Source organism: Phyllostomus hastatus, unplaced genomic scaffold, assembly GCF_019186645.2.
Source record: "Phyllostomus hastatus isolate PE091 unplaced genomic scaffold, TTU_PhHast_1.1 phas_scaffold_1674, whole genome shotgun sequence".
In the NCBI taxonomy this organism is placed as follows: domain Eukaryota; kingdom Metazoa; phylum Chordata; class Mammalia; order Chiroptera; family Phyllostomidae; genus Phyllostomus; species Phyllostomus hastatus.
In genome coordinates, this window is record NW_025334011.1 from 12393687 (window position 1) to 12459212 (window position 65526).

The 65526-nt window shown below is 43.9% G+C and overlaps 1 long non-coding RNA gene across 1 annotated transcript; it reads left to right on the top strand.

The window, feature by feature from the left end:
• Nucleotides 1–10437: 10437 nt before the first annotated feature.
• LOC123831360 lies at nt 10438–29222 on the top strand. The gene is made up of 3 exons (XR_006787890.1): nt 10438–10552; nt 12500–12567; nt 28671–29222. It is a non-coding gene; the product is annotated as an uncharacterized LOC123831360 (long non-coding RNA).
• Nucleotides 29223–65526: the final 36304 nt, after the last annotated feature.

A 65526-nucleotide genomic window follows, 5' to 3' on the forward strand; every position in this document is an offset into this window, starting at 1 on the left:
ACACTAAATCTGCCCTGACTGGTATGGTTCAGTGGGTTGGGCTTTGCCTGGCAACCTGAAAGGTTGCTGGTTTGATTCCTAGTCAGGGCACATGTCTGGGTTGTGGACCAGGTCCCCTGTGGGGCATGTAAGAGGCAATTGATCCATATTTCTCTACCTCTCTTCTTCCCTTCCCCTCTCTCTAAAAAATAAATATATAAAATCTTTAAAATAATAATAATAATAGTAGTGATACACTAAAACTAATAAAGGAACATACGTGTAGAGCCCTCAAGTTAAGAACTAAACATTGCCACGTATCTTTCACTTCCCAGAGCCAATTATGATCCTGATTTTGTTCATCTCTTCTTTATCTCGTTTTGTATTTTTACCAACTTTTTATGTATCCATAAATAATAAGTGCAGTGCTTAGTTTTAGTTTTGTAAACTTTATATAAATTAACTTCTATGGTGTGATCTTGTTTTGGCCAAAAAATATGTTTTTGAGATTTCATGATATGAATTAGGATACTTTTTTCCCCTTAGGGCATGCATGTTTCCCCTTTATTGGTAAGCTATCTTTTCTTTTATTGGTTTCCCTTAATGATTTAACATAAATACTTTATAATATCCAAAGTTAATTAATAAACTTTATTTTCCTTTCATTCAAAAATCCTTAGAATGCTGTAGGCATTCTTTCAACTCCCCGTTTACATGCATCAGTCACTGTTAACTTCACAAGCTGAACACTACACTGGTTCACAGAGTCCTTCTGGATTTCCCCAAGCAATTTCCCTGTATTTACTCACTGAGCTTCCTTGTATCTCAGACCTTCTCTCTGTGATCTTATCCTTTTTCTTAAAGTCTTTTTGTTAAGAGCTCCTTTTTGGGAATTTGTTAATAGTAATCATTCTCAGGTTCCCTTTTTTTCTTTCTGAAAAATCTCCATTTTACTCTTGTTTTTTTTGAGTAGTTTCACTAGGCAGGCAATTCTAGTTGGTATCACTTTCTCACAATGTTAATGTTGGGGATATACATCTATCGTTCTGACATTTGCTTTTGCTGTTTCAGAAATAGCTATTCATTTTATTTTCATTCCTCCAACAATAATCTGTCTCTTCTCTCTGGCTTTTTAAAAGATCTTTTAACTTTTGTTATTTTAAACTTTACAACTTACAATAGTTTATTTTAAGCTTACAATAGTGTTTCTATAAGTGTGCATGTAAAATTATTGTCATGGGATTTGTTGGATGTGTTGAACATGTTACACCAATTCTGGAGATTCTCTGGCTCACCGGGTCTGATGTTGCATCTCTCCCACTTTACTTTTGCTTCCTAAGCCCTGATTCATTGCATGTGGGGCCCGCTAACTCTATGTCTTTTAGCCTTTCACTAATATTTCCCTTCTTTTGTCCCTTTAGGGTAAGTTTTGGATAATTTATTTAAAATGATCTTCCAGTTCCCTAATTCACTCTTTAATTGTGTCTCATCAGGACTTACTCATCAATGTTTTTATTACAGCCATTTTTGTCTAACTGCCATGTTGAAGTGGCTTTGGGAATGTCCTTACTGTTTGTTCATGGTGTCTTGTTTCTTTATGCATTTTATAATTTTCTAATGTGAGCTCATGCTATTTGTCGTTGTACTATGGGAATTATTTAAGGCTCAGTTGGTTTGAGTGTACTTATTTTCAGAAAGAATTTACATTTGCTTCTTGCTGGCATTGAAGACATTGTCAGACCATGTCCACGTTAAATCCGAAGTCTCCACTCATGACTCCCTAGGCTGTGTAAACCCCTGACATGAGGACAGTAGTGACCATAAATATTCAAGAGAGAATTTTAAAATCTTGTCCCACAACCATAGCAGAAAGGGACCTATTCTTTGTTCTACGCTCCTGTGAGTTGATTTTATTTCTCACTTCACCTTTTTTGAGGATCTAGCTTTTTCCTGGTACTATGTGTGCGCTTTAGGTGTGATGAGTGTTGTTTGCTATGGCTCCCCTTCAAGTGGTGTACGAGGTCCCTATGTCCCCAAATAAGGCTGTTCAAATGGAAAGTAGGTCGCCTGGGTTAGTAAACATTTCTGGATCAATCTCAGAGTTTTTTTTGACTGACCTCCCCCAATTTGTGCTTCTACTTTGGTCTTGTGGGAACTTCCTTAGTTTATTGCCATCTTATCCATTTATTTAAAACATTGAATTTTATATTTTATCTAAAATTTTCAGCTTTTGCAGCAGGAGGGCTTCAGGTTATCTAACCCACCTCATTCTTAAAAGTGGAACTTTTATTCAATTGTGTGCACTGCTCTAAAGCTTCATATGGTGGCTTTCACATGGCAAGCACTTGTGTATTTTGAATGAGTATGTAAATGATTGCTACTTTTCACTATCACATATAAACTCCATTTTTGCCATTAGCTCTTACTTTGCATTTCTTTTATATCTGCCCTAATACCTAGCTCAGTGCTATGCACTTGTTAGGGCCTTATTACAATGCATGTTGAATGAATAAGCAAGTACCTTCTCTCTAGAGAAGGAAATTTTATAATTGTTCTTGGAATCCTGCTCCATAAATTAGTCATCCTTATATTAAAAAGTTTCTGCTCAGTCTACTCAAAGTCTTTTTTCAAAAATATTAATCTATTTCTTTCTGTTTTGCACTTTGTGATTATGGAGAACAGCTGATTGGCAATTTTCTCATTATAAAAGCAGCTAAGTTTTTAGATGCCGACATGACATTAACATAGCCCTTTCACATCTCCTTTCCAGGGTAAATGACCTCATTTCCCCAGTGGTGGAGAAATCTATTTCTGCACGAAGTTGGGTGTGGTATAAGTAGGCTTTATTCTGACAGTTCTCTGTAACTAAATGCATTCTCACCTAAATAAAATAATGTGTACTTGAACAGGTGACTTGTCTGCTAGGCGTTCTTGCTGAAGTTCTGTTTGTGCGTCATTGGCCCCTGGGCAAAGCTGTTTCAGGTAACCTGGGCAAGGCTATGTGGCTCTGTGGCTCTGTGGTCAACCCTTACGGCAGCTGCATCCATGTTCCGTGAAATCTGTGAAAAGCTGCAGCCTGGAGCTCCTGAGTTGCGGCTCACCACTGCAACTTCCTGCCTTTCTGCCCAGGGCGCTCTTCTCTGAGGCCTCACGCACGGCTGGAGCCCTAGCCCTAGTCCTCCCCCAAGGAAAATAGGAACCTGGCCAGACCGAGGCTGAGGAGAGAGCCAGCTCATCATGTTCCTTCCTGAGAGGTTTCTCTCTGGCTGCTTCTTCATGGTCATTCATCAGTGAGCATTTGTGCCATGCTCATGGCATCATCATCTGGGCCCTTGGCAGCTACTAGGTGTGCAGAAACTTATGTGAAGATCCAGTGAGTAAGACTCACTGGGCAAAGAGTTGGTCTGTTGATTTTGCCTGTTCAGTCAGATGTCCAGTTGATCCAAGAATAAACCTGATTCCTCTGCAGTGTTTAGCTTTGTGCCTAGTTCTGAGAGGAATAGGAAAAAAAAAGATAAAGGACTTTCCTTCTGGAGAATGCCTCTCAATAGATGTGTTTCTGAACAGTAAATTCATTAATTTATCCAGAAAGTATTTTTTGAGCCCCAACTCTGCGGCAAGCACTGCTGTAGCCATTTGGAATACAGCAGTGGCCAAAACAGACAAGGGTGTCTGCCCTGGAAAGCATTCATTCTAGGTGTGCACAAACACATTTTTATTCTCGGGGTCTGGTTTTTCAATGCCCACAGGGAGACTGTTACTTAAGGAAAGCTGTCGGAACTCTTTTGCAAGACAGTGGCTCTTACTAGCCCATGGCTATGGAAAGGGCAGCAGGCCAGCGGGCCACAGGCCCACGGCACTCTGCATTGCTTTTGGAACATTGAGCAACTCACAGAACCAGGGCAGGGCAGCCAATGTGCAGGCCCCAGTACAAAATGGAAACATGGGCCTCTTGTTCTAAAAGCAGGGGGGCGGGGCTGTTTTCTTCTTCTGCAGTCTCTTTCTCAGCCTGTCATAGTGCTTTTTAAATCCTCTTTAATGTTTTACTCCTTTGGGCACGGAGATCCAGGCCAGGTGAGTACAGACCCCCACAGACGCTGTGGGCCCCCACTGCGCAACGTGGCGCAGGAAGTATGTGCCGGTGCCTGTGCCCAGGCGAGCCCTGGCTGTGGAGGGCAGAAGTGGCTGTGGGCAGGTGGCAGGAACTTGAAGGCAAGGAGGCCTCAGGGGCCGGGCTGTGGGCGAGGCCAGATTCCAACCCCTGGTACTCGTTCCATTGTCCTATCAGACTTCACTAAGAAAAAAAATTTGAAGATCAAATTAGAGAAAATTTTAATTAACTGAAATTAATTCATTAAATGAATTAAATCTCAAGTTCTGAGACCTTGGAGGGTGCAGCCCTGTGTGACTACACTGGTTACACACCTGTGAAGCCAGCCCTGCGAGAGCTCTTATCTTGTGTATACAACATAGAGATAACAACACCTGTCTTTCTTCCTCATTGCCCTGTTGTGAGAATCAAATAAGGAGCGAGGGGAAATATTTTAAAAAGTGTAAAATGTGCTATGTATAATATGACATATAACACTATGTAGCACATAATACATTATGTGTGAACATAAGGCACTCTGTTACTTAAGTCCAACTTCTTTCATCAATCACATGTTCACTTAGTGTGAATCACCTCATGTGTAAGGGGCTCCATGACTGACAGTAAATATTCCATTTCTCAACTCTATGGAGACAGCTTATCTAAGGTGGCATGCAGTCTTTTGTTAAGGAGCCACGTGATTGGGCCCCATAGCAGATGGACTGTAGAAAAGCGCCAAAGTCAGCCTTCTCCAGGAGCCCTCGTCAACCTGCTTGTTGTGTTAAAGGAAAATCCCACGGAGAGTTTTAAAATTTTTTCTTAGAAGCTTATTGGTCTTGGGGAATGGCATGAGGTAATGGTTAATTAGACCTGGATTTGAACCTAGATCTGCTACTTCGTAGCTCTGTGACCTTAGGAAAGTCCTGTAAATAAGCCTCTCTTCATTTACCATAAAATGGGTGTGATATTAATAGTACCTTCTTTAAAGTTTTCTTCTAGGATGAAACATGCATGCAGGGTCTCGACAATTGCCAGGCATGTAGTAGGTGCTCAGTAAATGTTAGCTGTTACTGTTTTTAGTTTGGAGGGTGTTTAGGTTCATGCAAGAGGCTTAAAGACTAATAGATAGCTTTGGCTGGATATTTATTTAATGACGCTTATTCTTAGCCCCCAAAGTAAATGAAAGAGGCTATATCTGGTTGGCTGCTAGAAACCCATGTCTTTAGATTTGCCTTATGCACTTAAAATTCTCCATTTGAGAAAGGTCTGTGGGGAGGGGGAGAAAACACAACAGAAACAATAACCCAAACATCATATTGTGACCCAACTGAAACCACGACTGTTATTATCAGGGAAAGACCCAGACTCAGCATTGGAAATACCACAAATGACTGTATGGGGTTACTTGGACCAACTTCTGTGGACTCTTGTTTTTACGCACCTTTCTGCTTTAGGCCTTTGAAGTCTGCATATGAAAGTGGGCTGTGTAGAAATTTGATAACCATGGTTTATGGAGAGCTGCTTCTTGGCCAGGTTGTACATGGAGGTAATTTTCACACTGGACTTTCATGGGACTCTCATGCACCCACTTCAGGATTCAGTGTTGCCGATTATAGAACTACTCTAAAAAATGACCATAACAGGTTATCAACCACTAAGAAAATCTAACGGCATTTTATTAATTAGAGATGAGCTAAGAACTTGTAAGAGCCAGTTCTCTGAGACTTGACAAATATGAGATGCCATCTAGTGATGAGTTTTCAGAATTCAGGCTCTCTGTCCCAATGTCTCACCAAGGCCAATACAACCCAGGAGAAGCTAAGAACAGGAGTCACAAGAGGCAAAGCCAGGCAGAACCTGGGCTGGAGGAGATTGTAGAACCAGAGCCCCTGGAGAAGTCGTGGGCACACTCCTCTGTTTATGGCCCAACCACATGTCAGCCAACCAGGTAGATGCGTATCCATGGTAGCTTTACTTGGAAGTCTGACTTTGTTTTGTGTTTCATATGGTGGCCCCTAAAAGTGGTCAATTGACTGATATGCTTCTGTTCTGAGATAGGTTAAGATTGTAATCATTAACCTTGATATCCTAATTCTTTTCCTAAAATTCTTTGGGAAGCAGGTGAATGAGAGGATTTGGAAAAGTGGGAAACCAAAATTGACTTTTATTCCTTCGTTTTTAATGTAACAGATAAGGAAAAAGAATCAGTCCCTAGACTCCAACTCTGCTCCACACAGTGGTGAAATTTACTTTCTCATTGGCTTTTGAAGTTTAAGAGAAACTTGTGTGGTTTTCATTCATTTGATTATTCATTTATTCTACACATGCATGCCTCCCAACACTGGGTGTGTTACAGACAATGAGACTGACATAGTTCTCTCTCTCATGGAACTTTACCCTAAATGCATTTTTTCCCAAAGAGTTATGCAATCATGTAGTGAGTTGTGCTGGGCATTAGAATAAATGACTTAGAACAAAATACAAAAGTATGGACTTGCACAGGGATATGGGGAAATAGCAAAAACATAGTAGATCCAACAGAAAGTAACAATAAAAGAGATTTACTTTTGGCACAGAGGATGAGGCTGAGGACAAACCCCAATGCTCTGAGTTGCACGGGAAGGTTAGAACTCATGGGTGAGCAGAGGCAGGTCTGCATCCTCAGTGGGGGTGAGATGATTCTCACAGAGAGACCCATAGGTCGGAGCAGAGAGAATTCTGCATTCTTGGTCCTGTCGGTAAGAATAACTGATTGGGAGCACTTATAGCAAGTAGAGATGATGTGAAGGTACATTGAATTTTCTATTAGTTAGCAAGCTCTTGGAAGTTCTACCCTCTAAAACCTTTCACTTTCATATTTTCTGTGTGAAATCTGCTTGTGTTTACTCTATTTATTTGTACCTATTTCTTGAAGCAAAGTCTCATGCCATGCCTCCTCTTGCTGACCCCTGGCCTATTTAAATTTTTCGCTTTTCCCACTGAAGCCCAGTCCTTATTCCAAACCAGGTGTTGTGAATTCACCTTGGCAGGTGCTGACTACCTTGCATGACAATAGCTAGCTAATGAAGCAAACAAATCTTAGTGAATATGAATCAGAAGTATGAGAAACTACCACCTGCATCATGGGTGAATTGTGAGAAAGGAAAAGTAAATGAGGACTTAGGGGCCTGGGCGTCAGGGCCCTTGTCTGTGCATCTTCTGGAACTGGTGCCTCACTGGAGCCTGCTGGCAAGCAGGCATGCAGTGCAGGCTGTTGAATTAAGGTTATGAAATGACTGTGTGGCCTGACTGAAGGGCATGGGGCTGCAGAGTGGAGCAGCTTCCTCAGCTGTTTGTGGCGGGGTGACCTTTGGCAGGTAATTAATCTTCCTGCGCCCGAATTGCCTTTTCTATGAAATGAAGATAACAATCTTAAGCCATGCTGGAGAGATTAGAAATAACAATGTAAGCACATGGAACACATGAGATAGTCCAAATGTATAACAAATGTATTAATTATACTGTAAAACTGGCAGAGTCACAATATCTTTCATTATTAATAGTCGGGAGTCTTTACGGCATATATAAACCAAACTTTCGCTAAGGCACGGGTTTGAAGCAGGAGAGCTGTGAGATGGGGCTCTCATCATGTGGTGGCCACCTGCCTGTATGCTTCGACCCTCACAACAGGCCCGGGAAGCAGGGGCTGTTATTTCATGGTGAGATGTGGGACCAGAGGTGCAGAGACAGTTCCTCGGAAAGTGTGAGCCAGGGTTGAGCCCAGGCAGCCTGGCTGCAGGCCCACAGTGCACTAAGCAGCTCTAAGAACTGGGAACAAATGATTTGTTTTCTTGAGGAAAATGGCCATCAAATATGAGAAAAATACTCAAAGAAATGTGACGCATAAAAGGCTTTGTCTGCTCAGGTGTTGTTTCTTTGGGGGATCTCTGGGACTCAAAATTACATTCCTTGTGAATGGCAAAGGTCTATCATACTATTATCATGAAGAATTCTACTTAAATTTAGTAATTCTCCCAAGGGGCTTTCTCCTATTTCCAAGACTTTAAGCTCTTTTGCTGCTGTTTGGAAAAGCAAATCAACAAATGTCATTTGTCAGTGGGAGGTTCACAGGCAGGGCTCTGAAGAGGGACAGCCGTTGCTGTAACGACAGCCACTTTGCTGCTCTGCACAGCAAAAGAACACAGGAAACTCCAGAGTTCAGCCCTTCCTGTCTGTCCGCGGCCCCTTCTCAGAAAGCTCACTCAAATACCGCTATTATTGAGGCCTTCTGCTTCTAAAACGGACATCTACCTTTCTTGATTAGTTTAGAATTTCCGGTTTGGGGAATGATTCTGCTTGACTCCCGGACTTGCCCTCCTAATAATATAAGTTAGTAGCACCATTTGCAATATGACTTTGGGCTTGGCAGCCAATCTAACATTTTATTGTGCAGCTGGTTTTCCGCTCCATTCCACAGGCAAGGGTACTGAACGAAAGCAGGAAGCAGTTGTAAGAATGACCAGGATTATCCACCAAGAAATGACCGAGTCAAATTCTGAACTCAGTCAGCATGACGCCAGAATCGACACTTTTAACAGCCAGTTCTGTATCCCCTTGTAAGTGAGCGCAAATTGTCATAGCAAATGGGGGCCAATGACCCACAGTGTGACCGGCACTGTGGAGAGCAAACACGTGGTGATCCCGCCTGTCAACACAGCAACACCTTACCGAACACTCACTATGTGCAGACTCTTTACTTACTTACAGCTGCCAAATGTAGATCTATTTATCCCCAGTTTTTCAGATGGGTAATTGAAGCTCAGAGAGGAACTTGCCCATGGTCATGCAGCTGGTTAATGGTGCATTTGGGTTGTAAATCTAGCTGTCACTGACTCCTCATCTTAGGTTTTTTCCCACTGTGGTGTACTACCAATTTAGAGGAGATAATAAAGGTGGACAAAACTAAACTTTCATGGGAAATTTTTCCCCTCAGTTTTCAAAGATTGCCCCCTAGGTGTCTTCTTGTAACAGGATACAGTACAAGGGGTGCCTGAGAATATAGGAGAAAGCCCCCACAAACCTTGGTTGAGGAATGGGGGAGAGCAGATGACAGGATTAAGAAACTTTGCATGTCTATAATAACTTGGTAGCTAGTTTAATAGGCATGTTAATAGCTGTGCTGCCACTTTGGGACAAGGTAGGCATGGCTTTAAGGGCATATCCTGACTTGGGACATAGCCAGGAGAAGTGGGTTCCCCCTGGTGTATGGAGTCACTCTTGCTCTGCCTGGGGATGGTAACTGAATGAATGTAAACTATACAGGAGAACAGGAAAATGTCACTCATTGTGGAAGGAATCAGAAATGAGGTCAAGCAGGAGGCTTCAGGTCATGATTTAAACACATGGTGGAGAGCCATGAGGGATTCGGGTTTGAAAGGGTACATAGAAGGAGCCATGCTGCGGGTAATGAAGTAGCAGCTCCGCATTTTGTAGGGTTTTGGCCATGTGGCTTGGAAGGAGTAGAAGAGCCATGAGAGACTCATGATGCAGCTGGTAGTGAAGAAAGATTCTGGCAGTAGTGAGATGGGAGCCATGCGGGCTGCAGAGCTGGTCTGCCATGGGCTAGTAGGAAAGCAGGCAAGCTGCTTTGGTTGTGCCCATTCTAGCAGACTCCAAAACCATCAAAGACGTTGACCTGCTGCCTTGCAGACCCGGACTCTATCTGGACTCTTGAGAAGTGTGTCTTTCCTGAATTTCATCATGATCCGGTGTACCACAACACATGCTTTCCTGGACTATTACATGGAAGCTGATAACAACATACCCCAGATCCTAAAGGAGAGAGCTGCTGTGTGGACATGGTGACTTTGGTCCTTCCAGAGAGACTGGAGAACTGTTTGTGCAGCTGGCTTAAGATAAGAATATGGGGAACTATCGGGTTTGCTTTTGGCTTATAGCCTTTTGGAGAATAAGGGAAGTGCTGGGTATTGTGGGGAAGAAGGGCTCCAAGCTGAAGTGCTCTGAGCCCTCCGCCTCAAGGCTGGAATAGTGTAAATAAAGACCTGTTCTTTCCAAAACTGTTGGGTAATGCACCAAGGTGCTGCGTGACAGGCCCCTGCCTGCTTGGTTGCATTCTCTCTAAGAAGTAATGGAAATTCATAGTATTACTGTCTCAACTGCAAAGGCTTTTGTCCAGAATTTTCACATTTCACACCTCTGCTATTGGCAAGGTCTGTCTGCATTTTCAAGACTATTTAAGAAGAGTATCCAGCACAGCATGGTTAGAAATGTGTCTCAGCCTACTCTGAGTGGCAGGCTTCCCCAAAGGATTTGTTGTGTTAGGGTTCTTCACATTAGAGATTGTTGCTGTTTCCTGCTAGTCTGCTTTGCTTATTGCTAGGCCAAGATGGTGTGGAGCAAGATGCCTGGTCACAATGCAGAGAAGGGATGGCTTCAATTTGGGGAATCCTTGGCCAAGTAGCCTACACAAGGGGAGGCAAGAAAGTAAGTACCAACTAAAAAAGTTACATTATCTTTATTATGATGTCAAGCAGAATAGAAAGCCACAAAGTGGAAGTACTCTTTCCTCCTTGGACCAGCGTTGATCTTTCCAGAAAAAATTGTTATCGGTAGTTGGGATATATTCCAGAAACTTAAGTAGGTTGTACGAAGTGCATATTGGATTGAACATCCTAGTCATTTGGTTTAGGAGAAAGTTTCTTTACACAATAGTAAGAACATTCCTCTGACAAAGGCAAGGAATCATTTAATCCATATCCTTCAAAGAAACCTCTAGAATGAGGTTTTTTCCACCTGGTGTTTAGTTTGCAATTTTCCCCCACTCACCTTTAGTTCTTATTTTGATATCTCTATAAATTTGTTTCTGAATTTTTCTGTCAACATGGAGAACATGCCCAAATATAAATCTTGAATTGGGTGGAAGGAGAAATCTCAGAAAATTCTTCCAAAGCATAATTTTACCCGAATAGATGGGAGAGAAAGCTTATGGCCTCATCACAAGGCTGGAAAAAGTTGGCTAGAAATGAATGCCAAGTATTCTTTAAACTATCAAATATCAAAAAATGAAAATGATACAAATTTGAATCCAAACTTGAATACTGTGTATAAATTATCCATGGTCTCTTATATCTCTATCTCATCTTCAGAGGTACTAATTCCTTTTGTTTTGTACTATCTATTCAAGGATATTTATAGAGTAAAAAGCCTTGAAAGAGTAAGGTATGTCTTTTGGAGCAAAGGATAGATTTATTTACTGTCCAGGATAATAAAGACAATGTCTTCTTCTGGGGCAAAGTTCAGGTAGGTTCACAGCCCAATATACAATATTTCAGATCCCTAGGCTCAAGTCTCCTCCTCTGTAACTCATCTCAGGGTGCCTGCAGGTCCTGTTTTTATTGCCCTGTGGGAGCTGGGGCTCGGAGAAGTGGCCCAAATGCTGACACTCTGGCTGCAGGTATTCCTGTGAGAAATAAATTCCCTTGTTTCTGACCCATCTCATGTCTTCTGTCAGAATCCAAGAAATTGTGTCATGCTAAATTGGTAGCTTGTGAACAGTGTAAATTCTCACACCCTTCATAGTTTCTTGACTATGGTATATAGAATAACACGAAACATGAGTGATTCAGTGACTTGGTGATTAAAATGACACACTCTTCAGAGGGCCAAGAAATCCAAGCCAGGAGGAGGTACCAATGAGATAAAGAGGTAAGGGCTCGAACAAGAAACTTACAGCCTTCACAAGTGAGTGCCGTCTGTAAAACTGAGACAGACAAGTACAGTTACTAGAAGGCCAGGTCTTTGAGTTGTCATTCTGTCTGGTGGCCCCGGCTGAGCCCTGTGTGGCAGGTGGGGGTCTTCGGATCCCTGGAAGCCACTAGAGGGGCGCCTGTAGAGAGCATATCAGCAGCTCCAAGTAGAGATCAGGTCAACCTCTTTGTGGTGTGTAAAATTCAAAGTAATTTACCAAAAGTAAGGGAAATTGTTATTAATTAAACTGATATTATTTAATAAACACTTGTCACACATACATTTCTGCTCCTAAACATTTATTGAGAACCCCAGAAAGCTCTTGTTTTGGCAGTTGTATTTATTGATATTTATGATATTTGAACTTAAAACTGAGAAATTTAAAAAGTATTTATTTAAAATAAGAATAAAACAATAAAATGTTATGATAAATGACTCTTCTGCAAAACAAAAAAAAATAATTACTGCAAAAAGTGGCATTATTTTATAATTTGAAAATCTCTTTGATGTCTTGCTTCAGAGAAGACATTAGGATTCTCATATCTGCTTCTTCATTCAATCTGTTGTAGTAGCATAAGCAGGGTTACTGCTGGAAACAATTCAAGAATGAGAGTGAGAAAGGCAAAGAATGTTTGTACTCACATTTGTATGACAAAAGCTTTGACTTTGCAAACCTCCTAACAGGATCTTGAGGATCCCAAGGAACACACTGGGAGAGTCGCTGATAGAGAGACAGCCAGGCACAAACTAAGGTAAGCACGGCAGGAAAAGCAAACCAACGTATGAACTGCTAGTTTGGGAAATACTGTTGTATTGATTGGATGGTATAAATGATTTTATTGTAGTTTTATAGTTTAATTTCTGCAGTTTCTTGTAGAAGTTTTTTTTAAAAAGCTTATTAATTGTAGGTCTTTTTGTTGTTATAAAACCAATGGATTTTCAGCAAAGAGGCCCATTGGCACGCCATTAGATGCTTGGGGAATTATCAGGTTTCATACTTGAGAACACTCATGGATCTAGGAATGATAACATTTTAAAAGCAACAGCCGTTCTTTTTAAGGGCTTAGGGATGACTGTCTAGGCATGATGGAGAGTATGTGATGTTTGAATTCAGACACATAATAATTGTTGGGCAACTGTAGACAGATTATTCAATCTCTTTGAGTCTCAGTTTCTTTCTCTGCAACGTGGGAGTAACAGTGAAACCAGGCTGTGAGGATTCCATTTATATACCCAAAGCCTTCCTTAGTCTGATGCCTGGCTTCAGAAGGCAAAAGGCGAAATTCCCGATTCTGACTTCAGCTGGGGTTGAATGGGCTGTAGCAGCCATCACACTCGCAATCGGGCTTCTGCTAGAACACACCCACCAACGGAAACACTCTCTTCTCCCTGCAGCTCCTTCCATTTCACAGAGGTCTAATTGTTGGAACATTGGGGCGGGGGCTAAAACCTCCCTTCCTCTTTCCACGTGGGTCCCTCTCCTTCCTCTGAGTACAATCTAATTCTCTTTTCCATGCCAGCTCTGTAAACATTTGAACAACTCTCCTGTGCCGCCTAAGTCTTCTTTTCTCTGGATGAAACAGTGTCTCAGCCTTCAACAGTCACCTGCATGACGTTTCAGACTGCTGCTCATTTTCCTTTGGAAACAAAGAGGATCCAGTTCCAGACGTCATAGAACCAGTTCAGGCCCGAATCACAAAACGTACACACTTTCCCTTTCCATTCCCATTAATTTACCATGCCTGACTGTACATGTCATCCTTGTGCTGTGCCACAGTCATTTAAATGCTCTTGTTTGCTTGTTACTTGGTCTACCTGTGATAACAATCATTGTACCTACTTCCAGCTGAGCAAACAGCCCTGGATAGGATGCAAGGCTCTGTCAGCTCACTGCAGTTCTGTATTTCTCCATTTCTTCAGTCTCACCTTGGATACCACAACTTTAACATCAGGTTTCACCTGATGAGTGAAATAGACTCATCAGGTGAATGATGACTCCATTGGTTGGCTTAAGAAGTTACTGTGCTAGTCTGGGAAGCTGGTGAGTCACTGCCTTCTCTCTGTTCGCTGTCATTCATGTTCACTCAGTGTAGCTCTGAGGCAAGCCATGGCCTTTGCCCTAGATTGCAGTCCAATGATGACATTTTCCCTAGCTGTGACGACTCATAATTTTTAGACTTTTTAGTGTCATGGAGGTCAGAACATTGAGAGTTCTTAGTCAACACTCACACATTCCCATTTGTCACCCAAAGAGCTACGGGAACTTCCCCTTCTAAGTTCTCCAAAGCATTTTGAAATTGCAACTAGAGAACACACTCAGGCAGTTTCAGGTGCAACAGCTTTTTCTTCAACTCCAAAACCCCCAGCAGTTTCACCGGTGACTCCACTGCCTTTTCACTCCTCCAGCTGGAACTCAGAATGAAACGCTGCAGTCCCCGCTGGGAATGCATTTTCTGTACACCTGTGGGTGTCTTTCATGGATGGTCTGGAAAGTACGCTACACATAAAGCTCCTGCTTGAGGGTTTGACAAAGCTTCATGGGCGTGTGCTCATCTCTGAGTTTGTTGCCAGCTCTGCACAGGCAGGAAGCAGGGTGTCCCAGCTCCTAAACTAAGCCCCAGGGTTTAATGGCCCTTGCTGGAGCAAGCCTGCTTTACCAGTATGGATATTTGGAAAACTCACCAATCTCTTCTCTATTCCTTCTATGGAAAGGATCCTGACTTCCCCTTTCTGCTTGTGGAAGTGAGGCCACCTCCCTGGAATAGTTTTTTACCCAAATCAGTGGCCAGAGAAGCAGTAAGGTTCAGAGTGGTCAGGTTTCTGGGACAGGCAGCAGTGCTGGATATTTCGAGAGAGACCAGGAACCTGCATGAGAGGTCTGCAGGCTTTTAATGGTTGGGGGCTGGGAGGGACTACTGGAATGTGCCTCAGATTCCCCGAGACCCTGAACAGGATGGAGCCTCCACTATGAGCAATGAGGCACCGCGCTGTACGTGTCGGCCTGGGGGCCCGACCTGGTGATGGAAGAGTTCACGCCGTCCCAGGTGTCCAGGCTGTTGACTGGAGGGAGGAGCTAACCCTCAGAAAGTATTGAAGCATTGCAACTGCTTTTGTGGTTTTAAAATAGGTACATTTGTTTCTTTTAACACAAACATAATGTATATTTATACTAAAATTTTTTTGGAAGTACTGGAAAATCAAAAGAAAACAAATGTCACCCAAGTTCATACAGAACTAACTAGATAGCTCTTTCTTTACATATACAGATACAGATGTGTAGATGTGTGTGTGCACATGTAGCACAGGAAATAAGGTCACTCAAATGCATGGAGAGACCCAGGCCATGTCAATTTTTTGAGACCCCTGACATACTAAAAATTGAAACACAACCTTTAGCACGAAGATTGTGATCTCAGACTATAATTTCCTGCTAAAAAGCAAAACAGCCTCTTGGAGAAATGACTAAACCCAGGCCTGGAATAGGAAATCCACAAGATAGTCTGGGACATCTTGTTCTAATGGAAGGAAGGAAGCTGTCAAAACCTCAAAGACTAGACTGACTGTGATCATTTCATAATATATACGTATATTGGATTATTATGTTGTGCACTGGTAATCTTATATGTGAATCATATCTCAATTTAAAAAGTACACACTAAAATCATGCCAAAAGGATTCAGGAGACAATTGGAAGAGGTTCCCTCTGGCCAAATACCAGACAATTTGAGTATTAATAAGAATAACAATGGCAATGCATTGAAACACTTCAATTACATCCAAATTTATGAGCTCAAAGTGATACTGAAAACAATTCCATTAATTATCTTTAGAGAATGATAGAAGACATTATTTTGAAAAGTTGTACATAATTGAACATTTGTCTTGTGCCTCTGCTTAACCAAATAGTTGGTGAGGGAAAGTTTCTCTGTGCAGAAGTATTCCAGAACAGATGACTGAACTAGAATATCCTAAGTGAATTACTGTATCTAGGCAGTGATCTGACTGTTAACAACACAATATAGAGACCAACAGACATTATGTTCCTCCTAAAGGAAGGACCTATGAAGTAGTCTTATCAAAAAAGTAGACTTGATTCTCCTCAAAATCTCATCAACAGATCTAAGTCCAGTTCCCAAGAAGCACAGGGGACAGAGGAGCATGTTAAACAGCATCATGGGCATGCATAAGTGAAGTCATGTTGCTGCCTGCATCGGTAATTGGTTTTCATGCTGCAGAGTGGTTTGCCACAGTGTGGATGCACTTCCGTGTGTCTAGGCATTCTCTCATTGAAAGATGTCTGGGTTGTTTCCAGTCATTCACTACGATGCACAATGCTGTTGTAAGTATCCTTTTGCAGATTTTGGTACGAATGTAAGTTTTCAGTTCTCTTGGGCAAATAACTAGGAGTGGGATTGCTGGGCCAAATAGTACCTGTTTAATTTTCTAAGAAACTGACAAGCATCATCATGGGTGTGCAATAATGTAGGACTTTCCTTAGGATGGCTGTGAGAATTAAATGAGTTAATACATGTGCAGTACTTAAAATAGTGCCCGGTGTTCAACAATATTAGCTACAATAGTAGCTATCATTACCATTATTATCTGTATTTTTAAGCCTGAGCACACTACTGTGTGAGGGGAGTCCCCTTGTCCCCTGAACTCTGAGCAGCAGAAGCAGCCAAGAGTTGGCCCTCTCTAAGGACCCTGGTGCTGCTGCTGGTGGTGCCTGGGGCAACACTGTGCTTCTGTGAATGGTCAAGAACAGTGTGGGGTTGTGGCATCAGCTGCCAGCAGTGACGCCAGGTCGCTGCAAGAGAACCCCTCAGCCCATATGGCTGTCGGTCAGGTTAAGAAGATAGGTTAAGAAGTTAAGAAGATAGATAGTACAAAGAGTTTCCATATACCCTGCACCTTTTTTCTCCTGAACAACTTACATTAGTCACAATTAATGATCCAACATTATTTTCACTAAAGTCTGTACTTTAATCAGAGTTCCTTAGGCTCTACCTGATATCTTTTTTGTGTTCCAAGATCCCATCCTAGATACCGCATTTCATTTAGGCTCCTCTTGGCTAGGACAGTCTTAGACTTTCTTTGTTTTTGACGACCTTGACAATTTTGAGGAATACCTGTCAGGTGTCTTGTAGGATGTCCTTCTGTTGGAATTTGTCTGGCTTTTTTTCTCATGGTTAAACCAAGGCTGTGGCTTTGGGGGAGGAAGACCACATAGTACCATTTTCATCACATTACACCAAGAGCACATGCTACCAACTTAGTTGGTCACTTTTGATGGTCATTTTGATCATTTGGCTGAAGTAGTTTCATCAGATTTGTCCACCGTCAACTTCCTTTTACCCACCTTTCCGTACTATGCTCTTTGCAAAGAAGCCGCTTTGCACAGCCCACACTTCAGGACTGGGGGTTGCGTCCCGCCTCCTTGAGAATGGGGTGTCTGTGTAAACTATTTGGAATTCTTCTGCATGGGAGATTTGCCTCTTTTCCCCCAATAGTTTGTTTATTCAGTCATTTGTTTATATCAATATATATTCATGTTATTTACACATCCTGTATATTTTCAGAAGTTTATGTGTTTTTAAAACTGTCCATTTAGATTGTCTTTTGTTGTATTTAAAGAGTATTGCAATCAACATGTATGTTTAAATTTTGCTGATAAGTTTGCTTATTTATTTAGTATCCATTTCTAGAAACAGAATCTTGGAACTGAAGATATAAACATTTTGATGTTTTTGCTATGTACTGCCAAGTTGTTCTCTAGGTATTCAGTTAAGGTTCAACTTCTATCTGAAGACCATGACATTGCCTCTCTCAAAACATCTTTGCAAGCATTAAGCATTAAATTTTCTTTAAAGCTCTAAGTTGATAAAGAAAATGTCCCATTCTTTCCAATAAGGAGTAACATAAAATTTAAAAAACATTTGCTGAGATGATAAAAGTGTCAATATTTTTGTTTTATCTCCAGTGAGGGCACACATTTCTTTCTTTTCTTTTTTTTTTCTGTTGTTAGATGGAAGAATAAGCACAATTAAAGTTGTACTCCGGCCTCAGGCTCACTACCGAGCTATGGCTTGGCTAGGACAGCGCTTATCTTTTCTGCTAGACCTGTAGAGTCTCCCAGATATGAAATAACATGAAGAAAAAGTGTGAAGTATGTTTTTTCCATGATGCTCAGAAATGGTAGTTTCACCCCTTCCACGATCACTGCATAGTGTGACTGGGCTAGTCTGAAGTGTTGCTGAGTGGGACACTGTGGAAGGAGTGGCTTTGCTGATTTCCCTGATGACCCCAGTCAAATACTACAGCTGCATTCACTCACTGGACAATTCTGTACTGGATCTAGACATTAAGCTGTGCCTTTTCTGTACTAAGGTGAATATTGCATCTTCCCACCCTGGAGGACCTGATAGTCTAGTTAAGTCTAGCTAATCAGAACTTTTCACAATAAGTCCAACCAGTACTTTTGCTGCTTTTGATGTGTAAGTACAATGAATGAGAGAATACTTTCTGGAGATGAGGATGATTTCACAGGGAAAGTGATATTAGAGCTAGATCTTACATACTAAGTAGCAATTTGTCAGCTGGAGAATAGAGAAAGAGCATTTGATAAAAAGATGTGGGCAAACAAAGAATGATTTGGAATGAAGTTGGTAAGGATTTATTTTGGTAGCCATGTGACTGAGTTCTAACCAACAGAATTGAGCACCAGTGATGTACACCAGTTCAAGCCTGTGCATTAACCTCCCATGTTGATGCCAGCTGATAAAAAAATAGGCAATAGAATCAAAATAACCCCACCCCCACCCACTTAGAATCTTAGACTCAGTAGACCACGTGTTGATATTCTGTTCAAATATTATCATAGATTTGTTTTTCTGTAAAACTGAATTTTCTTCCTATTATTTCTTACCCTTCTATTTTGTCCCTTCCCTTCTTTTAGTTTCTCTTACAGTGACTTCTACTTTTTAGATATTTTAGCTCTGCACAAATTCTTCTCTCTGTTTGGGGTAATACCAGAATGTTGAAATTTCCTTTGCTTTTTGAACACCCTTGAAATTCTTCCACATGTAGCTCTACTACTTCCTTTTTTCAATTTCTTGAAGATATCCCTTAATTAAGAAAGAACATTCTTTGGATTTCTTAATATTTTTCTTGATTTTCTCCTAATAATTAAGTATATAATATTTATATTATAATAATAGTCTAAAAATATAAATGTGTTTATGTAAATCTCTGTATAGAATCCTGTCTTTTGTATAACAAAAATTGACCATGTAGAAAAAGATATCAGAATTGCATGATAGGGAATGTTTTTAGCTATAAACCACTTGTTCATCAATTATCCTTTAAATTTCAACATTAGAAACAGTCTCTTGTATGTCTATTTCCTTCATCAAGTTAGGGAAGTTTTCTAACATTATTTTTTTTAAAATAGGTTTAAAAAAAACTGTTTTTTTAAAAGAAAGCCACTTGCTCTCTTCTCTTTCTGGCACTCCTATGATGTGAATATTGGTATACTTGAAGTTGTCTCAGAGGCTCCTTACATTATCCTCATTTTTCTTGGATTCTTTTTCGTTCTTGTTGTTATGATTGGTTGTTTTTTGCTTCCTTATATTCCAAATTGCTGGTTTGATTCTCAGCTTCATCCACTCAACTGTTGATTCCCTATAAATTGTTCTTTATTTCAATTCGAGTATCTTTTGTTTTTGACTGAATTTTTTAAGGTTGTTGAGGTTCTCACTAAGTTCCTTGAGCATCCTTATAACCAAGTGTTTTGAACACTGAATCTTATAGATTGCTTTTCTCCATTTTGTTTAGTTCTTTTTTCCTGGAGTTTTGTTCTGTTCTTCCATTTGGGCCATGTTTCTTTTTCTCCTCCTTTGGCAACATCTCTGTGTTTGTTTTTATGTATTAGGTAGAGCTAGTATATCTCTCATGTTGATAGAGTGGCTTAATATAGGTGTCCTGTGGGGTTCAGTGGCACAGCCTCCCCTACTACGTAAGATGAGTATTAAAAGTGTACCTACTGTGTGAGCTGTGTACACCCTCCTCCTGTAGTTGAGCATTGATTGCTGTTGGCACATCCAAGGTCAGCCACAGTTGTGTCTGTCTCGTACAGGAAGTATAGGATATCCCAAACAAGATGAACCCAAAGACACTATACCAAGACACATCATAATTAAAATGCCAAAGGTTAAAGACAAAGAAAGAATCTTAAAAGCAACAAGAGAAAAGCAGTTTGTTACCTTTAAGGGAGTTCCCATAAGACTGTCATTTGATTTGTCAAAAGAAACTTTGCAGGTGGAAGGGATTGGCAAAAAGTATTCAAAGTGATGAAAAGCAAGGACCTGCAACCAAGATTAGTGGAAGCTGGGCCCACGCCATGCAGAATGGTCTCCTATACAGGGCATCATGGGAATTAAGAGGCCGGTGAGTGTGTTGAGGGTGGGCGTGAATACGGGAAGGTATGGAGCACATGGTCTAAGCACAGTGGCCAGAAGCAGATGTACACAAGGAGCATGTGGCATAAGACAGGGCATGGTGGAAGGAGGAGGTGGACAGAGAGTGCCTGGTGGGTGGTCAGAGGCCCTCCGGTACCATGTTGAGGGAGCAGGCTTCATCTCTCGTGCATAGTGAGCCACTGGAAGACTTCAAGTAAGGGAGTAACACAGAAGGTGTGATGGTAGATCTGAAAGGGCAAGGAGACCACAGGAAGGCTGTTGCCCTTGTATACCTGACAGAGAATGAGGAAACAGGGTGGTGCTAGCTTGTTTTTGGTGGTGTTACAAGGCAAGAAACCTCATTAGCCTTTGTTTCAAACTTCATTCCCAGGGTTCTTCAGCTTAATTAACTGAAAAGAATGAATTATGTATTAGTTAAAACTAAAGAAATCAGCAGTGCCTGAGGGGCAAGAATGAAAGGAAGAGATACATTAAGACATGTTTAGAATGACAGAACTTACAATTAATTGAGTGTGGGAGGTAAGGGAGAAAGAGTTAAGGGTGATTTCTGGGGATCTACCTTTGTGAGAGAGTGGATGGCAGAGCCCTGAGATCAGGGGTAAGGTCAGGTAACCATCTGCAACAGAGAGGACCTGTACAATCGTCTGCAGAACGCTCTTAGCTCCATAGTGGATTCCACAGACATTGGCTGGGTTTGCTGGACAGACGACTAGTTACATTAATCTACTGGAGTTTGCCTTCCTTGGTCCTTCCTTTTAATCCATTGTGTCAGGTGAGAATTGCGGCTGGACGACAAGGAAGAGAATCAAGTCTTGATGGGTACAGCTAAAATGTGATGCAATTAATTGCAAATTTGTTGATTTAGAGCAAGTGATAGATACACTTCTTGGAGTAAATTTCCTAGAAGCTGTTGTCACCGAGGGAGGAGAACGAAGCCTCATGTTCTGGTCGGTGTGGCCAAGGTGCCCTTTTCTCTCTGTGAGGCTAAGACATCTCTCACCTTCTCCCTTGACACTGGTCACGGGCACTACGGACATGTAGTTGGCCTAATGATTTTGCTTCACAGGTTGTCGCATCTTTTAAAGTGGGCAATTGTTCACGTAAATACTGAACAGGAAAGAGGTTTCTTTCTTTTCTTTCTTTTTTTTTTAAAGAGAAGTTGCTTTAATTAAACAAAGGGCAGGAAGTTCCTTCCTGAAAGGTTAAAATCCTGCTGATTATGCTAGCAATCTGCTGATTACAAACTGCTCCTTGGCCAATTCTGCTTCATTTACCAGAATCCTTGTTAAATAACATTTTCCCAAAAATGATGTGAGGAATATCAAACAACCGAGTAAACAAGCAGTTCACAGGTAGGGAAAAACAAAATGAATACAAAACCTTCTGTGCTTCTTCAATTTTAGAGTAAAATGAAGCACACACCTTTCTCTAGAAAATATACCTTTCAAGTAAAAAGTGAACTTCATTGGCATTGTTACACATGCTAACTTTTCATATTCAATGCAATGTTTTAAAAAAGCAAAAGATTTTAACTGTTCATTTATACAACATTTAGACAATAGTGATAAGCAAATGGAAGAACATCCAAAGCTCTCATAATTTCACCCCTTCTGAGATAACCCACTTGAAAGTAGCTTTTCAGTTTTTGTTTTTGGTTCTTTTTTCTTGGATCATGGTGAGGAGACCAGTCTGCACCAGAGTTTGTCTGGAGGAGTGGCCTTTTTGTCTGGTGTTTTGGTTAGACGTGGTCACAAAGGACAAACTCAAAAAATGCAGCCTGCTGCAGTCCTCTCTACAGAGAGAGCCGTGGGTGGCTGTGGGATCATCCTGTGCTTTGAGTTCTCATGCATGGAACACAGTTCAAGGATCAGAGCCAAGGCCAAGGTGAGTCTGTCTACGTGAGAGAAAGGAGAGGATTTTGAGGACCAAGTGAAGTGGATATGACATAAAGGATAGGAAGATTTTAAATAATTCTTGAGGCTGCAGGCCCTGAGGAAGACTTCTTAACTTGTGTAGCATGAGACATATGATGTACACTGCATCCTCTGAGACTCTTCAAACAATGCCAGGAAATTCCTGCTAATGCTTTCTAGAGAGTAGATTCTCTTCCATGAGACGCAGGGGTCCTTGCTACCTGACTGTTCATTATCTGGGTTCCCACAGTTGCTAGTTTGTGGAGGGGAGCCCAAGCCAACTAGCATGAAAACCTTCACTAAGCACTGGCCACATATTAAATCAGTCAGTGTAAATCATTTCTCCCCATTTCTATTCCAAAATTATATTTTATATTATGTCTTATGTAGGCTTTTTCTCTTTATCTACAATAAAGAAGCAGAATTGGTCCCCACCCATTGTTTGGCTGGTCACCCTTCCCATGTTGCCTAATGTGGTAAGCATTGGGGAGCATAGCCCAAACAAAATGCATATGACTACAAAACAAATTTCAAATCTTGCAAAAGAGGTGGGAGTTGATGCAAGTGTTGAAAGTGAGTGCACTGTTCAAAACATCTGTAAAGTCACTGACAAGTGAGGATCTGGCAGAATTAGAGCAATCAACAAGAGAGAAATTCAGCAAAGATGGTGTCATGCTGTTTGAGTGTGATTTCACTATCAAAGGATTAGGAGAGGCCCCTGAAGAAAGGGATGAAGCCGCTGGAATTGAGCAAACACCACCCATTTGATGAATTCATTATGAACCTTGTCGGTGCAGCAAAGGATGTCATAGATCTATGCAGGTTTCACTTTACTGATTCTCAGAACTGGCGCACTGATACCACGTTTTGTTAAATGGCAGATAAAGTTGTTTTTTGTCCTTGTTAGTTTTGCACAGGAATTTTCATCTGTTTTGTTCACTGCTATGTAAATGGGGCTATTCTAACTTCCCTTGGAGCTGCACCTACCCAGGGTTCAGGGTTATTTGCTCCCTGTGCCCCTTGGAGACAGGCCTGACCCCATAAGCAGCTTCAGGAGTCTCTTTTGAGTGACTGTGGTCAGACAGAATATCTGTATTTCTTCTTCCTACCAGGAGATGGCAGTGTGCGCACTCGTCTGGAACCAGGGGAGTTTAGATTTCCCTGAAGCAGAAGTCGTTGGCTGGAGGAAAGCTAAGGTACCAAGTGAATTGCTTGAGACTGCCCCAGCTGCTAGCGAGAGAAAGAATTCTCTGTCAGTCTAGTTCTGAACTACTTGAAAAACCCCTCTCTTTTTTCTACTGAATTCAGAACAAGTTGGTAATGCTTAAACATTGCTTATGGTACCTGATTAAGTATGTTACACTAAGATTAGCTGCAAGAAATTCTTGGAGGGTATTTTCATTTATCTAGAGTTGTTTCTTTGCTGATTATTTTTTTACTTTAAAAATTTTCTATTTTTTAATTACAGTTGACATACAAGATTACAGGGGTGGGCAAAAGTAGGTTTATAGTTTTGAATACACAAAACAGTTTACACTTTATTATTATTTATTTATTAATTATTTATTATTTATATCACAACTGTAAGCCTACTTTAGTTCACCCCTGTATAGTAGTTTCAGGTATACAACCCAGTGATTAGACACGATATAACTTATTAAGTTAACACCCTGATAAATCTATAAATCTTTAACTAACAATTTGTACTTCTCAATCCTTTCACCATTTTCAGTCATCCTCCTAAACCCCACCCCATCTTAAAGAAGACCCCATAACATTTCTTGTAATACTAGTTTGGTGATGATGAACTCCTTTAGCTTTTTCTTGTCTGGAAAACTCTATCTGTCCTTCAATTCTCAATGATAGCTTTGCTAGGTTGAATAATCTAAGTTGTAGGTCCTTGCTTTTCATCACTTTGAGTATTTTATGCCAGTCCCTTCTGGCCTGCAAGATTTCTCTTGAGAAATCAGCTGACAGTTTTTATGGGAGCTCTCTTACAGATAACTAACTGCTTTTCTCTTGCTGATTTTAAGATTCCCTTTGTCTTTAACTTTTGGCATTTTAATTATGATGTGTCTTGGATTGGGTCTCTTTGGGTCCATCTTGTTTGGGACTCTGTGCTTGCTGGACTTGTGTGTCTATTTCCTAAGCTGTAACTGAAAGCAGGTCCAGCTGCCTGTTGCTACAAAAGCCAATACTTGAGAGGCAGGTGCTGCTGTAAAGGAAAGATGGGGGGTTCATGTCTCAAAGCCCATCCACATCTCAGTGCAGGCAGAGGTTTTTATAAAGAGGGAGGGGAACAAAGAGATCAAAAGGGGGGGTGGAAAAGTTCTCTGCCTGCAGACAAGCACAATCTCCTCTGATAAGGCAAGTGATGGTCCGGTGTGCATCATCCTGGTTTATCATCCTGGCTTCACATCGTCCTGGCTTTATATCGCTCTGGTCCTATGGTTGAAGGGCAGCAAGTCTCCCAGAGCTGGGATGCCTGAAGGTCACATTCTGTATGTTTTGAAGTTAGTTCCTGAGATTCTTATAAATTAGAAGGCAGTTTATCTACAAGCTACATATAAGTCAGAGTTAGCATTTAAGGAAACAACATCAAAAGAATGGTGGGGTGGGTTACAATTTTCCACTGTTACATCACCAGATTAGGGAAGTTTTCCATCATTGTATTTTCACATAGGTTTTCAATTTCTGGCTCTCCCTCTTCTCCTTCTGGCACCCCCATGAAGCAAATGGTGGTATGCTTGAAGTTGTCCCAGAGGCTTCTTACATTATCCTCATTTTTTAATTCATTTTTTCTTTTGCTGCTTGGGTGTTATCTTGCTTCCTCATCTTCCAAATCTCTGAACTGATCCTCTGCTTCTTCTACTCCATAGTAATGTATTCTTGATTTCTGGCTGGTTCTCTTTTATGTTTTCTAGTTCCATTTGTATGTTTTGTATCTCTTTGTTGATGTTCTCACTAAGTTCATCCACTTTTCTCCTAAGCTAATAGAATATTGTTTTGACATCTTTGTCAAAAATCAGCTGATCATGAATGTATGTGGTCATTCCTGGACTTTCAATCCCATTACATCGATTCATATGTCTATCTTTGTTCAAGTACCACGATGTCTTGATTATCGTAACTTTGTAGTATGTGTTGAAATCAAGAAGTGTGAATCCTTCAAATTTATTCTTTTTTAAGATTGTTTTGGCAATTTTGAGTTTCTTTCATTTCCATATAAATTTTATATATTCCTTCAATTTTTACAAAATAAACAGTGGGGGAATTTCTTTGCTGAATGATAAATTTGAGTCCATTACTGTATTAACCATATTAGATCTTCCAATCCATTAACATGAGATGTCTTTCCATTTATTTAGGTTATCTTTGATTTCTCTCAATAATATTTTGTGGTTTTCAGGGTATACATTTTTAATGTCTTTTTATTAGATATATTCCTGCATATTTTATTCCTTGTAATGCTATTGTAAAAACAGTTTTTTTAAAAAAAATAAACATTGCTTTTTAAAGTAGTTTTAGGTTCTCTTATAGACATGTACAAGGGTAGTTACTGAGTAAGGAAGGTGGGAATAACACATTGGGAATGACCACCACTACCACCATAGACAGAAACACATCCTGGAGCACGTGTTCTACTAAGGGTACAGTAAAGCAAGTCATCATCAATATCATCATCATCATCATCATCATCATCACTATGACAGGGGCATTATCCCATGTTCACTATGCTCAGAGAACTTTGTTGTGCCCTTTATGTCTTCCTCAGTCCTTACAACACTGAGGTAATAATCCCATTTGATAGATGAGTTAACTGAGTCTTTGAGAATTTGAATAATTGCTTGAGGTCTCTCCAATAGTAAGTATTAAAGCCAAGAGTTGAAAGCCAAGATTTGAAAGAGTTGAAAGTTGGAGTGTGTGGCCAGAGTCCAGGCTCTAATACACTCCACGTACTGCCTTTTGTTACGTACATGAGGTACTGAAGGACTGTAGTTTGCTAAGAGATTAGTTTTATAAAGATACCAAATGGTGACTTTTTGAAAAGATGGCTATGGAGAAATTACAGCACTATAATAAATGGTTTTACCGTCAGATACACAGCTGTGGACCAGCAGATGAAATCACTGATCATCCAAACCAGGCTTAGGGAGATGGGGCAGCTCGGTGCCCACGGCCTGCTCTGCTGCTGCTGAAGCTGGCCTGCCTGTCTGCGGGCCCTGCCTTTGCACATCCTGCCTCTGAGCCTTTACCGCTCTCATGTTTTCTCCCTGCATGAACCTGGAAATACAATTTTGGGGAGCTCTTAAATTTTCTTCTTTTAATTTAAGATGTGGCCATAACAAGACTGCAGAAAGTTCATGCAAATAGCACTGGCATTTAGTAATGTTTCTGAAAACAGAACCCTGAAATTTTAGTAATTATAAATGTCACTGTGATTCCCAGAAAACAGGCACAAGAGCCATGGTGGCAGAGGTATCTTTCATGGAAAGTGCATACAAAAAGCATTAGTTTGGTTTCAAAAGGATGAAGCTATCCTCATGTTTTATTTCCATGTGTTGAGTGAGCAGAGACCTTTCAACGTGGTGTGTACTGCGACAGGGAAGATGATGTGATACTGCATTTCACTGGCCTAGATTTGAGCTTGAGGAGATGGAGAAACCAGATTCTGTTCTGAGAATGATTTCACAGCTCTACTTTCTCAGAAACAGAGAGGATTTACTGATTTCCTTCTAAGAGCTAGCCTTTGCCTAGGCAAGCTGGGAGGAGGCAAAGGTTCATCAGACATGAACCTGACACCGTATCATACTCTCACAGAACTTTGGCCCATCTGGGAAGACACATGTGCACATAAAAACACCAGTTCAGGTGCTCAGAGTGGTGTGGTCAGCATGCTCAGATTCTGTGGCAAAAAGGAAGGGGGTATTCTTAATGGGGAAGAAACAGCATTGTATGGTGAGGCCAGAGTCTGCACTGGGTGCTTTGGACCTGCATTCTAGGGCCGGTGGTGCTGAGTAAATCATTTGAACTTTCTGGGCCTCACCTTCTTAATCTCTAAAAGTAAGCGTTGTTTTTCCCACTGACCTTTGACAGTCTCTATAAAGTAGGATTTGTTTAAAAGTAGCTGCCATTTACTGAGCACTGCCTAGACAAGTATAAATATTAACCAACATAATAACCAAAAGATGTGGTTCCAATTACTAGTCCCAACTTATGGATGAGGGAGTTGGGGTTCCAAAAAATTAAGGAATTTGCTCTTATATGTCCAAACACAGATCTGATTGAATCTGAAGCTTTAAACTACTGTTACAGAGCCTCTTGTGAAAGGGGAGTATTTAGGTAAAAAAGACAGGAAGGACCAGCATTCCATGCAGGGCAAGAAGCATGGATGTAGTCAGGATAAGCGGCAAGACGGTCTTCGGTGCACCCAGGAGCAGCAAGCAGGCCTCCCAGTGGAGCACAGGGTTCACCCGGTGACCTGGGGGAGCGTGCTTCCAGCTCACCTTCCAACACCTCAAAAGAAACCTTCATTCTTTCCCTATACCTTACACCGGAAATATCAGAAATCTAGTTTTCTGTACAGGTGGGAAGAGTCTTTAGAGAAGGCTGCCTTTTCTTGGAGATGTTGCACAGATTATTGAAAGGAAGAGCATTCACAGTTTATAAACTCCCCCAAACCTCACAGCTGTGGCAAACCATCTCCCCACATGTTGGAAGCATCTTACATTCAGAGATGAAACCAATGTTAGGCGTCGTTCAATCTCTGCCACGGGACATTGGTTTTATGAGAACCTTGCAACCTGTCAGAGACAAACCCCCCAATTTGGTGAGGAAAACCATGTTCACCGGGTTATGGCCAAGCTGTGTGACAGCGAGCAGGGGTGCTGAGACGTGAAGTGGTGCTGGAACTGAGCGCAGAGCCCTCTCCATCCCCTGAACGCCCCAGAGTGAGATCCCTGGGTTCCAGGGCCTAACGTCTTCTGTCCTGAGAATAGAGGGCTGTTCATCCTGGGAAGTGATCATTGCTTTAAAAAAAAGTTCATTTTTATCACAGCAATATGTACACTTTAAAAAGTCAAATAGTATTAAATGGATATTTCCTTTGCATTGATTTTCTTCCTGATTTCATACACTTTAGACATTACACATGGTTTTGACCTTGTATGATGACAGTTGAGAGAGGAAAATGTTCTTGAGAGAAATGGGCGGGGCGGCTCCTGTACTGAAGACGGCATGCGTCTCCTTGGTTTTTCTGGATGAAAATGCATTGCCTCGTTATTTTACTGGTTCGCATTTCACAAGACACACACTTTTTAAAAGACTCTGTTAGTCTAATTTACCTTTCTGATACTTGTTTTTATTTTTCAGGAGTTTTACCAAAGGGGAAGTGATCCAGATTTAGTGTGCCTATGAAATGAAATGGAAAAGAAAGGTTAAAATGTTTTTCTTACCCCTCTGTAGTGTGGAGTCCCTGACCCTTTTCAAAGGACATGGACGGTGTGGGCGAGTGTGGTGACGGCAGCGGCAGGTTCTGCCTGGCTCCCCGTGTGACCTCGGCCAAGTCATCCAGCCTCTGGATTCGCTTTGCTCACATGTAACATAGAAGACATCAATATCCTTGCCCCAGAACTGCTGCGACAAATAGCATCTCATAAGAGAATATTTGGGAAGACACTTTGGAAATACCAGGATTGCCAAATGCTAAGTAATTTTTGTTTGTGCCACCCTGTTTCAATTAACTTGAGCCGAGATGCTATAGCAGCCATGGTCCCAGCAGAAAGGGTCCTCTGATTCGTTAGATTCGTTGATACTTTCAGCAGTGTCGTTAGAACTCCTCATGGGTGTGACCCCCTTAGAGGTTTGTCTGAGCTTCACGTGGCCTCTTGTTGGCTTGTCATTGTCCACCACACTGAAAGAACTTCCTTTTGAGTGTAGGTGGTGTCTGCCAGGTTTCTCTTGTATGAAGTCACAAATTTTCCTTTTATAATTAAAGCGCAATGTGTGGGGAGATACCCTGAGACTATGTAAATGCCCCATTCTCATCAACCTTTTCCCACTAGTTTTGGTATTTACCACTAATGTGTTTTTAATTCCCTCATTTCTTCTACATTTCTTGATTGACACTTCACTCTAGGGAAGAGCTTTCTCTTTTCCCCACTTATTTTTTGTTCATCCACTTATTATCATTATGAACTCATGGGTTCTTACTGTATGCAATGGATGACAATTCTTTGCTGTCATTACTTACTCGGATGCTCAGTTGCCCCCACTTTGGCCAGTGGGAGTGCTTTAATGGCCGGCAGGGTTGCTGTACTCGGGTGTGATAAGACAGGCAGGGATGGAAACGACTGTCATGAAGGAAGACATTTTTCATGCTTCCAGGTCCTAGGAACAGGGGGAAATGCCACGTAGGGCTGCAGGGAGAAGCACCCTGGCCTGTCAGGAGGCAGAGGAAGTGAGGGGAAATATGGGAGCCCTTTCTGTGGTTTCCATGTGAAGGAATGGGCGAGGCAGGGTAAACAAGCTTCAGATCAGCTAGTTTGAATAATGTCAGCAGACTCTGGGGCTCAGGGGCCCTTCCTAGCCATCTGGGATCAGGCCCCGGGGTGAGCAGGGCAAGGCGACCGTGGTCCTGAGAGTGAGAGCGAGAGCAGAGAGAGGAAGTGGTTAGGGTGCGGCCTCTGAAATGGTTGGTCTCCGAGTGAGAGGGCAAGTGACTGACTATCCCTAAGAATCAGCTAACCCTGGCGGGGCAGCCCCCGCACAGTCAGCAAGGTTCCAGTGTGGGAGCCTCAAACACAGACCCTGGAAAATGTGGTTATTATCCGAGCTAAGTCCAGTACCCCTTTGCTCTGGGGGGCAGGGGTGTGGACCATGAATGATGTGGTAACATTAAGGACTTGAGCTACGTAAACTGCAGTGAATCTTACTCCTGTAGGCTGAACCTGGAAACATTTACCGCTTATGCCTGGGGTGCCAATGTGCATCTCAACACCAGTGGTGTCTGCAAACTCTGCACAGTGGCTAGGAACCCAGGAAGGAGTGGGAAGTGTGTGTGTGTAGGGGGAAGTTGTTCCATATCAGTAATAGAGACAAATTCAGAATGAAAACTTGTATACTGAAGAGGACCTTAGAAATCCAATCCCCAACTTTTACAAATAAGGAAACTGAAGCCCAGAGATTTTAAACAAAATATCCACATTGATACAACCAGTTTCTGGGGAGTAGATTTTTTTTTTTTTTTTTTGCTCAAGAGCACCTGAGTTCTAGTCAAGTGGCCTCTCCTCGCAGCTGTCCTCGGCACATTCCACTTTTGTTCTGGTAGAAAGAAGTTTGACAAGTGTTTTTTCTTTCTGACAAAAGAAGAAGACCTAAACAACGTAATAATTACTTTTCAAACACTACCTGTTACTAACACCTGCAGCTCTACAACTCTCTTGCTCGAAAGACTTCATCGACTCCATTCACATTTTATGTTTCCTTGTGAGAGAGCTGTGGTTCCAGGTATTGTGTGGATTTGTTCCAATTTTAACTCGGTGTTTAGCCTAATATACTCTTCCTCCAATTGTGTTTAGTACTAAACTATTGAGAAAACTTATGTAGAAAATATTCTTCTAACAAGTGATAGCTTAAACTGTAATCCATTAGACTTCTCGTACACTTGGTGTGAGTGAGTCTATAAAGACTGTGTATGATTTCTGCAGAGCTGGAAACAGACAGGAAATGACTCCTGGTCGGAGATAAAAGACCCTGTTTCTGAGCACAATGATATCCTGAGGCACCGGCTTTCTGTTTGTTCTGTGACCAGATGAAGAAATATGAAAAGCAGAAAGAACTCCATGGCCCCACAGGAAATTAGGGAACTGTTTCACCTGCTTATTAGAAACCCAATTTTCTTTCTTGAGAGACAACAGTGTCCTTGGGAAAGCAGGTGGAGAAGATTTTATCAAAACCCTTTCATCTGAAGGAAGAAGAGGGGAAAGCAGGCCATTTATTCATTCAACAAATATTTATGAACACTCAGTATGTGCCAGGCATGGTTATGTGTAGTGACTTGAAAGAGATAAAAATATTTCCCTTATATAGCTTGCATTCTATTAGGGGAGGAGACCTGTGAAAGCATGTCCAGAGCAAAGCATGTCAGGGAACAAAGACCTGAAGGAGTTAAGGGTGTGAGCCTGGGGCTGAGAGGGCGCAGGAATGCTCCAGCTGGAGCAAAGGCCCTGGGGCAGGACAAGCGCCTGCATCCTGTGCGGTCAGAGAGCAGTGGGTAAGGGGAAAGTGCAGGCCGTTGACCATCGAGCAACAGACTAAAGGAGGTCAATCCCCATGCAGTGGAAAACCTTCATATAGCTTTTGACTCCCCTCAAAACTTAACCAATAATAGCTTGTTGGTGACTAGAAGCCTTACTGATAACATAAGCAGTTGATTAACAAATCTTTTATATGTTATATGTATCATAGAGTGTATTCTTACAATAAAATAAGCTAGAGAAGAGTAAATGTCATTAAGAAAATCATGAGAAAGGGAAAATACCTTTACAGGACTGTGCCTATTTATTGAAAAAAGTAAGTGGACCTGTGCGTTGAAACCCACGTTGCTCGCGCTGGGCGAAGATGAGGCCAAGGTAAAGATGAGACAGGGTGGGTGGCGGAACTGAACGTGTGGGGCCACGGAGACAGGAAGAAAGGCAGCCCGCCACCTGGAGTCCTCGTCACAGTGCAGGTGGGAGATCTGAAATCAGTGGCATTTGAACCTTCAGGATACTGTTGGCGCAGCAAATTCAATGGCCATTTCTTTGTACCCGAGAATAACCCAAGTACGAGTAATCTCACTCCAAAGGTAGTACAGGAATAGGGGTGGGATTGCATGTTAAACTGAGTGTTTATGTCTCCCCCAAATTCAATGCTGAAATCCTAACTTCCAGTGAGATGTTCCAACAGGGGAACTTGGGGGTGATTATATCATGAGGGCAGTTTCTTCATGAATGGGATTAGTGTGCCCTTATTTAAAAAGGCCCCAGAGAGTTCCACCCCCACCCCGCCATGTGAGAACAGAGATAGAATCCATGAACCAGGAAGTGGGTCCTCACCAGACACCGAGTCTGCTGGAACCTTGACTTTGGACCTCCCAGCTGCTATAACTGTGAGAAATGAATATTCATTGTTTAAGCCACCAGTTCATGGCACTTTGGTCACAGCAGCCTGGACGAACTCTGACAGACTGTATGCCTTGGGCTGCAACACAGCCACTTCCCGAAGGCCTGCGGTGGCGGCAGCTGAGGCCTTGTGCCTAACCTTCACCGCGTCCTCCTCAAAGGAGGGGGGCACTTGAGAAATCAAATTATCACGGCTCTTATCTCAGAGCCCGTGACACATTAGGCCACTGGGGCAAGATAGTGTGTGTTCTCCTCAGACGGCCTGCCACTTGGGAAGCCTGGAGAATTATTAATTTTTGAACCTCCTTATCATTTATGTTGACTGAGATCTCTTTTAATAATCAAGTTACTCAACCGTAGTATAATTTGTATGAGTTGGAAAGGCGCTTTGCTTCCCACAACTAATTAAGTACATCAGCCTTGCAAAAGAAGTCTTCAGATGTCTTAGGCTGTGGAGAGTGCACCCCTCCCACCCACTCCGACATGCGGTTCGTCCCATGACTCCCAGCCAGAGCCACTGCCTTCCCCCTTGGTGCCACCTGCCCCTACCCCGCTCCCTCCAAGGATGCCACTCTCTGCAGCAGAGATAGGGCCTGGTTGTGCAAATGCGTGGTTTCCTCCTGCCACCTAAGAAAAAATAAACAGGGCCCAGGAGACAGTGTTACCACATCCATTTGGTCTCTTTTTCACCGATGGACTTTCAACAAAACTTCTGCTTATTTTTTCTTTCAGTTTCCCTGTCCATGGCAAGTAGCACTGCTTCCATGATTAAGACCCCTCGCCTGAGTTACCGCTCACCCTGATGGGTCTACGTGGAACACAAATAAAACCAGAATTCCTTTCATTTCCCCTCCATTCATTCTTCTTCCAGCTCTTCATATTCACTTGGCTGTGGTGGCCTTCTGAAGCTGAGTGAGAAGCTTAGAAGAAGATTCTTCTGGGGTTGTTCGTCTGGTGGTCAGAAATGAACATTTCTGGGTGCACTGGCATGCCCTGGCTAGCTTCTGGAACCCCGAGTCCCAGGAAACCCTGCCTTCCTAGGGAGCTGCAGCCAGCCAGCTCTGACCGCAGCACAAAATCTCTACTCTGAGTTAAAAAGCACACAGAAGCCACAAGGAGTGCTTTGGAGAAGACTCTAGAAGCAGAAGGATGATCCAGAGAGTGACCAAAATACAGGGTCCAGGAGCAGTTACACAGGTGGGATGTGGAGCCAGGTGTCCCTGGTCCAAGGAAATTCAAAATACACAGCAGGTCAGAGAGGGTGGTTTCAACAGCCCCAGGAGCTCCAACTTGCTTTTGTGGCCCAGTGATGTGAGTGGACAAGTCTGCTGGTTTAAGCTTTGTTGAGCGTGCATGCGAGCTGAGTCACATCTGGGTGTTGGTAGTGACAACTGGAGCATCTGGGCTGGATCTCCAGCTGAAGAGTGGTATCACCGTGACACTTAGTGGTACAGCTCCACCAGGCATACTTAACTGGTGATTCAAGGGACACGAGGCAGGAAAGGTGCAGCCAGAGGCACAGGGTGACCTGGGTCTAGGGCCTTAGATCTGGGTCCTCAGTGTTGGTGAAAGGGAGCAATTTTGCCTCCCAGGGGATATCCAGAAATGTCTGGACACTTTTTCGGTTGTCATAACTTGGGATGAGGGTGCTACTGGTGTTGGATGGGTAGAGAACAGAGATGTTGCCAACATCCTGCAACGTACAGGACAGCCCCCGCACCAGAGAAGCATGTAGCCCAGAAGGTGGAGACATCTGCTTAGATTCTGGGAACTGCAATGTCCTACATTAGCCATTAGGAGAGTGCTCAGTCCCTCTGGGACTACGTCAAGGTCAAGGGAACCTTATCTGTTCATAGCAGAGGTAAAGAGGGGAAAATTCACTCTTCCTCCTGGTTTTCCTTGACACTCACATTACTATCACACAACACTTCTGACACCAGGTGTATTCCCCACATATCATGCAATTCTGTTGAACCAGTTGTTGCCTTACAATTTAACCCCATTCCGACATTATCCCCCTGGAAGCCGTGGCAGATCCCCCAGGTTAAAGGCTCATTCCCACAGACGGCTCCCCACCGACTTCAGATGCTGGTTGCAAGCCCAGATGGACACCTGCGCTTCTGATGGCTACAAATCAGGGGTCCCCATGACCCCTGGCTTGGGTTGGACTAATTTGCTAGAGTGGCTTGAAGAACTCAGGAAAACAGTTTGGGTATTGTTAGCTAGTTCATGGTATGAAGACACGGTAAAGGACACAGGTGAGCACCCAGATGGTAAGGAAGAGAGGGCCAGCATGTGGGAAGAAGGGGCACGGAGCTCCCTCACCCTCCCTGGGTGCACCACTCTCCCTGCACCTCCACGTGTTCTCCAAACCCTGAACCTGGGGGTTTTCATGGAAGCTTCGCTGCACAGGCATGATGGATTAGCGGCTCCATTCCCAGCCCCTCTCCTCTCTCTGGAGCACGTGGAGTAGGGCTGAAAGTTTCTGATCTTGGTTTGGTCCTTCCGGTGACCAATCCCCATCGGGGAACTCACTCAGAGTCACCTCACTAGGAATAAAGACACTGCTATCACCCAGGAAATTCCAAGGAATCGAAAACCAACTGTGAGAACATGAATGCTCCTAGTGTTCTTGTCACTTAGGGAATTACAGAGGCTCAGGAGCTCTGCGCGGGCAACTGGGGGCAAAGAACATATATGTGTTTTCTATTCCCAAAGAGGGTATATATACCCTGTCAGAAATATCTTACACGAGCTTTACACCTTTAGGTCATAAAATCCTTAGCTTTGAAAAAACCTGGAATTAAATTTTTATCTAATCTCACAACTATGGGTTCCACCTTTACGAGATCAAGATTTTTCCACAACTTATTATTGCCCAACAGGCAGTTTTCTTAGTGCCTCATGAACACTTCATTTCCTAGGGAATCCAGTTGCTCAGGGGTTTGGGGACTGGCTGTCCCTTCCCTGTGGCTACCATCTAGCCGCCCTTGCTGCCCTGTGTATGTGGAAGATGGGAAAGAAGGCTGCTCCGGGTGTGAATAGCAAGTTGGTGCTCGGGCCCGGGTTTGCTCACGTGGACTGTGAGCTGGTCCCATAGGTGACTTCTAAGCTCCCATGTTAACTCTGACTCTGGGACCAGCTGAGACTATCAGGGAGCTGTAAGGCTCAATGCAGCCTTTATTTGGGGGTCACAGGGATTGTATGTCTTCTGTTTCTTTCACTTTAAAATAAGAAGATTCAGCAGATAGTCAGTATAAAACCGGTTCTAAATATAATGCTCTTAACTCTCAGAGAGAGAGAGAGCGCCTGAGAAAGCTTATGAGGATGTGCTGGCCTTGGGGTTGGAAAGAACAGCCAGCCCCTCAGGGCAGCCCTGGCTGCTAGGCCACAGTCTGAGCCTGGGGCCCAGTCCCCCTGACAGACCTCCCTGACTCCCCTCCCACCTCTCACGAGGACTTGGGTGGCCAGAAAAAACACAGGATTCTAGTTAAATTTGAATTTCAAATAAACAGCACATCATTTTTCAGTGTATGTCCTGAATATCGTGTGGTTTAGCCCAAGTTTGTCCCCAATGTTGTAAGGTTATCTGCTAAGTCTGACATCTCTAGTTGGGAGGGGCATGGGAAGGAACAAAGGGGAAGTGAGCCCCCAGCTGGGACCGAACTCTGCCCTTGCCCAATGGTCTTTCTTTCTCAGTGACCGGCAGCAGGACACAGAGAATTCGCTTCCCCTAGGGCCCTCAGCTGGAGGGAAAGGAAGCTCAGGTGAGTGGGGAAGGCTAGGGGATTCCCCTGGGGACCCCACGGTAAGGCAGTCCCTTCCAAACCTCATTCAGAGCCGGTTGCTGCTAAGAACCCAGGCCACCTGTACAGTACGTGGTGAGGGCTCCATAGCCTCGGGGGCCTGCCCGGAAGCGGCTGCTCTTGCAAATGTGTGCGTAGAGGAAGAAGCCCAAAATGCCCCATGGGCTGATGGCTGGGAACACCCAGCTTTGGCAGCTGCCTATCGGGCCCAGGGCCCCTGTTTGATAATAAATATTGTATTTTTAACTCTCCCTTTTCCATCCAAGAGAATGGACAATATAACTTCCTTCGTACAAAGCTTAGTTTTAATCTGCATAATGCTGCAGTTGTGGTCCAGTGGATGGGTGGGTTCCGTGCCCTCCTCGTGGGTTGCCAGGACCTGAGTGGTGGCGACAATGTGGACTGACACAGGTAGTTGTGTCGGTGACTCAGACACTTTCATAATAGACTAGTGACATCGACCTGGTTACCGTGACTTTACAAAACTCTCAACAGTTCTTGGCAAATTCACACACAACACAAAAAGTTCTTCTCTGAATCAGCAACAAAAATGTACTGAAAAATTCAGGGTATTTCTAACCATGTGAAGTGCTTATTTGCATTTATATGTGACATGGAGTTACATTCTGGGCTGAGATGATCACAGGATTTTCAGCCAGAGCTATGTATTTGAAAATCATATGGGCCAGGGGATGATTTTTCCTTTTATGGGGCTGAGCTGAGCAAAGCAGAATGTCTGGTATCCAAGGCTGCTAACTTTCTGTAGTGCTTCCTGAATTATGGTGATGGCCCAACCACTGCCCCCCTGGGAGGAGAGAAGGGACCACGTACTTACTGATTGATTACCTACAGTGGCCCAGCAACATGCATAATTTGCAAACATTTTTATTCAAGCCTTGCAATACCTTTAATCAGTGCAGATTCTACTGCTCATTTTATGAGTGAGGAAAATCAGGCTGTGGGACGTTAGAGACAGCTTGCTTAAACTCACATAGCTAGTAAGTAGAGCAGCCTGAATAGAAATCTAGATCACAGCTGGACATTTAAAGAAATGTGCTAATGATGAACAGAAAGAGGAGGAGGTAGCTAGTCAAATCTTCTCTGGAAACCTGATCAAAAGAAAAAGGGGGTGGATTTTTGGGTTTATTTTTGTTTTCTGTTTTTGGCGTGGCTCAGGAGCTGCTCTGCCTGGACGTATGGAATAGACCTAGAGGTGATTTCTTAGGGCCCATTGCAACCCATGTTTTTGTAAAAGATCCTTAATTTTTTGACAAAGAATGTTAAATAGTAAACACTTTGGACCGTCAAGCACACTCTAATTTTTTTCCTGAACCACATACTAGTAAGGTTTCAAGTGGGCACTCTGCGAGGAAGAAATTCATCCACACAAACTGGAAGTGTGTTGTTTGGTTGCTTGGCTCTGTGTTTGCCTGAATCCGTTCCTGCAGTGGGGGTGCTGGCTTGCCCCAATTTCGGTGACCTGGGATGTGACGTTGGCTTCTTTCTGGGGGACGTCAGTCCCAAGAGCCATTTGGCCTCAATGCATGTCACCAAGTTCTGCACTCAGATCTCTCTGGGGACATAGACACAGCGGGTCCAGGCTGCATGTCCCTCAACTCCAGGCCTGTGCTCTGGGAGAAGTGCTCCATAGTTCAGCACCCCCCTGCCTGTCCTAGCAGATCGGCCTCACTGAGGGAGCAGTGACACACAGGACCCCCAACGGCGGTCCGCACAGTTCCCCCCCACTGCTCAATATCTGCTCTGTGTGGGGCCCCAGGCTCTCCACGCACCAGCTGTCCCAGCAGTCCGGGCCCAGGGTAGGGGACAGACCCAAACAGGCTCTCCTACACATGAACGGATCCAGAATGTATCACCAGTCTTACTTCAGATCCTTGTTCCAAAGGGCCAGAAACTGCTAGGCAATCAACATGAAGACTGTTAAAATCTATCAAAAAATATTCAAGTTGCAAAACCTAATCTGCATACTACCTGTCAGGAATCTTAGAACTTAAAGGGGCTTTGAGAGTCACCTAGTACAGTAACATTTATTGCAAAAAGCGAGGCATAAATATTGCCATTGTAATTGTAAGTTATCTCAAATGCATCCCAAATAATTTACTTAAGGGTCTTAGAATTCCAAGTAGTTTGAATGGGATTTCTTTTAAGGAATTGATTATATATTATATGCACAATTTTCATGTCTTAGTTTTTTTCTTCACATTTTGTCTACATACTCTTACAATGCTGTACTTAAAATATATATATTAATTTTTGTAGCTTTAATTAGTTTCTATAGTTCTCTCCTACTCAGGATTTTTATCTTTCTGTTCCTTGACTGCCATCTAGAGGCCAGTATAGTAATTGCATACATTAGGCTTTCTAAGCACTAAGGCAGGAAAACAGAAGTAATCAATTCTTGCCCTGCTTTGCTTTGTAAGGAATGCACACATATGCCTGTGTCTTCACAAATATTTTGATTCTAAGATTGAAATGTCTAAGTGGTCCCTTGACACCATCCTTTGGCTTTCCTCACTTTTACAGAGGATTACAGCTGGCAGTTTTAAATATCCCATCTGTCTGAAGCCCCTTCCCTGGAAACTTATTTAATTTATTACCTAAAATAAAATAAAGCCATTCAGCTTCTGGGGAAGCAGTCCAGTCTCGGGAGACCACGCTGTGATATTTCAGGTGGCTTTAGCTTCTGGCCTTGCCCATGGCTCTCTATTGAAAGGAAGAAGTTGTCTCTCTGTAGAATCTTAGACGCAGCTGGAGTGGAATTTAGAGATTGTCTAGCAGGGATTCGAGCCCGGAAAACTGGGTCCCTTGGTCAAAATTGCTCCAGAATTTCAATCAATTAGTGACTTATCTTTTCCCCAAATCCCAGGATAAAAAATTAGTCAATGAGTAGGACTTTCTCGATCCAAAGTTTTCTCCCATATATTTTTCTCAAATTATTGTACCTACTCCTCCTTTCTACCTGAGGCAACAAATGACTCTAAAGTGAGACTCTGGGGACAGTGAGCTGGGCGGGGCTAACAGTTGCTCCTCCTCCCCCAATAGTCCATGTCTAATAAGACATATAACCAAGTAAGTCCAATGAAACTATAGACTTGAGGCTTAGATTTTCCCTTTTTGCCCGAAAATTCTTTTAAATTTTTGTGGTAAAATTAAATGTATCAGAAATCCATGATGTTCTGAAAAGATCACACTGTTACACAGTGTCGTGCAGGCTCTGTTCTTCAGGCAGAGTGAGAACCTGTCAGCTGAACCCCTTATCTCACAGATGTGGCAGCTTCAGCCGTGAGAGGGGAGGTGAGAAATGCCGAGCAACGGAGCTGTTTCAGGAAGAGCCGGGACCAGGGCCCGGTGCCCACCACTCTCTGTCCAGCGCTCTCCTTTCTACGCATCCTGTGTCACTTCTGAGATGCAACAGGTGGTCTCCCGGCTGAAATTCCATCCATGAAAACAGTCTCCTTTGGTTGAGAAATACCGTCTCCAGAAGCCACTTGTTAAAATGTGTGTGCAGTTGCCACCACAAGCACTTTGCCCCACTCTGGCAGGGAGTGGCTGCTAGATTAAAAGGCTGTCCCCTGAAGAAGGCCTGCTTGGGAAGGCAGGGGTGGGTATGGGAAATCCAGGTGACCCAAGACCTGGTCCTGGGGATGACGGCAGAGCACCCACACCTGGGAGCACAGTTTCTGGGAGGGAATATAAGAACCATCCTTTTCCTTAACAGTCACTGATAGCCTCTGATCTCTGCGTGGCTAAATCCAATGGCCAGTTCTCAGTCTTCAATGCACTTGACCTTCGCAGCATCAGCCCAGTGGCCTGTGTTGATGGCCCCCTTTCCGCCACTCACTGTCCTGGCGGGGGCAGGCGTGCAGTTTTAAATATCCCATCTGTCCTGGTGGGGGCGGGGGCGGGGGAGCTTGCAGACACCGCTCTCTTTTGGATCAGCTCCCTCACTGATCTTGCCTCCCTCCCTTTGGCTCTCCTGCTGCTCTTCACTCTCACTGTGTCACCGCGTCCTTGTCCTCTTCCCTTCCTTGTCCTCACAGGCCCCCTTGTCGTTCTGCACCATCTACATGTCATAACTCCCGGATGCCCCTCTGCGGCCCAGACTACTCTCCCAGCTGCATGTGTGTGCACCTAAGTCGCTGCCTCATGTCTTCACTGGCGAATGTCTAGAGGACATTAGACTTCATGTGTCCAAATCTTCCCCAAACCTGCTCCTTGTACAACTTTCCCCCATTCCCATGACTGGCAATTCCATCTGTCTAGTTTCTTAGGTGAAAAACCCTCACCTCCTCTTTTTCTCACATCTCACATCTACTGCACCACGAATTCCTACCGATTTTGCCTTCGAACTAGCCTCAGTGTTAGACCACTCCTCCGGCCCCTCCCTGCTACCCCCTCTCCCACCCACACCTGCCTCATCATCCCCTGGGCCCCTGCACCACTTCCACCGGGCCTCCTGCTTAGACTCTTGTCCCTCCTAAGATTTCTTTTCCAAAATCCAGTTAGAGTGATCTTCTAAAGATGACCCATTGTGCTCCTTCTCTGCTTGGGACACCGTAGTGGCTTAGTGTAAAAGTCAACCCCTTACCCCAATGCATTAGTCCAGGTCCCCGAGATGCAGATGCTAAGGTAGGATTAAATGAGCAAGGCTTTTATTGGAAGATCTGGTGGGACAAAAATTTGGGAAGGAGCAAAGGAGCCTGGAGAGTTATCAGATTGTGATGCAGTCAGGCTGCAGGTGAAGGAGAGACGGGAGAAAAGTTAGGTGGGAAGGTGCCAGACCATAGTCCGGTGCCATGAAGGCGGGGCACGTCCTCTGGTCCGCCGGAGCCCCCGCACAGGGGTCTGTCTCCTGGGAAAGCACCAGCCTCACAGGCCTTCTGCGCTCAGTCGTGGGCTGAGAGCAGCCTCAGGAAGCATGGCCTTGGCCCAGGCATGGCCTGGATTTCGTATCGCACTGACTTGGCCTTGGTCACTTACTCTCCTGGGGGCAGGAGGTGATGAGGCTTTCAGGGCCCTACAGGATCTCCTCTTCCCTTTATCTCTCTGACTGTCACTCTTCACTCTGTTCAGCACCCTGGCCTCGCTGCGCTGCTCTCACACAGGGGGCGGGATCTCACCTGAGGGACTGCTAGTGTCTCCCCATCCCCTCCTTCAAGTCTGCTCAATTCTACCTTCTCAGTGAGGCTACACGACCCCACTTTTAACACTTCAATCTGCACCTCCCAGGCCTCCCTTCCGAAGGCCACTTAACCTGGGCTTCCTTTTCTTGTTGCTGTTGCAGCGCTCCCTGCCCTTTCACATGCTGTTTCGTCTACTTACTTATTGTGGCTGCTGTAATGGCCCACGTCTCTCCCCTGCGATGTTAGCTGTAGGAGCACAGGGACCTTGGTTTTGTTTATTAATATAATCCAAGTGACTAGAACACTGGCACATAGGAGGCACTCTATAAATAATTGTTGAATGAATGAATCTTGTCTCCACTGGGCCCTGTGTGTATGTGTGTGTGCTGTATATTTCTCAGTCCATTCTCTCTCTGTCTCATGTTTTAAACTATGATGCTTTCTATAAATGGACTACCAAAAATAACTTTTTTATTGAGCCTCTACTAGATGCTACTCACTGCACAGGGTTATTTACTCACCTTCGAAACCTCCGTCACAGGGGTGTGAGCCACGGCCTCCAGGATGTCCCCCTGGATCACTGCCTCCTGGCATTCACGTACTGGTAGTCGTCCCCCACATTTTCTCAGGCTTGGTCTGTATGGCCGACAGAGCAGAGCAGAAGTGAAGGTGTATTGTTTCCAAGGAGATGCTATAAAGACATGGTGGCTTCCAGCTTGCTCTCCCTTGAATCACTTCCTGTGGGGGGATCCAGTGTCTTATCGTGAAGATATTCAAGTGGCCAGTGGAGAGGCCCATGAGGCCAGGGCCCGAAGCCTCCTGCCCACAGCTGGCGAGGGAGCCATCGTGGGGGCAGCTCTTCCGGTCCCAGAGCCTCGGAAGACTTGAGCTGCAGTGGACACCGCCTCATCCTGAACCAGAATTTCCCAGCTGAGCTCCTCGCAGACTCCTGACCTTCAAAATGGGATATGATAAGGGTCTATGGTTTTAAACTGCAACATTTGGGGTAATTTGGTAGACAGCAGAAGATAACAAATAAAGTAGGTATTATTATTATTACTATTCACTTAATTTTAGAGAGGATGAACCTAAAGCTCACAGAAACCAACTTTCCTGAGGTTATGATTTTACACTCGGAAGCTGCCAGAGTTTGCCTGCCCCATAAATCACTTCAGATTCTGCATTTTATGTAAGTCCAAGGTGACAGGTCATGGTGGGGGGGAGGCTTATGTTTGTTAATTTAATCGGGAAGATGAGGCTCATTCTCAAAAACTGGAGGGCAAGCCATCATACAACAAGACCCCCAGAACAGCTGAAAAACAAAACCACACACTAGGTTTGATCTGAATCCTCATCCTTGGGTCAGAACGTCCGGCTGCACATCTCTTTAAAATGACATCAGGCAAAAAGAATTCAGAGGCTCTCGGCCCCCGTGAGCCCACACTGCTACCTGTGTGTAATGAAGCCAAGATGGCGTTTGCTTCCACTTGGCCGGAATTTCTCTCCAGGTTTGTTGCTGTGTTTGCTTGCAGTAACCAAGGATTTAAAATAAGTGATGCAAGCTTTCCTGTTGCTCTTCTCATTTTTTAAAATGTGTGGCTATGGCAAAACAATTAAGTCATTGTTTTTTTAGCTTCTGATTTTACTTCTCTGCCCCCAAACATTTTGGCAACGTTCATTCAATCAAGTTAAAAAGGAACCTCACCTGGATCACCTTTTTAATAAAATCGTCACCACTGTCCCTCTGTTGCGCTTTCTCTGTCTGATGGGACTCCAGGCAACGTTTAATCAGCGTGAGCTGGATGGCAGTTTTCCTCCCCCTCCCCAGTAGCCTGGGCTCAGCTGGAGGCCACGGCACCATGGCAACCTCATCTCAGTGACATTTCTAATAAATGTCGGCCTGAGGGTTTATGGGGTGTTTCTGGCCCAGGATCAGCATAACCAGCATGCGCTGGGGGCAGGGCTACTTCCTGTCTCCTCTACCCAGTGGTTTCTGCTTCGCCATGAAAGATCACAAGAGTATTTGATGTTGGTTCTTAGAACAGCCATTAGTTAATTAAAATCCCTGAGTGTTTGAACAAACTGAAGGCAAGCGGCACATCATTGGCAGCACTCGGGTGTCGCTGGTGTCAGAAAGGCACCAAGGAGCCTTCCAGGCTGCAGAGACACAGGACGGAGGGGGGGAGTTCAGGAGCCAGAACAGCAGGTTCTTCCTTCCAGCCAATCACCCCCTGCTCTCCTATCAGCCAGCACAGCTCTGAGCCTGAAGGACTAGCCATGGAAACAAAATGACCAGTTTGGTCCCAGCTCTTTCTTTTTTCCCACCACAAGCAGCCCAATAGAGAGGGGACAAAAAGAAGAGCAGGTGTTCCGAGTGATCTTCATGCTAGGCAATTACCTATCATTACTAGTCAAGCAACTTTAGTGTTGTCCCAAAGTGGATGTGTTAGTGATGTTTGAGATAGAGGACCATAGTCACCAAATTTAGTCTTTTTGAGAGATTCTTACTTCGGAGCTCTGGCCTATATAGTAGACTGACCCTTTCATGCTGTTAGGTCTGGACTGAGCCAGCAGGACCCAGCACCAGCCACTTGTTAGGTCGTGGAGGGTGATGGAGTTTGCTGTCAGCTTGTCTGTGTCACTCAACTCAAAGATGCTTGTTAAGTGCCTGAAGGATTTCTAATAACTACCGTATTTTTAGGACTATAAGACTTACCCAACCATAAGACACACCTAGGTTTAAGAGGAGGAAAACAGGAAAAAAAATTTGAAGCAAAAAATGTGGTAAAATATTTAATAACCTGTGACCCTGCTCCACCGCTGCCGCCCTCCCCCTCCCCTGCCCTGCAAACCAGGTAAGCTACATTTGGACTATAAGACGTACCCCCATTTTCCCATACCCCAATTTTCCTCCTAAATTTGGGGAGGAGTGTGTCTTTTTTTTTTAAGATTTTATTTATTTATTTTTAGAGAGAGAAGGGAGGGAGATAGAGGGAGAGAGAAACATCAGTGTGCAGTTGCTGGGGGTCATGGCCTGCAACCCAGGCATGTACCCTGACTGGGAATTGAACTTGCGACACTTTGGTTCACAGCCCACGCTCAATCCACTGAGCTACGCCAGCCAGGGCAGGAGTGTGTCTCATAGTCTGAAAAATATGTGTATAAAGATATTCAAGATATCTTCTCATGAAGGCGATGAAGTCACCACTTCCCTTCCGATGCTGGGGCACCAAACAGATCTGTCCAGTGCAACATGGCACAAGTTGTATGACGTTCATGGATGAGAAGACTGGCTTTCTGCTGAGTGCCCAGGTATATCATGAGGGTCACAGACACAACATTCCTTTTTAGAATAGGCCAGTTAAACAGCCCGTGCCTGCATAGAAGGAATCGGAACACGTTTCCTGCCATTTGCAAGGACAGACTGCTTATTTAATTTTCTGTAGGCCTGAATATCTTCACATGCATATGAATTCTCTATTATAATTGACCCAAAGGCCAATAATAAATGATTTACAAGTCCAAGTGTTAGAAACAGGACTGTGACAGAAGCACATGGCCCAGTTTTTAAGAATGGAAATATCTCCAGTTCCATCTGAAAACTCGCCTGCAGTGTAACAGGTGGATGGTGATGAGAGGGGGCCACTGATCATGTGCAGGAGGGAGACATGTGACATGCACCCAATTTCTGACACTAGTGAATGACAGGTTTGAATGGGCTGCAATCATTTGGTGATGTAAGATCAAAAGGTTGACTTCCATTTCAAAGAAAGTTATTTAAACACACTTAACCTACATAGTTCTTCCCTTTACTGTTCAGACACCTGAAAATCTGAAATTGGGGAATGGAATTTTTTAGTGCTAGGAGGGACCTTATATATAGTTCACCCTTTTGTGCTGTGTAGTTTTATGGGTAAAAAGTCAGTGGATGACAGTGGGCAGGAAGTTGCCCAAGCGCACACAGCTTATTTGAGACATAGGGAATGGGGAGGGGCGGGGTCTATGTTTCTCACTTGTGTTTATCGTCTGCCTGTGCCCTGTGTCTAGCTCCTTCTCCTGCATCTACACACACATTCTGTAAGGAGCAGCCAATGCTGGACTATCTCAGCTAGCACCTGCCCCTCTCCAGTCCCCAAGCAACTGTCCAGTGGCTTCTCCCTGTTTCAAATTCAGTGAGCATTTTTCTGTCTTCTTGGTGGCACTCTTGCTTTGTCCCTTATGTGTTCGGCTTCCTCAACATTACCCTGCCCTGCATCTGACCCCAGGTCCCTCTCTTCTGGCTGCCGTGCCTGTACTGCACAGCGTTCTGTTCCCACTCACAGCTCTTCCCACGTGACCCCAGCCCTGGGCCCCAAGTTCCACACTCATGAGCAACCATGAACCAGGTGCAGAGTCTCCCCAGGAAAATCTACGTTCTGGATGTTGCTGCTGAGCGACATCTGAATACCTCACTGCTCGTTGGACAATTCCATATGGACGTGCTACAGACATCTCAGATCGATGCGTTCAAAGTGGAGTTCATGACCAGGACTGGCACTGTGTCTCTTTATTTTCTAATCTTCCAGCACCTAGCAGAGAGTAAGCACTCAATCATGGTTTGTTGGCAGAATGAGAATCTTACTCAGAAAGCAGAGTGGGGCAGAAATGTGTGAGAACTTAAGAGTAGGTAAAAGTTCTAAAGTGCTGTGTGGAATGTGGTTTGGAGTGTTTATCAGAAACCGAGCATCCTGAGGTAGTTGGAAAACACAAACCGACCAGTGTCCGGGTCCCTGAAGAGGAACACCTCATTGTCAGGCCTTGCTGTAGCACCACCTTGTGGCTACTCTGAGTCACCCGGTGTCCTGTCTTTTAATGAAAAATGACAACTTAGTTAATGCACTGTAATAGTACCTACCAAGCATTTACATGAATCGCCTGTTTAATCTCCACCACAAGATAGGTGCCATCCTCCCTATGTTACAGGTTAAGCAAAGTAAACCTTACACAGTTTAAGGAACTTGCCCAAGTTCACACAGCTACGTCCCCAATACTAGCAGCCTTCACCCCCCTGCTGCAGACTTTTGTAACTTTTATCTGTTTGTTGTATTTAGCTGGTATTAATTTAGCACATCTGTCAAAAAACATTAGCAGTCAATTTATGGGGCTCCTGGACTACATAAGAGACATTCTAGTAATAAAAACTAGTTCTACCAGCACCACTAACAATAACAACAAAAACAGAGGCCATGCTCCTATAGGCACTGTTCTGCTATTTTCCATATAGTATCTCATTTAATTTCTATGACTAACCTACGAGGAGATACTCTTATTTTCACCGTTTGGCTTTCCCAAAGACGCCAGCTAGGAGTGGCGGAGCCTGAATTCAACCAGGTAGTCTGCTCTTGGCTCCAGAGGCAGGCTCTTAGCTCCTATCAGAACAGACAGCATCAGGAAGGTGCTCAAAGGGTGAAGTGTATGGTGACACAGGTTCTCTGACTTGATTTCCATGATAACAGCATCTTACAGGTTTGGTCTACATCTGGTGGGCCTCTTCAGTGCCTGGCATGAGACCTTTCAGACGGTGGAGTTTCAGACACCACTTACCGAATGAACGATCTATACTAAGTGGTATCAGATGACGCTGGCTTCTCGTGTCCATCTCCCCAAGTAGCTTATTTCCTCTTCATGAAGAACTTTCTGGAGACAGAAAGTCTTAATCCAAAGAAATTACTCAAGATAGTGATGGGCTGGGAAAAGAGTGCTTTCCAGCACATGGTGAGATCCTCATAGCTGTCCAGAGTAATTCACTTTTAAAATGTCTGTCAAATATGGTCACAGGGTGACATCCCTCCTTAACTTCTGTCTCCGCCACTGACCTTGGTTTTAGATACCCTGTGAGCCCAGTCCTTCTGTTGAATATTTGGCACATGATTAGATGGCCCTGATTTGACATCGTGCCATTCACCCCGCAAGGTCTGGGTTCTGTGCAACGGCGCTCTCCCCTTCTGAGCCACATGGCCTCGGGCTGGGCAGTGCTGCCCCCACGCCACCCCCAACCCAGCCCCCTGCCCCAGGTGATTCCACCTGTCACGCTCAAGGCACCGAAGCAAGGCAGTTTCAGACAGTGTGTCCACTGTTGACAACTCTGTATGGAAGGAAAATCTAAAAGAGAAAAAGGGTAACTGTGGTGAAAATTTGCTTTTATGCCATGGTCAGATGTGCAAGGTCTTAAGTAAAGGGGACTCTCCTAGATGTTGGCTCAACATGTGATTCAGTGAAACAAAAATTGGGGTTTAAATTTAACCTTCTGAACAGAAATATTTTTAAAACCATGTGTTTCAAAAGATCAGTGTTTCAGTTCACATATTGGCTAGCCTAGCATTACGTTAAGATCTTTCCCCCTTTCCCCATGTAACAAGATTTATACAAGACATCTTTTGATCTTTTGTATTTTTTTTCCTGTTAGTCGTCCCTAGCTCCCAACCCTGAGATGTAATTTCCATGGAGCCAATATTTATACGTAATTTAAATTTTCTGTTGAAATGTTTGTCTCTCATGTACTATTAAGGGAAAGATGTTATATGTGTATACATCACAATATAGTACAATCAGTACAATACAATGCAATACAATACAGTGTAATACAATGCAATACTTAGAGAGTGTGATCCTAGTAATAGTTTTTTAAGAAGCCCTACCACTCTGCAGGTGCTCACACCAATATTCCTGATTGCACTGACATTCTGTCAGCTGTAATTTACCTCTGGTTAAAGGAGAGGTAAGATTGAATTGTGTGACCAAAAATCTTCAGTTCTATTCTCTATATTATATTGTTTATATCTTTAAAAACCAGCATGTCTTGCTTTTGTGAAACGATGTAAAAGAACAACTCCCAAGAGGAAGAGGTGGCATTCATCTAGAAAGATGGGGAGAGAGTATCCCACGACAGAGGCATAAGTTAAGGAGCGAATACATCATTTTCTGTTTCAGATCAGCAAGAGTGCTCTTGAGCCCATAAATCAGAAGCGTTTCCTCCTTCCCACTCCTCCTTCTTTCTTCCCAACACTAGTTCAAGGGAATTTCCCAAACTCCCCTTTCTGGACTTGTAGTTTAAGTAGATATAAATCTTATATCCTGAGATACTTCACTGGATTTTGACCCCCACCTGAAATATTTGTCTATAAAGCAGAATGTGAAGTTCTTGAATATGGGGTTCCCTGCTCTCACCTTCCCCTCCACTCTCCCCTTGGCCATTTTATCCCTGGGTGGGAAGAAAAGAATAGAGTGCCCTTGACCATGAGTGCCACAGGCAAGACAGAGAAAGCACAACAGACATCCTTTGTCCTGTCAAGAGACTTCTTGTAACTTTACAAACATGAATTCTTAAAAAAAAACCAGAGACTGATCGCGCTGTGTGACTCTGCTAGCTGTGTCTCCAAACCTCCACAGCTTTACCTCATTCATCCCTAAAGCTCATGTAGGGCCACAGAGCAATTAACTTTGGCTGCACAGTGAATCAGCATTAAAAAGGGGTGGAACCCAAATCTCCCCATGGCTGTTCCCCTCTTTGTCCACTGCTCCTATGCTGCACCGGCACAGTGTCAGTCTGCTGCCTGAGCCTACTGCTTTTGTGTCATTCAATGTGTTTGTTCCCTTTTGTATTTCCAAGGCTGGGTATTCCGTGAACACATTCCCCTGGTAACCATCTGTCACCATCAGTAATAATAACATATAACAAGTGGAAGCAAGCTGGGCCTCAGTCAGAGCTGCCCTCTGGCAGGAGGGGGCTGGCAGAGCCCGGTCTGGAATGCGGTGTGAACGTCATGCTATTTCTGGAATATATACATCTCCGGGGACCCAAGGGGTGTCCAGAGGGTAGAAGAGCTTACTTTATTGGAATGTCAATCTGTTCCATTTTTTATCACACTTGGCATGTCTCTGAGCTAATTTCCTCCACCGAGTGTGGAGCTGTCATGATTTATGAGAACAGAGGGCTCCTGAACTTTGGGTTGCAGAACCCAAACCCCTGACTGGGCTGGAGCCTGCCGCGCTGGCCAAGCTTAGTGTGTTAGGTTTGGCATCCGAGTCACAAACATTCGAATGATGTGGAAAGCAAATGCCTTCGCTCTTTCAGAAGAGGTGTAAATCCTTGGTCGGATTGAGTTTCTCTGGGAAATGTTCATTTGGAGACATTTTCTGGTAGCTACTTCCCCATAACTAAGCCACTTTTTTTTTTTCATGGAGAACCCTTGTGTATCTACTTGTCCCAATCTACAACACAGTTTCCTTTTTAAAAAAGTATTCATTGACTTGAGAGAGGGAGACATCCATTTGTTGTTCTACTCATTCATGCATTCATTGGCTGATCCTGACTGTGGATCAAACCCACAACCTTGGCATACTAGGACGACACTCGAACCAACCGAACTGCCCAGCCAGGGCTACAACTCAGTCTCTGAAAAATAAATGACGGGTTTCAGAGACTACTCAGGGAAGGAGAGAATCCGAGTTCGTCAGGCCTGCAGGGAGAGTGGCTCTCACTTCCCTGAGTCTTCTCCAGGCCTCAGTCTGCCAGAACTTTCCCCACCCCCAAACAGCCCCATTCAGGGCAGGCTCTGAGTCAAATACATGCACCCACATTTCTTAAAGAACAGCCTAGCTTGTCCCTCTAGCCTCCTTAATGACATGTCCTGGGAGAAGAGGACAATGCTAGCTGCAGGCCGACCTCACTGAGCACGTTGGTGGAGAGCCTTTTACTAAAGAAGTGGTATGCTAACTGCATTGTCCTCTTCTCCCAGGACATGTCTGCACTGAACCACCATCATGAAGCATTTGTTCTGTGAAAGGATTTTGGCACTAGAAATCTCAATTAATCTTCAATACCACACAATCAGAGATGCCATCACTTTCTTCATGAAAGATGGGGAAACTGAGGCTCATAGAGGGGAAATACATTGGCTAAGGTCACATGGCTGAAAAGAAGATGTGCTATTCTCGTTGCTCTGGCTCCAAAGGATGTGCTCTCAACTGCAAGCTCAAATGTCCCACACAACTGACGTGGGCACCCCTCATTTGTTGTTACCCATGAGAGGAAAGGCAATCCTGTCCGTAAAACTCAGTATCAGGAACAAGGGTGCTTAGTGTCCAGTCCTGGCTCTCCACCAACGTGCTCAGTGAGGTGGGCCTGAGAATAATATTTTTCTTACAACTAATAGGAATTGGGTGCCTACCATGCCCCTGGCACTAATGAAGCACTTTGCAGGGATCAGTGCATTCACTCACACAGCAGCCCTGCGAGACGGGTGTTCCTGCCGGCCTCATTCCACAAATCGTGAAACAGAAGCACAGATATGTAAGCCATCTTCCTGAGATCAAGGGCAGCGTGCAAGAGGAAGTCACAGCCAATCTCTCTTTCTCTCATTTTTCATGGAAGTGGTATGGCTAGATGATTTCTCCAATGTCTTTCTGCTTTTTCTAATATATTTACTTGTTTTTTTTAATGCTGCTGAGATCCCCACTAAGTTCCTTGAGCTAAGTTCCTTTAAAGAGTGTTTTGAACTCTGCATCTGATAGATTCCTTGTCTCCATTTCACTTAGCTGTTTTTCTAGAGTTTTTATCTGTTTTTTCATTTGGGCCATGTTTCTTTGTCTCCTTGTTTTGGCAGCCTCCCTGTGTTTCTTTCTGTGTATTAGGCAGAGCTGCTTTGACTCCATGTCTTGGCAGTGTGGCCTAATGTAGTAGGTGTCCTGTCAGGTTCAGTGGTACAGCCTCCCCTATCATCCATGCTGGGTACATGAGGTGTGCCCTTTGTGTGGGCGGAGTACACCTTCCTGTTATAGCTGAGCCTTGGTTCAACTATAATGGAAGATCAATGGTAGGGATTTACCCAGGCCAGTCAGCTGCAAAGACTGGCTGTGACTACTGACCACCAACCTCCCTGCTCTGTGGAGGATCAGCTGTGTGGGGGCAGAGTAGTGGTGCTCCCATACGGTCTGTAGCTGTCTACTGGATGTGCAAGCTCTGGGGTTTCCCAGGTGGTGCAGGCCAAGGTCAGGCGCCACCTGTGTTTTGCCCCAGGACACTCTGCCTGGGTTATAAAGCAATCTGAGATGGCTGCTACTTATCTGGGCTTTGAGATTCCCAGGTGAAGCCAAACTGTGACTCTAACCTGGCCTCTCACTAAAGCCAGCCTTGGCTTGTTTGATACAATTTAGGAGCCAAGACGCACCATTCTTATGGAAAAGCAACTTGGACTAGCCTGTAAGTTGGGTGGGGCAGAGTCTCAGGGGATCTCCAGGGCAGGTCACACAGTGCTACTCAGGTTGATGGAGTCTCAGAAATGGCAAAAGCAATTTCTATGGCTCTGTGGGGGGTGGACTCAGCAAAGCGACAATGGCCTCTACTTGCCTTGATGCCAGACACTTCAGTTTCTCTCTGTATACCACTGGTGCCTTTCAAGCTGCCACCCTGGTGCTGGAGCACAGAGGGAATGAGTCTGAGTAGGTGAGTCCGTGTGTGGGTTCTTTAAGAGGAACTCCTTGGCACTCCAGCAACCTCCTCCACTGACTCAATCCCCACTGGTTTTCGCAGCCAGAAGTTGTGGGGACTTCTCTTCCTGGCACTGGAACTGGGCTGAGGGGCCTGGTGTGGGTCTGGGACTCCTTACTCCCCAGATATCCCTCCTGAATTTTTATCCATGTGGCTGTGGGGCCAGTTTGTCCCATATCCACACCCCTCCTACCAATCTGAATGGATGTGGTTTATTCAATTCCGTGGCTGTCAGACTTCCATTCAGCTCAATTTTGTAGTTGTCAGACTTCCATTCAGCTCAATTCCTTATGTTCCTGAGTGACGGTTGTTCTATATTTTAGTTGTAATTTTGATGTGATTGTGTGAAGAGGTGAGCCATATCTGCCCACATCACCCTCTTGACTGGAAGCCCCACTTCTGATTCTCTTTGAAGGTTGTTCAGGATAATGGTTTGTGTGTGCTCTAGACTGAGTCACTCATTTTCTCTCTGCCTCCTGTTAAACTGGCACAATGCTGCCTTTGCAGCCACTGGCCCTTAGGAGACGGGTCAGCCACCCCACACAGCTGACACCTGTCTGCACCCACTAATACAACCCACACTGGTCCTAATGGTAGTGGGGGGAGACTACTCAAAAAGAGGTACCTCTTAATTCCATGTGACACTGATAGATAAGGGCATGACTTTTACTGCATTTTAGTGAAGACTTGGGAGCAACCTAAGGGAAATAAGGCTGAGGGAGAAGGTTAGAATTGCTACTACCATCTCTGCTGTCAGTATTGAGGGCCTTCTCTGTGTGGCCCCTCCCTGCCTGGCTCTGGGAGGTGCAGTACAAGTGGCCTATGCCACCCCAGACTGATAGAGCGAACAGCTCTTTCCACCTCTCTGTTCCTCTACCTCTGGCTGCAGCCACTGAGGAGACACTGAGATCGTCAGAGCACCCTGGATTGCTGAATCACAGGGAGGACAGTAGCTTTGATGATAAGCTGCCTGGACATGCAACAGCTTTTGTGTGAAAAAAAATGTTATTATATTAAGCCACTGAAATTTAGGAGTTACTTGTTACTGCAGCAGAGACTAGTCTGTACTAGTAACACACTAGTTCAGAGTATAACAGTGAAGAGTAAACACGTAAGACTAGTCACTGCCTGTAGTGAGCACCCAGAAGATGGTAGTTACTGCTCTTTTTACAAAGAACAGCGTTGCCTGGTTTCTGGTCTCCAGGAGCTCTGAGGCTGCCCCAGACTGACCCAGTCACTCAAGCTCTTCTTCCTGCTCTCTTGGCATGGTCCCTCTACTTCCTGTCAGAATCCGCTGTATTGTCTTTATGCATTTAGGTGCTGGGCTTTCTCGCTGGGCCGTGAGTTATTGGAGGACAGGAACCATGTGTTACTATTTAGGTAACTCCCTCCATACCATGCTCCAGGAAGCCTGGCATAGTGTAAGCTCAAGAAAATGGCTGGATAAACAAAAGCCCTCCTCCCGTGCAAGGGGCATAAACATCTTAATAACAGTGAGTCTACATGTCCTTCCTTCTCTCTTATTCCCTCCTCATTCTTCTCTTTACTCACTCATTGGTGCCCATGATGTGTCAGACACTGGTCAGATTTGGAACAGGGGTAGCCAAAGACACCGTGTTTGTCTCTCAATGTGATAGGGAAGACAGGGGAGCCAGCAGACAGTTAAACACTGTGAGGTCTGAAGCAAGCAGGGTGTTGTGAGAGCAGGTGGGAAGGGCACGGGATATCCATGCAGAAGGAGCAGAGATCACCATGTAGGGTTTGCTGATGAGGTGAAACCAAGAAGAGGCTGGAGGGGTGAAGAAATGTAGTCCTGTAAGAGAGGTGGGGTCTGCTATTCCAGCCACGGGGAACAGCATATGCAAAGGCACAACACAACAGCAAAGAGTGCTTGTGAGACTGCACATCTCTGGGAAGCAGTTGTATCCCCGACATAAGTATGAGAAAGGCAAGGAATAACGCTGGAGGGCTGCTCACCAGTGGCTTCCACTGTCAGGAAAAGAAGTTTGGCTTTCATCCTCCAGATGAAGATTCTCAGCAGGCCAGGCACCTTCCTGGATCTGCTTATGACAAAGTTCCTTTGTCAGCCGCGTGCAGGAGACTAGTTATGAGGCATCACAAGTGTTCAGGGGAGAATCGGCAGTGTGACTTCGAAGGGGCACACTGGTCTGTCTGGCACTGAGGAAGTGGAATTCACAGATGATGGAGGAGACAGAAGGAGAGGTGAGATCTCACGTGAATTTCACAATTCTCACTTCGACAGTGGATAGTTCCAGCACCGTGATCGGTGTAGAAAATGCAGTGGCCAGTGGGTGTAGGTTGTATGGTCTCTGTGTGTGTGTTGGTGGGGGGTGGTTAAGAACGAGTTTAGTTTTGGGGTTATAACAAGGAGTCCAGGGGAATATAAAGATAAAAGAAACTGGGTCCCTGGAGCCCTGTGCTATGCAACGAAGGGCGGGAGAAAGCCTCCCAGGTGAGCAGCCTGACCCACCTGGCGGTGGTCGTGTTCTCCTGGTGTTCCTTGCATTCGGTTCTGCCCATGCACTGCCCTTCTGGGAACTCCTTCCCTACGTCTCTTTAAAGGAGCCCCATTCTATCAACACATTTTTTTTAGAGAACTTGTTTTCTAATGAATGAATTTTAGGATAAAGATAGTTATGATTTTCTTATTAATCCAAAGCAGGGAAGAAGAAAATGAAGTTATGTTCATTATTTTTTCCAGTCATTGGTTTTTAATACATGGGTGAAAACTGCCTACTGTGGAAAAGTGTATTTTCTTTTCCAGACAGGGACAATTAACTGAAGTATCTAGGTCTAGGCTGGGAATGGCCTCACCAACCTGAAATTTTTATTTTAGCTCTTATGAGGAATATTATAAGTATTAGAGCTAACATTTAGATTCCATAATTGAAGGAACCCTATCATAAATTTTTATGTGAGTGAATAACCACCCCATTTATTTGTTTCTAAGCCTGGATTTTATTATGGGGTTTTAAAACCACTGTTTGCCTTTTGCTCTGAGTGAAAGGGGATACGTCAGATTCGGAGCACTCGGCAACATATGGACTCTTTTTACTCCCGAGCGATTATCGTCTGAAGACGTGTATTTGATACCCCTCTCCCCTCAGCTTCCAACAGTAGGAACCTGCCGTGGCTCACCGCTGTTCCTTAAGTTAAGCACATCTAACTCTCATGACCCTTCCCCCTCCTGTGACTGATTTGGGCCTCAGGTTAAGGGCTCAGGCCAACATCTGATATGGTTTGTGTCTCTCTCCTTCCTTCCCTCTGCTGCAACCACTAATCAGCTAATGTCTTGAGCAACAGTCTTCGAGTTTTTTGCTCAAGTCCCTTAAAATGATTTTGAAAAATTATAGACATGCTGGCCCATGTTTAGGTTGACAGCCAAAATTTTTTACTATTAATATAAGTAATTACCAAAGATGTAAATCTTCAGTCTATGATAAATATTGACACTGAAAAATAAACTCATTGTAATTCTTTAAATATATCTAATGGAATCTAAATACTATAGCTTATACTTATTAACATCCATGAAAATTACATGAACAAATTGTTTAAAGTTGGAATTCTATTTGAAATCATATTTTTATCCCACCTTCTTTCCCAAATAGCATTGCAATGGACTTTTTGCTAGAAAGTTTCTAATTGGTAACTCTCTCCTTACTTCTCTGAAACAAATAAATAAACATACTGAAACAAAACTTTAAAAATACTTTTATTTTCTTTTTTCAGTAGCTATCAGTACAGTTACTGTTAATAGGTAATCTATAAACATAACAAATATATTATGTATTCTCATAACTAGTCATTACACTTAAAAATAAAAATGTTTTGGGACCACAGCTCTTAACGAGATAGATGGGAAGGAAGGGAATGGCTTTGGGACCCTGTGAACAGAAAGTCTGCCCTGCCCTGTATTTCATAATCCTGTATTTGATGCAATGAGTCTTTACCTCTTCAGGCAATGAACACCTAGTAAGACTTGATGAGAAGAGTGATTGTGAATGGGAGACAGGGAAGAGGGGAACCAGGAAAACGAAGGTGTGGTCCCTGGCAGTTTTAGAAGAGAGGGCACATGTGGAAGCTGAGAATCTGGAAACAGACCCCTTCGAACTGTCCTCATGTACCCCCATGGCAGCACAAATGCGGTTCTGAGATTTCTGCTGATAGGTGACATGTCTTTTGCCTTCATTGTTCCAGAGACACCTCTCTCTTGAAAAGTAAGTGCCCGTTTGGTTGTACTGAACATTCAGGTTTGGTGGGCAGGGGACATTTTCTTTCCTAAAAGTTCATTTACAGATGCATTTTCTATTGAACTATCATGTATACACAATGACTCCCTATGATTGTTGAATAAACACATATTTTTGCATCTGTTACCCCAAAGGAGCTCTGGTGGAGTCCGTAGCCAAGGGAAAAAAGCAAGTCCCTGGAGATTCCGTCCCTCACTCTGGTCTCGGTGCAGCAAAGATGTTTGCTAGATGAGTTGACTCGGACAGCTCACATGAGCTCACCCTGGTGTACTTCAGGGGTGTGTTAATTTATGCCAGTCTACCACTATGTTATTTTAGAGAAAAAGAAAAAGGCAAAATAATAAACAAAAATTATTAGTAAAATATTGACAAGCTATTCTCTAATGCTACTAACTTATAGTCGAATAAAGAATCATTTTACATAAAATTAACTATGAATCATAAAAATATCATGCAGATTCTGTATAGACTGGATATATCAACAGCTTTTAAAACAGGTTCTGTTTGTTCTTTTTCAACCTATTATGTTTTCTAAAACAGCCCTTCCCCCCCTTTTTAATTAAAACAGTATTTTTTTTCCTGAGAAGCTCATTGGCCTTTATACTATTTGCCTGCCAAATAATGAACCATTTGCATCTGCTATCAGAATGCTAAAAAATTGGAATGTATTATCCAAAATGCAATTTTCCTGAGTCACATCAAGGTTGCATAGACTGAAAAGTGAACCTTACTAGAATTCTTGCTTTTCTACCCTTCAGTATGGAAAGCATTTTTCCAGCAGCTACCTCTACTATTCAAGTTCACTCACAATCATGAATAAACTGAACTTGGTTTCAAGGTCAATTGATCCATCATCTAGGTTTTAAAATGAAAGGCTCTTTTCTTTCCTGGTAGAATCAAAGAGCTGGAAAGGATTCAGAGAGAGTGGGGGAGGCGGAGGGGGCGAGGGAGACATAGATGATAGTAGCATAAAACTTAGGTTAAGAATGTGGGTGTTTTCAACTAATGCACACATTTTGGCTGCCGTTGTATTGTATTTCCTCCCACTGGGGAAAATCATCTTGAGGTGGAGTTGTGTGGTTTGGCACAACTGATTTGTTACAAGTCTGAAATTAAATGTACCCAATGTGTTCAGTTCTATACTGGAATCCCCCAAAAATGTGGAAATGGGAATGCCAAGTAGTCTGCAGGATTAAGCAAAGATTCAGATACATAGTTAAATGTTGGCCTCTTTCATTCTTCTTTGGACTGAGTTAGACTGAGACTATTACGGTTTTTGTTACTTTTGTTTTTTAATCTTTACAATGTAACAGTGTCTCCAGGGTCTTGGTGGGAGTCTCGCTACTTTGCTCACAGCCACATCTCAAAGCAACAGTGTACATTTTTTTTTTGTCTGTCTTCATACACTTCCCACAGGACGGAGTGTAAATCTAGTGGGAAAATCTCAACTTGGTATTTGGATGCTGGCACTGTCAGTTCTGTCTCCAAAAACCTAGATAACCTTGGGTAAGTTGCTTCACATCTGTGGTCCTCAACGTCTTCTTCTTTAAAATGAGACTGGACCTTAGGTGATCACTGAAGCCCTAATCATTAACTTTAAAGATACTTTGGGGGGAAAACTGGCAAAATATTTGGTTTGCATTCAAGGGTGAAATAAAAGTTCTGACATTTTAATATTCAGGAACACATACCCTTGACCTTATAAATGCTGCTAACATGTTTTTGTGCATCTCTGAAAAAAGAGTAAGTTTGTGATTTGTAATGGGCAACCAGAATCTCAACACTTGGCTTCTAGGGTGGCCATAACAAGCACCACCAACTGGGAGGCTTACACAACAGGATGTACCGTCTCACAGCTCTGGAGGCTGGAAGTCGGAGATCGGGTCTCAGGAGCATTGTTTCCTCCTGCTGGGGCTGTGAGAAAGAATCCTCTCCATGCCTCTCTCTGGTAGTTTGCTGGCAATCTTTGGTGTTCATTAGTTCTAGAAGCATCACACCCAATAGTGTTCTCTGTGTGTGTGTGTGCCTTCACATTTGCCCTTTTTATAAAGACACTAGTCCTATTGAGTCCATTAAGACTTCATTGTAACGAATACATCACAATAACCCCACTTACAAATAAGGCTCCATTCTGTGGTACTGAGGGGTGGGCCTTTAACATATTGACACAATTCAAACCATAATATAATAGTCCCCCATTCTGAGTTGTGTGATGCAACCTGGAGTCATCTGGCTCCGTAACGCCCTGTGTCCAGAATCACCATTCTGTACGCACTTCCCCCCATCAGCCACTGAATAGCCTCCACGGTCAACAGGTGATTGATGGGCTGGTGTGATATCAGAGTATTGTGTTCAAGTAACCCTAACTTTATGTGATAGTGTTTCATTCACCTCACTCCATCTCCTCAAGTAGGCATTTTATCATCTCACAGGATCACAAGAAGAAGGGTGAGTACAGTAAGATATTTAGAAAGAGGAGACCACATTCACATAACTTATTATAGTATATTGTTATAATTGTTCTATTTTGTTATTAGTTATTGCTTATCTCTTGCTGTGCTGACAACCTTAGGTTCCATATATGACAAAACATTTAAGTTACTTGGACCACACTTGGTGAACAATTTTGTGATGGGCTTCCAAGGGTGGCCCAGGTGTGTTGCTTTCACCCACAATCCCCACTGACCCCATCCCCCGATTCATGCCTGCAAACAGGAGTCAGAGTTTGCAGCATCCCCTCTCTTTCTTCAGCCAGCCATTCCTCCCAATGGACAGAGGCAGCTCAAGGAATCGACTCATCAGCTCACCCGTTTATATACGCCATCCAACCCAGTACAAATCACCGACCTCTGCCTAGTCTCAAGTGCATTGACTCCAATTTTAAAATCGAAGATGCCTCCAAATGAGTTTAACTATCAAGAAATAAAAATGATATCCCATGTGCCCAGAATTCAAGGAGGACGCAGAACAAGTCTCTGCTCTTAATGAGCTTGCAGTCTAGTTGGGGAGACCAGAGCTACACCTTTTAAAAAAGTAACAACTGAATACAGTATGATACACTCAACTAAAAACCTTGGCAGATTCCCTAACTCATGATTAAAACCTTCATATGTGCTCTCTGCTATGAAACTGCTATTTCCAGGTACCATTTCTGAGCTTTTCTTAGTTTTGTCCAGTTTCACAGCAGCAGCAGCAGCAGCAGCAGCAGCAGTTGGCTTCCTTCTGGGTGCCATAGTTTTCCTGTTCTATTTCATCAGTGCGTTAGTGGTGAAACCCCCATGCCACTGTCCTGTGCATGTTCCAAAGCTGGTATGTGGTTAGTTCTTTCTTATGCTATTATAAATATATATCTATAAATATATTTTATGGTGTTATATAATATATATTATATAAATATCAATATATGTAATTTATATATTATGTAATATGTAATATATTTAATAATATATAATACTATATACTATATACTATATAATATAATGTATAATAATATAATATAGATAAATATATAATATATATAAATGGCAGGTTTTAAGCATATTTTATGTCTTGAATGGGATGTCATGACTCTGCAGGCTTGATAGATATGATTTTACAAAAACTGCTACTTGTTTGCTACTTTTCACTGAAGTAAAATATACATATGGAAAAGTGCGCATATTATAAACTCAATGAATATTCACAAACTGAGCACATTCATGAAAACAGGACGCAGAACAAGCAATAGAACACCCCTCATGGTCCTTTCCAGTCACTACTCCCCCCAGAATAACCCATTATCTGGACTCTTTGCATACTTTATGTAACTGAGATCATTTTGTATCTGGTTTATTTTGCTCAATAGTACGGAGTGAGATTCATCCATATTAGTGTGATAGTTGTACATAGCTCTTTGGCATTGTTGTATACAGTATTCCATTGCATGAATATCATAAATATATTCATCCAGTCCACTGTTGTTAGATGCTTGAGTAGTTTTTAGTTTTAGCTCTAGTAAATAGTGTTGTTATAAAAATTCTGGTGTATGTCTTTTGGTGAACACATGCATGCATTTCTGTTGGGCATAAACCTAGAATGGACTTGCCCATCGAAAGGAATGCACATGTGAGCTTTAGTAGATGATGCCAAAACTATGTTCCTAAGTGGGTGTAACAATTAACACTCCCAGTAAGCAGTGTAGGGTATTCTAGTTGCCTTACATTCTTGCCAGCAAACCAGAGCCCTAGGCTCTTACCTCTAAGAAAGTGGATCTCTGCCCATCTGGGGCTAGGATGGTAGCTTCTATTCTCAAATAGTGCTGAGGAGATGCAGGAAAAAAAAACTAGAGTCCTACCTTATTTGTTTGCCAGCTGTTTTTTCCCCAGAAATCCTGTCTAATTAGAATTATAACTTCTGTGGGCACATGCGGGAGCCACACCTTTCTTTTAAGGATCTTCTAAGTTAAATCTATCCTGTCTTTTCCCTCAAGTACCTGCTAACCCAGGAGCACTTTCCACGTTCCAGCTGTGCTCCAGACACGAGTGAAACGCTAAGAAAACAAAATGCTGAAGATACAGCCTGTGCCCCCTGCGCCTAGGGGCCGTGCCTCAGTGAAGAGGCAGATGAGTGAGTCATGGGGCAGCGGACAGGCAGGGGACAGGCAGGGGACAGGACACCGGGAGATCCAGAGGCGGGGTCTTCAGTCCTACCTTCTTCATGTTGCACAACGAAAAGTGATTTTCCTTTGCATTGCTCCAGTCTCCCCACACCCCTCAGTTTCATTTTTCCCTCATTTTATTTCTCCCTTAGAAAGGGAGAGGCGCAGTTTACCCACAGGCTGCCACCGTGGGAACGTGTCCTTCCTAATAAAGAAGACCGTGCCTACCTCGTGGGGCTGTCTGAGGAGCAAATGAGATCACTGGGAGGAGCGCACTTTTCGGAGCCTGTATAGACCCACTGTGTTCAAAATCAGCCCCAGCTTTCCATTGTGAGCCACCCTCTAGGCGAGTTTATCACCTTCCAGCAGAAACCTTTGGGAAATCCTATTAAAGAGGTGGGCACTCGCCTTCTCGGAAGGTGGGTGTGTGGGCCGGGTGAGCCAAGAGCCAGGGGGAGATGTCCTCCTACATTCATTTCCTGTAGAAGTCTTTGTTTTGCAAACAAGTTTTTTCTAGGTCTAAGGGGCTCCCCAGAGGGACCTGGGATGAAGACTCCAGTGCACCACCACTTTCTGTGACATCCCTATGGATCGCCGTCGAACCCCCCTCTTTCAGCTCCAGGACCCACTGCGAAACCCTTGCCTCCGAGTTCTGGGTTGTGGTGCTCCGCTCGCACAAACCGTGGAACCCCTACATGGAGTTCCTGAGGCCTGACGTTATTAACTAAAATGTTCACCTGGTCTCCCCAGCTGAATTTTGCCTGAATCTCTTCTCCAAAAATGATTATAAACTGTATGACCTGTTCAAGGCTTAGAGCTAAACTTATGGAGTCTGTTCTTGAGCAGATGCTAAGCATTTTAATGTTCATATGGTTTTTGCATAAAGTGATCTTGAGGCAGGGAAGTGAGAACAGAGAACAAAGTCCTCAAACGCCACCCCTCCCCTTTTCCACACTGGCTGGAACAAGGGGGTATGACTTATACTGACCACCTACCCCCCACTCTTCATTTCTCCTTCTCCAACCTTCTGTAGCTAAGACAAAACCCTGCCTCAACCAGATTCTGCAGCCATACTGACCAAAAAGGGACCAACCCAACAGTGCCACTGTAATACCTTTATGACAAGTTTGCATTGCACTTTCAGGAGCAATCCTCACCCCCCACCACCACCACCCCCCCGCCGCCCCTCAATGGCCATGACAGTTCCTGGAGGACAAAAGAGAAATCCTGTCTGGAGATGCGGGGTCGAGGACGAGCCGAGTCCCCATTCACTGCACTGCTGTCAGAAGCCAAGGGACATCCCATTCCCCCAAGACACACTTTTAACAAAAACCTTCCACCCAGGCCTCCTCCCGGTGTCTCATGGCCCAAGGTCACTAGCCCTCACTTCTTGAGTATGCACTTCTGCTTAATCAATTTACTGTGCTTTGTAAAATCTTTTCCTCTCTCTCTCAAATCCTTTATTGTGTGGTGACAAGAACCTGGATCTGGTATCAGGACCTGGATCTGGTCAAGGCCTCTCTCGGCCTTCCCAGCTGCCGCTGGCATCAGCTTCAATGTTGTCAAACTTTCTGGGCACTTCTTTTTTCCAGAGGTGCGATCTTCCTCTCCTGGGGCTGGTTTCTGTGCAGCGGGGCAGAGAGATTCCTCACACCGTGGCAGCTGAGGGGTTAGTATTCATTTGTTTCAGAAGGAATTCAAACTATAACTCTTGAATCCTGGGATCTTTTGAAAATTGAAGTTAATCCACACCTTGACACAGTGAGATGTACTTCAATTGTTTCATAGCTGCACTCAGAAAGCACTGTGCCATTTGCATCATTAATTCCCAGGAACACTTTTTTTTTTTTTTACCACACAGATTAAAGTGTATTTTCAGTATTGGAAGAAAAATCTCATCCCCAAATTATTCATTGCCTCTGCTCGGTGGGCATATAAATCTCCTTATAATCAAATTAAACTTAACTCTCTGTAGGTGGGGAGGAACATGGAGTAAGTTAGTTGTACTCATACCTTGAGGTGTCTTCCTACCTGATTTATTTTTTCTCTTTCCCCCTTCTTCCTTCCTTCCTCCCCCCTCCCCCCCCAAAAAAAACCCAACTTGAACAATATATTTCTGCTTGGGCGCAGGGCTCGGGCACCTTAGACTTGGCGGGTGGTTAACACCCTGGTTCAGCTCAGCTGTCAGAGTCGCTGGGAGAACAGACTTCTGATTGCTCTCGGTGACTCTTGGCCAGAGGTGCCAACTATTTGAGCATGTGGACTCCTTTTAAAGGTAAAAATAAGAATTTGCATCCATCCCATATTATAAAGTTATACCCTCACTAGCCTTTGATGGGAAAATTCATGTGTAAACATGGAATCTAGGACACCCTGGTCATAGTTCCCTTGGTCTTTGGTTAGGAAATTTGGGGTAGGAAATAAGAAAACCAAGTGCTTAATGATTTAACTGACTGGGTTGGTCACGGGGAAGGATTTCAAAGGAGGTCCCATCTCACTGCTTCCTGACCTGAAAGATACACACCCTCCAAAGAACGGATGAACTTGGGCTTCTTTCCCTGACTGAAATTTCCCTTCGAAAGCCCCTGAGGCCTGCAGCCAGTGGGTGGCATTGTTGTAGGATGCACTGCAAATAATTCGTGTCCGGAGTGGGTGGCCCCTGAAGGCCTTTTGCAGAAGACTTGCGATTGTTTTAAAGCTTCATAAAGGAGACTCACAGAGCTCTCGGGAGGCCTATCGGCAGTTTACTTTTCCAGACCTCCGCCAGCCAAGTCCGCATTACCCAAGGTGAAGCTGAGGTTAGGTTGCTCTGGCGCACTTCTCAGCAGCAGGGGAAATGATCGGTTTTTCACATGTCGACCTCCCTGTGGCCTGTTGGAAGGCTCTTTGTAGTCACTGGAGCCAAGGTTACAAAGGGGAGCACTAGCCACATCCAGCAAGGGTGAGCTTGGTGGTGAAGGGAACATGGCAAGTGCCATTCTCCTTGTAGTTGTCCGTGGATTCCTCACATCTGGACCCTTGGACAGGCTGTCTTCTTCCGCTGGTAGTATTCATAAAAGGTCACTGAGTTTTTCCTCTGCGGTTGGGCCCACCTACATGGGGCTCGGAGGGAGACTTCGCCCTGGAGGAACACTGGAGAGTGGGTAAGTGGGGAGTGTATTTGGAAACGGGCCCCAGACTGTGTCAATTCTCAGAGTGCGGGAAGATCAGCGCAATTCCCCTGCGAGCTGGCCCTGTGCCGGACGTGAAGGCCGCTCTTCTCCTGGGAAGGGAGCCTGGTCTTCCAGGTCTGAGGGTGTGGCTGTAGAAGCTGAACAAAGCCCCAAGATTGGAAGGAGCAGACTGTGCTGGGCTCTGCTTGCAACGCGCAGGGTGGTGTGCACAGCCCCCAGTGTCCCTCATTATGTAAAACCCGCCTTTGCCATCACTAACCCCAGCTTCCTGTTTTGAAGCGGCAACATAATGGACCCTCTGTAGTTCGTTTGTTTGCCTAAGGAATATAATTCTGCTGTGTGGCTCCCAGAGTGGAAAGATAAAATTCAGACTGTCAGGAACTGTCAGTTTTTTTCAGGCCACAGGAAGTGGGACTGAAAACAACACACGTGTTTCCAGTTAGGTTTAAGCCTAATTGTAATTAAATGATCAGAAAAACTTTACAGGCAAATGTGGACCTGGGAAGGCAGGAACCTCCCCTGCTCTATCAGGTAAGGGAGAGACCTCCCAGGAGCTAAGCCTTGGCTAACTTAGGACTTCAGAGCGATTTCTCTGAGGCATCCACTTCAGTAAGTCAGCTAGGAGCCAGCTTTTGCTAAGCTGGAAATGGAGCATTTCGGGAGAAGTAACAAATTAGCCTTGGCACTACAACTTGACTTTAGAAACCCAGGCCATAGAAACATTCCTAGCAAATGGGCCAAAAATTACAGAAAAGAATGGAACTGAGGAAAAGAAAAGCCTTGGAAATGCCAAGCTACCAGTTCAGCCCAAGACAATAGACAACTTCATAGTCACAACATCCCTATCAACAGAGTCCCCAAAGCATTCTATGTTCTTTATGTGCATGCGTGCTCTTAATTTTATCCGGGGTAAGAATCGGCTTGAAAGGACCCTTGAGAATGCTTAGTGACATCTGCAACTGGTATTTGAAGCTGAGATACTTAACCAAAGAGCCATTCATGCCTGGAGAGAGGAGGAGATAGATTACCACTCTGAATCTTCATGAAGTGACAATTCTTGTGCATTCAAAAACATAGAGTATTCAAAATAGGCATTACAAGAGATGCCAAGAATCTTTATAATGGCTGGTCTCTGGGAAACAGCAGGAGCTGAGCCAAGAGGCGCAGAAGAAGGTCCCTGGGTTCTGTAGCATTGAGGTCGCACCAGTTGCTGCCTCTCTCGGTGGGTCTGTGAGGAGAATGCTTGTCTGTCCAGGGACATGGAGGATCACATAGCAGCCAATGAAGGAATACTTTTCTACCTGGACCACAGGTAAAACTGTGGTTCCTTTCCCTCCCTATCCAAGTTTTTGTTATTAGGACTTAATGCTGGAAACTACAGAGAAGTAGATCTGGTCTTCCTTCTCTTCTTTATTTCCCTAATTCAAATACAGATCCACAGAGTTTCCTCAAAGAATGACACCTCTCCCCTTTGGGAGTTTAACTCTCATCTCTGAACGAGTACCCACCATTCCAGTGGTTCGTCAGTGATAGGGGCCCAAAGAGCCCACTTGTCACCCAGCCAGGCTGGTACAGGGAGAAGTCTGCAGACTCACCTGCC